We start from the raw sequence: 72,089 nt of genomic DNA, 5'->3' as shown, positions 1-72,089 counted from the left end.
GGTTTAGACAATGGCAGTGTAAAACAATAATATGCTACTCGGTATCCAAATAAAATAATTGTCTGAGAACTAGATTAAAATGTTGGCTATTTTAACCTGAAAGTTGAAGTGCGTATTTAAAAATACATTTGCTGTAAAACAATTCCCTGACAAGAAATTGGTAAATGTTTAAATTACTAAACTCAAGTGTTTATTTCATTATTTAGCATCCCCAAACATCGTATTGTACTTCAAATAAAATTATTCCATGGCAATCTAAAATGGATTTCAAATAAATTTTTCCATGCTAAATTTTTATTTATTTATATGTATTTTTTATTTCAAATAAATTTTAACAACTATTTTTCTTCAAAAAAATTTTTTAAATGTTTTCCACAAGGTATTTTTTCTTGCCTTTAAAAACCTGCCCTGACATATCTAGAATGGCTTCATTATTGACTGATCGCAGAATTTTAGGACAGACTGGAACATTCATGAGTACAGAGCAGTGTTCTTTGTAAGTCACAGAAGAGGCAGTGTCAGGTGTGTGCTGCTTGGGATGAGCAGGAGGACAGACAGTTAAGATATGCAATTGACTCCAGAACCTATCTCCCAATGATTTCCAGTGACCTTAAAAATGATGCTGCATCTGAGATATTCTGTCAGCAGTTGGAAGCACCAGGGTAAGCATCTGGGGCAGCCCAGGCTCTCACTTCTGCTTCCCTGGGAGGTTTTTGTTATGACTGGTGTCACAGGGGTAGGTAAATAATTACCCTGCTGACAGTAGTAAGTGGCAAAATCTTCAGGCTGCAGGTTGCTGATGCTGAGAGTGAACTCTGTGCCAGATCCACTTCCATTGAACCTCCATGGGACCCCAGATTGCCAAGTAGGTGCAAAATAGATCAGGAGCTTTGGAGCTTTCCTTGCTCTCTGCTGGTAAGAATGTAAATAATTGCTAATGACCTGACTGGCTTTGCAAGTGATGGTGCTTCTCTCTCCCAGAGATGTAGACAGGGATAGCGACTGGGTCAACTGGACATCACAATGAGCAGCTGACATTGGAAACATTAAAACAATTAGTCATTTAATTAATGATATTATCCAAGTACTTCCACGAAGCCTCAAGCTGCTCTGTTAATATGAGAAGAGTAATCCCCAGCATTGTTCTTCCTTACCTGGGAGCCAGAGCAGCAGGAGCCCCAGCAGCTGAGCAGGGGCCTTCATGTCCAAGCTGTTTGCTGAATGGAACCTTCTCCTGCATAGGGTGTGAGCAGCCTCTGAAGAAGTTCTCAGGGTAGTGGGCTGTGCTCAGGGCACATGAAAATCAGCAGGGTTGGAAAGATTTAAAAGACATGGCTATATATGTAGCTTGGTGATCTTCATGAATTTCTGAGCTAGCAGGCTCCAAATCTCTCAGGTAACATTCCTGACTCCTATCAATAGCCTCAAAAGACCCCCCTCAAAATAAGATGTTCCGTAAACCAAGAACTCACATCTACTTCAGTCTCTTCTGCTTCATAAACCTTCATGTTCTTATGCTATCGTCTCTTCCAGTTCAGAATAACATTTTTGAGAAACTGGGCTAGAACTTGTAGTGCCAGCAGGTTCAAATTTGATGAAAGGAAACACAGTAAAGGGTGAGCAAGGCAATGAAGCCACAAGGAATGGAGAAGACATCCTTAGCATGGGAAGCAAGGAAAAACTGCCACAGACAGTGAAGGCAGAGCGCAGTGAGGAAGGCTCCCACATCAGGACCAGCATGTGGGGACACTGTCCACCCTAGTGCAGGATTTCACTCTGGGGAGCCACTAGCAGGGCATTGCCATGACAGTGAATCGACTTCTCATCATTGTGAGTCCCAGCTGATGCAGGTACACAAAATAACACTGCTCCTCAAAGTCAGAAGCTCACACACAGGGAAAGTCCCTGCCAAAGTCAAAGTTCTCTTCATCATCCTTCACTAAATGAACTGCATGTGGATCTGGATTTGAGACATTCATGAACTTCGACCCCGGTTATGATGTATCTGAGGCCTGAAATATGATACTTCTGAAGCCAAAGGAAGCTATAATGAAACTGTAAAACTCATGCCTTTCTATTTACCTGCATTTAATGAGAAGAACTTTGAAGGTGGACCTGTCTTTTGATAAACATTCACTCCTGGTACACAACCCCCACACCTGGGTTTGAGACCAAGACATTTTAGGAATGGCTATGTTTCAGGAGGAATGAAGAGTGGATATGAGAGTGGAGATCAACCACTTCACAATTTGTGTAATAAGACTGTTATGCCCTGAGCCTCAGGTAGGAATCATGAACATAAAGATCTCTTGTGTAGACTATACTAAAGCTACCAGCACATGTGTTTAATACAACATTATTTACCATACCTAAGATACATAACCAACCCAGATGTCCCTCAGTAGATGAATGGATCAAGAAAATGTCATATATACAAAATGGAATTCTATGCCTCTATCAGAAAGAATGACATTGCCCCATTTGTTAGGAAATGTTAAGACTTGGAAAAAAATTATATTAAGTGAAGTAAGCCAAGCCCAAAGAAACATAGGTCCCTTGGTTTCCCTTATCTGCAATATCTAGTATATGTATGAGTCAAGCAGATAAGGTCAGATAAGGTGATGTTAGGGAAATGAACCCTAAGATATGTATTCAAATGTTTTTTTTTCTTTCATGCAATTGTTTCTAACGCATTAATAAGATTATTTCTTTGTTGCTTTGTATGTTCCTCCCCCACAGTATAACCACTGCTTTCACTGTATTTGATGTCGGTATAATTTGTGGAGGGGAAGGGGAAAAACAAGTAGTTTAAATAAGGATACAGGTGGACCCAATGCAGCAATGAGAAGTTCAAGTTGTCATGTCGAAAATGAACTATAAACTTTGGGGGGGAGGAATGGGTGGAGGGCAGGGGGAGGCTGGGAAAGCGAAGGGAAGGGTAAACAAAGGAGGAGGTTACAATGCTTGATAAGAAATATACTCATTATCTTGCCTATGTAATTGTAACCCCTCTGTACAGTATGTTCACAATTAAAAAAAAGATTGTGGAATACTAAAAAAAAGAAAAAGAAAAAGGAAATCAGGTCTACCTAGAACCCACCTTGGGTTTTCCTGCTCCTTCAAGTTGTGCTCATTGGATGGCTGGTCTTCAACCATGCATGTCTTGAAGGACAGTGTGATCTGCTCTTTACTTTGGCTTAAGTTCTCTGGCTCTGAATGTTCTCCTTGTCTGTCTTCTAGTTCCTCAATAAAAATTAAACTGTCTTTTTCCATCTGCAACATGTGTTTCAAGCAAGCATTTTCACCTGTGCCACTCTATTCCATGTATGTCTCTGTAGACTCAGGGTAAAATGTACATCCATAGACACAATCCAGCTACTATCCTGTGAGCCTGAGGTCAAACAATGTGCCCTGGTGGCCCCACCCTTCCATGCTTTATGGAGTGTGGCAGCTGTTAAGTTCCTTAATTATCTGCTTCAGCATCCTCATTTGTGTAACTGTTACACTAGTGCTGAACACTTTGCTGTACCTTTCTCTGGGATTTTACCTTCTTCCATCCATGGACCAATTTTTTCCTTGGCTATTTTCACTCATATGATCATATATCTCATAATCCTAAGTATTTCCTTCAATAGCAACAAACCCCTGAAGTACATCTCCAACTCCTCAATACATTTCTTCCTACATCCACTGTTAAAACATTGCCTATAAAAGAGAGATGCCCTACATTTGTCATTTTAACTTGCTCTTAATTCACCTTTTTGTATACCTTTTCCCTAATATTAATTTATGATATTTAGTAGTGGAAACTTCAATACCCAGCATAGAAACTCTTTCCGAGTGAGTTTTTTCCCCAAGTTATTCCTTATGATTAGTTGGATATATTTCCAGGTAAAGTTATAATCAGTAGGACAATATTTTGTAAAATGGAAGAGTTCACCTATATATTGTTTAAAAAATTTGGTAAGTCTTGAGAAGATACATAAATGACATAACATATAATAACAAAACAATGTGACAATAACACTTATTAGACAATATATTGGAAAAGAACGTTACAACTTGGGCTGGGGGAGTAGTTGGCAAGATAGACATTGGAGATAGTGAGGGAGAGGGTGACAGTATTCAAAAAGAAATCTATTCATTACTTTACATTTTTAATTGTAATCCCTCTACATATCAACTTTACAAAAAAATGTGAAAACAATAAAATAGGGAAAATCAGAAAAATCATAGACTAATATCTAATAATACATCATATATACAAAATAACACATAATATATTTTATATAATTTATATTTAATTATTACATACTGTATCTCATAATTAGGTATATATACATAAATATGATACATAAATTGCATGCATATGTTCACTTGTCAATCTGAGATTCAGAGGGCTTCTGACTTAAGGAAGATCTGCTTTATCTTGAGGTTTCTCCATTTTTATTTTTATAAATAAAAGACGTCAATGTTGTTCCTCTGACTGTCAAAGATTCCTTGATTCTTGAGATTAAAACAGAGAAGATTCAGTGAGCTAGGAACACTGCTGTGATTCTTGATAGGAACTAGTCTGGAGTACAGAGGGACTAAGCTCAAGAAACATCTCACCTTCAGTGTACCTTGCAGGGGAGAGCACAGAATGGCTGGATACCCAGTGCCAACAGTGTCATTTGTATTCAGTGTTTCTCTTGATAATTTCAGCTTGATTGATAAGTGGAACTGGGATTTAGAAAATAGAAATAAACTATATTTATCCTCCTTTCACCCCTCCCTTTCTCTCCTTCCATTCATTTCCATCTCCTACTTTGCTTCTCTCTCTCTCTCTCTCTCTCTCTCTCTCTCTCTCTCTCTCTCTCTCTCTCTCTCTCTCTCTCTCTCTCTCTCTCTCTCTCTCTCTCTCTCTGTCATATTCCTTATTTTTCTCAGGCAATGTATGTTGCAAGTCGAATATGTTCCACAAGTAGAAATCTCTTTTAAAATTAGATAACTGATCTCTGCAGTTCATCATTCTGATTGAGTTAAAGAGAAAAACTATAGGCTTCTTCATTTATGTGAAACAATATTTCTAATAGCATCAACAGCTATCCATTACATAGCAGGTCAGGAATAATGGAAAATACATGTTTTAATAAATAGGCAAACTCTGCAACAAACTTTGTACTCATTGATATAGTTATTTAGCATTTTACCACTCAAACTGCATTAAACTATGAAATGTTCACTATCACCTTCTGTACCTAAAATTGTACTGAGGTTCTCCAAATGCAATAAGAAAAGCTAAAACTGATTGAAAAAAGGACAAAAGACCTGAAGCAGAAAAGGGAAGTGGCAAACTGTCTTTACTTGCTAATGAAATTGATGCATGAAGTATTGAAAAATCTCAAAATAAAAGTTTTGAAATAACTTCGAAGTTTTTTTGTGCACATTGTGGATATCTATTCAAGAATAAAATAACCTGGATAAAGTCAGAGTATTTCCATGTTTATAGTCTGGAATGTAATATTAATATTTCAACATTTAGCACAGTGCCAGTATCACACATCTATAATTACACTTACTCCAAAGATTGAGATGTAGAAGCTCGCTGGTCCAGGTTAGCCTGGGCAGGATCCTGTCCTATGATTCTAGGACAACTCTTGCAAGAGGAAGCATGAGGAAAGCAGCTGGGGCAGCCCAGGCTCACACTTCTGCTTCTTGGAGGTTTATGTTATGGCTTGTATCACTGTGGGTGGGTAATTATAATACTGTTGACAGTAATAAGTGGCAATGTCTTCAGGCTGCAGACTACTGATGGTGAGAGTATACTCTGTCCCAGATCCACTGCCACTAAATCTGGAGGGGATCCCAGATTGTAAATACTTTGCACTATAGATCAGGAGCTTTGGAGCTCCCCCTGGTTTCTGCTGGTACCAGTTTAAGGCATTGTTAATGCCCTGACTGGCCCGGCAAGTGATGGAGACTCTGTCTCCAGGAGATGCAGACAAAGTGGATGGAGACTGGATCATCTGGATGTCACATCTGGTACCTGCCATTGGAAAAGTAATAAGTATAAATAGAATCAAGCATGTTATAAGAAAGCTTCATTAACAGCCAAGCATCACTGACTAAAGCAGACTGAGGAGATCCTCAGCGTAGTCTTTCCTTACCTGGAATCCAGAGTAGCAGGAGCCCCAGGAACTGAGCAGGGGCCTTCATGTCCATGCTGTGTGCTGACTAGGACTGACTCCTGCTCAGGGTGTGAGCAGCTTTCAATAACTTCTCAGGGTAGTGGGCTGTGTTCTGGGCACATGCAAATCAGTAGGGGCTTGAAGGGGCCAGCACAGCTGCACCAACATGCCAGATTTCAGTATCTCAGCCCAGACATGATGTCCCAGATACAAAAAACAATACCAGGGTAGCACTGTTGTGTGTGAAGAAAATATGTTTCTCTCTGAGGTTCAGGGGACAGAATGCCTCTCTGGTTAAATACAATGAACTTTAATTTATACATGGGTCATGACATGCTTTTCATGATAGCATTTTATCTAAGTCAATTTTTCAAGCAAATACAATTCCAACATGTAGAATTAATGACTTTGATCAGATTTTCTAAGCTTTTGGTTTCCTTTAACCCATTTGTTAATCATAGACACAATTATTCAATTACTCAACCTACAAGGGTATGTAGGTTGATAGAGAGAATGATAGTTAAATAATTAGATGATAGACAAGTATCAATTAAGAAATAATGAAAGATAATGAAAAGTCTGAAATTAAAGTATGTGCAGTATTGTGCTATGGTGTACAATATATAGGCTAGCCTTTGGGTTTTGCTATCAACTCCAGGTTGCTGTCCTCTGTTTCTGAATATACTTTCCCACCACCATCATCCACTAGACTTTACATCAGACATTGGCTCTCTGTATACTGGAAGGATCTGGCTACAGGCACAACTTTATTATCTTTGTACATTTCTGAGCTGCAAGTCTCCTAAAATCTTGATGACATTCATGCCTTATTGTTCTTAATCCAAATTATTCCTCCTCAGAACCTGAGCTATTCTCTAAACCCATGCTGAACTAAACTTCAATTTACTCTGCCTCTTAAAATTGTAAATTCCCACAGTACCTCTCATTTAATGGAATCTGTAATTAATGAAGTTTTCAGTGATTGAACTTAAAGTTTATGATATAAACAAGCTCTGAAAGGATGACATATAGCATAGTGAAGTGTGAAGTGGGATACCGAAGCTGCAAAGCCCAGAGAAGACAAGGCAAAATGCCACAGGTGATAAATCCAGAGTATGATGCGGAAGGCTCCCACCTGGAGTCCAGCATGTGAGGAAGCTGTTCACCCTAGTGCTGGATGTCACAACTGGAAAGACACGGACAGGACATTGGCTTAACAATGAATCCACCATCTTATTGTGAGTCCAAGCAGTTACTGCAGGTGCACAAAGATAACACTGCTCCCCAAAGGCCAGTAGCTCATCTGTACCAGAGTCCATCTGTACCATGCCCTACACGACAGGTTCCTATAGCAACCCTGCTAACTGAAGTAATTCACACACTATTGGAGCAAAGCAGAGTATAGAAATCAATTCTTGTTTTCCTTTTCCCCCTCCACATAATGAATAGAGCTTTGATGCTGGACCTAGCTTATGGTAAACATGCACTCCTGGTACAGACATGGTGTCCTGATTATCATTCCTCGGACATAGGTTTGAGAGAAGAACAATTAGATGAATAGCTCTCAGTTGCAGGTGAAAGAAGAGTGGATATGAGGATGGAGAAAGAATCACCTGACTAATTGTGAAATAAGACAGTCAGTCCTGGACTGGGAATGTGGCTATGTGGTAGAGTGCTTGCCTAGTATGCATGAAGCCCTCAGTTCAATTCCTCAGTACCACATACACAGAAAAAGCCAGAAATGGTGCTGTGACTCAAGTGGTAGAGCACTAACCTGCAGCACAAAGAGGCTCAGGGATAGCATCCAGGCCCTGAATTCAAGTACAGGACTGGCAAGAAAAGACAGTCAGTCCTAGAGACCTAAGGTGGAGTAAGCCAGACCCAAGGAATTATAGGTCCCATGGTTTCCTTCATTTACAATACTTAGTGTATGTATAGGACAAGTTTATCAGATGAGCAGAAAAAGCTCAAAAACTATGTACATATGACCATATAACATGATGCTAAGTGAATTGAACCCCAAGATATGGACCCAAGAGGTCTTTCTTTATTGTTGTTATTTTTAATGTACTATGTGATTATTTTGTTTCCTTTGTATGTTCTTCCCCCTACGGTATATCCCCTTTTGTTACTGTACTTGATTTTGATACCCTGCATCTTGTATATACATTTGTCTAATTTGGGGAGGGGAAGAGGATTAACAAAATTGTGAAACAAAGACATAGGATGACACATTGCAACATATCCACAAGAGAGTATATTGTAAATGAACTTTATAACTTCAGGGAAGACGGGGGGGGGTGAGGGGGGCGGAAGGGGAGGGAAAAGGGATGAGGGTGGTGGGGGAGGAAAGGGATGGAAAGAGAACAACTAGGGAAAGGGTAACAATGTTCCACAGGAAATGTACTCACTGCCTTCCTCATGTAAATGTAACCCTTCAGTACAGCATTTTTACAATAAAATAGAATTTACAAAAAATAATAGAAATGTTGTTATTGGATCTAATAAACTAATCAGAGTGATCATGGCTGAAAAAAATGGACAAAGGAAAAACCGCATTTCTCACTGTCAGTGAGCTCATAACATTTAAAAAATAAATCAGATAACATCAGAGATGTTTACACCTAAATATGTGAATATAAAACTTCTCGGAATTATTTTAAAATCTAATTAGTAAACCTACATTATTTCTTCATGATAATTGGGCACTTAATCACATATTTCTTTCTATTTCTCTGTGTACAATGGGACAGAATGACTAATTTTCTGATGAACAAAATGTGATCCTGTCAAGGTGTGTAGCTCTTAGTGAGAACCTTACTTCATCTCATTCCAGGCTGTATGTAGAGCACCCACAACAAGGAGTCCATAGTTGAAATGTAGATTTCCCAGATTAAAACACAAGAGTAGATCCACTGTTCATTTGTCTCAATGCAATGGCTGAAATTTCACTGGACCTTCATCAAAATTTGCTGAAGAACAGGATGCTTTGTCAGAGCTGCACAGACACATTATTTCCCCTTCCAGCAATCAAATATATGACAAAACAATTCCTATCTGCTACTCTGAACATTAAAATTGTGAAATTTTGTTATGGTTGTCCCAACAATTAATACTGTAATTATCCAATATGGAAATTTGGATTGAGGCAAAATGAAGAAGCAGTACAAATTATGTCATGAGTTCATAGAATCAAAATATAATCATGAAAACATTTGTCAGATATCAGTATCTCATGAATATATTCCTAACCATACAGGAGTATGGAGATCTCAAGGATCATGATCAAATCCCAACTAACATTCAAGAAGGTGGACTGGAGGTGTGGCTCATGTTATAGAGGACCAGACATGCAAGGAAGATGAATAAGCATGAGGATAAAAAAAATATAAATAATGTAAAAAAAGAAGGGATAGTGGGAGAACAATAAGAGAAAGGGTAACAATGCTCCACAAGAAATGCACTCATTGATTTACTCATGTAACTGTAACCCCTCTGAACAGCATCTTTACAATAAAATTAAATTTAAAAATAAAAAATAGTACCATTTTCACCATGTAGCCTCTGATGTGCTTCAAATTCCTAATCCTGTTGTTTTTGTGGAAGTAGGTGTCCCCAAGTGCCTAGGACCTGGCCACCATTAAGGAAAAGACTGAGGCAGGTACACTGCCTTGTAATGTCCATTGTGTTGCCAAGTGCTATTGTTTGGGGCCATGACACTGTCTGGCTGCTGTGCCTCCTGTGCCTTGGAAAACTACTTGTTGAGGGAACTCTTTGCCATCCCTGAAGACCAATGTTGGCGAGTTGAGGATCATGATTGGACCACAGGTTCTGCACACTGTCCTGTAGACTCTGTCATCACACACAGCCCCATCCCTCACTGTTTGAGGACAGATTAATTCACACAGAAACAGGTTCCCTTCCAAGGCTGAAATGGATGTTCTTTCTGATGAAATGGGGAGTGTTTCCTTAATATAAAAGTGATGTCTAGTCACAAAGCACAAAGCATTACTCCAAACTCAGGGTGGATGGAATAGATCCTTGAATGTCAGGGCATGTAGAATTTAAACTTCCTGTTTTTTTTCTTTTTTTCTTTTTTAAAAGAAGCTTTTATTTTAACTATATACAGTTGTTTCTTATAATAAACACAAATTATGAGAGATTGATACCCTGAGCTTGTATTGCTCTTGAATTTTAGTATTAAACACTTTAGCTATTAAAAGTTAATCAATCAGTTGACCTATTTACGTTTATTTGCATTTTAGATGGTTTGAAACAGGGGAAAATCTAGGAGAAATTGGCTCCTGTTTTCTTTTCTCTCTCTTCTTTTTTTTTTTTTTTGGTGATGAACTTGGCAAGGCTCCTGGTTCTTTCTTTCTTTCTTCTTTTTTTGTCCGTTGTGGGGCCTGAACTGGGCCTGGGCACTGTCCCTCAGCTCTTCAGCTCAAGGTTAGCTTGAGCTTCTGAGTTTGAAGTCTCTTATCCCCTAAGTAGACATTTCTTAACAGTCTTCTCTGCATCTGAATACAGTTTAAAGGTACCATTTTGCTCTGTAGCTCTCTCCTGTGCTGTATGAATAGCCGGCAAGAAGGTCTATGCACCCTATTCAGTGGTTGATGACCTGTCTCTACTTTCAAGGAAAGAAGCAGCTAAACACCACATCTTGGAGTCCCAGTCAGGTGGCAGCAAAAGGTGAATATGAGTTTAAAATAACCCAATTGTCAATGCAATCCTCCAAACCCCATACCCCTTACCTAGATTAGGATAAAACGTACACACCACTGTGTCCAGCTCTATCAGCTTAAAAGGGGTCTTGTGAACTTTTTGGTCCAGGATGGCCTTCAAACCACATATTCTCAACCCTCAGTTAGGTAGAATTAGAAGTGGGAGCCATTGGTGTCTTTTAAAATTTTATTTTATTGTAAAGATGCTGTGTAGATGGGGTTATAGTTACATGAGTAATATAATGAGTACACTTCTTGTCGAACATTATTAGACTCTCCTATCCTTTGAATTGAGTCTGAAAAATTTAGTCCAGAAGTTGTAATGAGAAAAATGTCTGTACATATATGACTTGAATGACCCTTAGTGTTTTGCTGGTGTAAGGACCAGATGATTGTAAATACCACTGAATTCAGGAAGCTCTAGTATCAAATTCCAGTTCTTCTTAATTAGACTTAATAGGAATTGCCATTATCTTGAAATATTTCTCTAAACTAATTTACTCTCTTGACTGAAGTCTTCTTTATCTTACTATGGTGATGGAAGTGTTCTTTCATTTTCATTATACCATGTAAATGTTTGAAATGTCAAGAATTTTTGAGAACTCATCATATAGCACTATTTTAAAAGAAATTAAATGAAAAGCATATATTTGCATTAGCTCCTACCAAATAAACAAGTCATATTTATTTTCAAATTTGGATGGTTATATTATCAGAATAATGTATTGATATATTGTTTGATTACATTTTTATTTTTGTGATGATCATAAAAATACTATTACTTTAAACCCTTATTGAAAGGGATTTTTTTATTTTTTATCATGAAAATACAGTACAGAGGAGTTACAATTACATGGGCAAGAAAGTGAGTACATTTGAAAGGGATTTTTAACCCTGTTGCTGTCGTCATGGAAGTAGCAAATAAGTACTCTGCCTATACAAATTATTTAAAGAATAAAATAAAAGTGTATATTAATGTCATCACAATAAAGCAGAAGAATAAGGACCAGTAAGTATAAGACGTCACAGTAAACATCATTCCTTCTATTTAGAATGATGGTGACTGTTTTTATTTTTACCCATTATTTGATAAATTTACATTTGATACAAGGTTACATTTGGTGTAGAAACTTCTGGGGGGTGAAGTTAAAAGGAATGAGCCACATGGTAATCCAGTACAAGTTCTGATACAGAGTCAGTGTCTGCTGTTGGATATTAGCTAATGACTGAATGTGCAAGAAGGCTGCAGGTGGTTATGGAGAAAGATAGAATCTTGCACAGGCTCATGTGTCTTTGCTTCCTATGGTTACACAGAACATTCCTAATGCAGATCTGACTGATGACCATGGATTCCTACTGCCTCTGTTCCATGTGGGAAAATCCTGATGGATCTTCAGTTATCATGTCACAGCATGCAACATGTTCTTAAACCCAGCTGTGCTAATCTACCCCTTGAAGCAGAAAGCAGTTTGGAAGCTATTTTTACCTGCAATGAGGGGAGTGACAGAGCATCAGTTTTCTTTGCATGGGATCAGCACAGGTCAGTGTTAGCTACAGACAATGCAGCACAGGACATTGTTAGCTACAGACAATGCATTACACCCCTGTGAATCTTACAGATGTTCAGACACTATATGAGAGTCAGGCTACTGCCTCTTCATCATTCATTGCTCACAAGAAACACCCTAGACCTCTTTTTGCACTCATGTCATTGACAGCCATCACATTCCCACCAGAGCCCACTGACTGAAGGCATGAAGTCAATGGTAGTTAACACCTCTCTATATCCTACATGCCAATCTCTGGCATTCTAGGGAAAATGAAAGGGGGACTTTGCAAGACCAGTGCTGTTGGAGACTCTCCCTCTTGATCTATATAATGTGGTGTGGACAGGGGTGGTTGCCTCAGGTTTATCAAGCACCTGGAAGTAATGTCCATCCACACCTGTGCTGGTAAAGATGTTGTTCCACTGCTTCCTCCTCCTCTTCCCTCTGCCTCCAACCCTCACACACAATGCTTCCTAGGACATGAAGTGTTGGTTTCTCAGGCAGCCTGGTTATGAACCCCTTGGCTCCAGTGTGCCTCTCCAGCTACCTCACCAGTTGGAGCCCAGGTTGAGGGACACCACCTGTCTCTCAGATTTTCCATGAATCATCTTTCACCTGGCTATTCTTTTTTTTTTTTTTTGTATAATTATTCTCCCTTTTTTTTTGCCTCCTCCTTTATTTTATTTTATTTTATTTTATTTTATTTTATTTGAGAACATACTGTACAGAGGGGTTACAATTACATGGACAGGATAATGCATACATTTCTTACCAAGCATTGCAGCTTCCTCCTTTGTTTACCCTTCACCTCCCTTCCCAGCCTCCCCCCTCCCCCCCACCCAATCATACCCCCCTCCCCCCCCACACCGACATTGTAAAGCTTGCTTTGACATGACATTTTGTAATTCTCATTGTTGCAACAGGTCCACCTGAATCCTTAAACGACTTGTTTGTCCCCATCTCCTCCACATGTTATACTGACATCAAATAAAGTGAAAGCGGGGGTTACACTGTGGGGGAGGGACATACAAAGCAACAAAGAAATAATCTTATAAATGCGTTAGAAACACATGCATGAAAGAAACGAAAACATTAAAATACATATTTAAGGGTTCGTTTTCCTAACATCACATTATCTGACCTTTTCCGCTTGACTCATACCTATACTAGAAAGAATGACATTTCCCCATTTGTTAGGAAATGGAAAGGCTTGGAAAAAATTATATTAAGTGAAGTAAGCCAGGCCCAAAGAAACATGGTTTCCCTTATTCACCTGGCTATTCTTAAAACCAGTTAAACCCTTTTTAATTTACAAGATTTTTCATAAAATTTTGATTGTCACTATTTATTTGTTTGGCTCTGGTCCTGGGGCTTGAACTCAGGGCCTGGTTGCCCTTGTTGAGGTTTCCTTCCTCAAGAATAGTGTTCTACCACTTGAGCCAAAGCTCCACTTCCAGCAATGATTTTGAGGGTGGGATGCCTTTGGGGAAGAGTAGTTCAGAGGAGATGACAGGCTCCTGTACTTTTCCTATCTGGTCTTTTTGGAATCATGGTTTTCTGATACCAAGCTCCTGAGTACCTAGGATAGAAATCTTGAGTCAGAGGTCCTCCAGCTTTTACTCTCTTTGGAAAACATGTGATTACTTTTCCCTATCCAAAGGCCCACTGAGTAGTCTGTCCTTTATTTGAGCCAGAGACACACAAACACACTGATTGTGTGCGTTGTATACATGTGTGTGTCTATTCTTTGCTATATACAGATGTTCCCTGTGATTTGAAATCCCGCCAGAGTATTGCACTTATTTATTCATATATTGGTATAAAATTATTTCACTGATTTTGACCATGCTTGACTGATTTCCCCTATCCACACATAATCTGCACAATGTGTGCCCTATGTGGGTCTGTGAGTGGGCACATGCTGCATCTTCACACAACTGTTCCGTATGAATGGGAAAAAACACCTCCCTCCTCAAGAGTATTAAGACTTATTAATTTATATATCTTCTAAACCCAATCTATGTGAGAGAAACCTGTTCCTTAGGACATCTTCCTTCAAGTTGTACAAGAGCAAGAGTTAAGGAGGGAGGAGTAGCCATGAGATGTTAGGGTCCTGGGTTAAGGTAAGAGTGGACATATTATGAAACTGTTGCCCTGGCGAGGCATTGGAAAACCAGTGGGCAGTGTCCTTTGGATATCTCCGCATTGTTCCAGGCTTCCTGAGCTCATCACCAGGGGAACTTGCCATTGCCTTGGTTGTCCTCAAGAATGGTCTTGACCACGAGCCGGGGAGGTCTTATATCAGAGGACTTTCTGGTGTTGCTCATAGGCCTGGGGGCAGCCATGGTGGTACTGAAAGGGGCACAGGCTGTTGTCTGAGCTTGGGGATGAAACATCCTGCCTCCGAGACCACTCATTCCTCCACTCCCACCATCAATGGCAACACTACAGCACCCCTTCCTCCTCCTACACCTTCAGCTCCTGGCTGACCAGCACTGCCCACAGGCTTGCTAGGTGGGTGGTGATGTGGAACCTCCCAGTGGGGGCCAGTTTGGGCTAACCTTGCCTCCTCGGGACATGGCTGGCCTTACAGTCTGGCCAAGAAGATTGCACCAGGGCCAGGAGGCTTTTCTGGAGGTGGGTGTAAACACTTCTGGACCCGTTGACCTCTGCTCTTCTTGGCTTGGGGAGGCCAGACCCTGGCACTCACTGCTTGCAGACCCTGTGCACCATGGGCCTGGGGTGAGTGTTCCCTTGATGCTGGTGCAGAGAAGGGGTATATGTCCTGGAAACCAGTGCAAGGAGAATGCAGGGCGGCCTGGGACAGGCTGGAGAGCTGTGTTGTGGGAGGCCCTGGACATCCTGGGTACTCCAGGGAGCAAGAGAGCCGTGCTTTGGTCCAGAGTACAGAGGCATCTTCAGGGACATTCTGACAAAGGCAAGACTTCTTGTGTGGAATTGGTGACACTGGCTGTATAGTTGGCTGGGACTGGGGCCAGTTGTCCTGTGCTCACCCCCGGGACTAAGCTATGCACCAAATATGAGGGTCTACTGGGACCATGAGAGCCATTCCCTTTCAGACCTCCTAGATCTGAGACAGCAGCACGAATCTTGCCCCTGGTCCTCTCTCTCCTTGGCAGCAGCTGGGTTGGTTGAGGGCGTCCTCGAAAGACTGTGGAGGTGCCCGGAATTCATGCTGTTGCTGGGATTCATTCTGGTAATTGCCCCCACACAGCTTCTCTGGGATGCCGGAGGTCTGACCTTAGAGGGCCTAATCCTCCTTTCTCCTCCACAGAGGATCAGTACCCCTCTTTTGGTCTGGCCCTACCCCATCCCTGGCATTCCCAAGGGAGACCCTCTTGTGGGCACCTTGGTGAGTCCCAGACCTATGGTTTGGGAGGGCACCGATGCCAGGCATGCCCCCGGTACCAGTGGGCCTATGGTGCTGAGGGCCTCTGGAGCTGTCCATGGACCAATGATGAGGACTGATGCTGCCCCCAGAGGATGCTGGGGCCACTCGGGGATGCTTCTCCCACCTGCTACTGGGTCAAGGACTGGCAGTCTGCTTGCCAGGTCCCCGGAGCTCACAAAGCTTCCCAGGCCATGGGGTCTCTGGCCCAGAGCTGGGAACTCCCTCCTGGGCACCATGGCTTTTCCCCGGGAGCCCCAAACTACACTTGACTCTTTCAACTTGTCCTCTTGCACCCACCCTGCCTGTGACAGCCCAAGAGCCTCCTTCCTGGGCTATTGACCACCATCCTGTTCAGGGACCTGCTGTAGAATCTCCGAAAGAAGCGCTGGGTTGCAGCCCAGGAGAGCCAAGGTCTCCCAGCGTGTGTCCAGCTCCTTTGCCATACTGCCCACCAACGGCTGCTTCCTAAAACCCTTCATTATGTCTCTGACACCGGTGGCGCCAAGGATTTCTGCCGTGAAGGGCAAGACTGAGAGCAGACTCAAAGATTTGCGGAGCTCCTCCGAATGTGTGCTGGAGGCCAGGTGCTCTTGGAGCAGCCGCACGGCTCCCCACACCCACTCGGCGGTCTGAGTCCCCATGCCACCCCTGGCCACGTCTACAGAGACGCGGGAACCACACACCTGGACTCCTAGATCCAGAGGTTCACTCTCCCTGATCTGAGAGAACAGATCCATTTTCGATGCCTTCACCAGGTCCTCCTGCTCCCTCTCACCATCCTCCACCTCCCTCTGCCCCTCCCCCTGCCCAAGATCATACTTCCTGGGCTCTAGACCTCCATCCTGGTCAGGGACCTGGCTCAGAGCCTCTGATTTGTGGCTCAGCACACCCAAGGTCTTCCAGTGTTTGTCCAGTTCTTTGTCCAAACCGGCCACCTGTGGGTGCTTCCTAAAACTCTTCACTAGCCTTCTGACATCCGTGGTGGCAAGGATTTCTGCCGTGATGGGAATGATTGAGAGCAGACTCAAGGATTTGGGGAGCTCGTCGGCATCTGTGCTGGAGGCCAGGTGCTCCTGAATCTGCCTCACGGCTCCACACACCCACCTGGCCACCTCCATCCTTTTGCCAACCATGTCCATGTTTACATAGGTACCTGGGCCACTCACCCGGGTTCCTGGATGCCATGGTCACTCACTGTGCTCAGAACACTTGTCTCTGGTCAGTCACTGTGAGGCATGTGGCACTGCCTGGCAGCATAGAGTGACTCTGCCTGCCAGCTGCCTGCCTTATATAGTCCTCTGGCTGCCCCACCTCTTCCCACAGTTCCTCCTCTAAGCCCTTCCCTGACTCCTGCCTGTTACACCCTCCCATCCTAGTAGGGGTCTCCCAAGATGCACTTTGCTTGACCTTCCACACATCCCCTCCCCACAACTCCCTAGGACATTGGCCCAAAGCAGTACAGACAAACTGGGGCAAGTCTGGTGAAAAGAACCATTCAAAGACTAAAAAACAGCAGAGGGCGAGTCCTGGTGAGAGCTGTACCTGCGGCTTTGCCAACACCCAGAATGGCGTATGAAAGCCGTGAGTGCCAGGTTCTGGGCTGCCCAAAGCAAGATGAGCTGAGGCCAACAGGCCCAGATGCTCGTACACCAACATCCAGAAAAGCCTCCTGGCTCTTGCACAAGCTTCTGGGCCATGAACACAGGGGCACAGTGTCCCGAGGAGGTCAACTCCAGCACAACCTGGCCTGCACTGGGAGTGGCCACATCTCTGCCCACCTACCAAGTGTCATGGGCAGTGCTGGTCAGTCAGGAGCTGGAGGTATAGGAGGAGGAAGGGGTGCTGATAGTGTTGCTAGTGCTGGCGGTGTGAGGGCAGGGGTGGTCTCAGGGGAAGGAAGTTTTATCCCAAGCCTAGACAACAGCCTGTGCCCTTTCCAGCACCACCATCTGTACACAGGTCCATGGGCAACACCGGAAAGGCTGTTGGTATGAAAACTGCCTGGCTCATGGTCAAGACCATTCGCGATGACAACTAAGGTAACGGCAAGTTCCCCTGGTGATGAGCTAGAGAGGACAGGAACACTAATGGGATGTCCAAAGGACACTGCCCACTGGCTTTCCCATGCCTCTGCCAAGGACACAGTCTCACAATCTCTCTCTCTGTGTGTGTGTGTGTGTGTGTGTGTGTGTGTGTGTGTGTGTGTGTGTGTGTGTGTGTGTGTGTGTGTGTGTGACTCAGATCGAGCACAGACGACTCAGTGGGCCTCTGGATAGGGGAAAGTAATCAGATTTTTTTTCCAAACAGGGGAAAAGCTGGAGGACCTCTGACTCAAGTTTATCATACTAGCTGCTCAGAAGATTGGGATCTGAAGACCATGGTTGCAAAAAGACTGGGCAGAAAAATACAGGAAACTGTCTTCAACAATGAACTACTCTTCCCCCAAAGGCATCCTCCATTCAAAATCATTGCTGGAAGTGTTGGCTCAAGTGATAGAGCACTATCCTTGAGGAAGAAAGCCTCAGCAAGGGCAACCAGGCCTTGAGTACAAGCCCTAGGACCAGAGCCAAACAAATAAATAGTGACAACAATTATGCGGGGTAGTTGTTGAGGTGGGAGGGAAGGGATGGTAGGGGAAAAACAAAGGAGTAGACAATAATGCTCATCAGAAAATGTACTCATTACTTTGCTCATGTAATAGTAAACCCTCTGTACAGTATTTTTACAATAAAAAAGTACTTAAAATAATGTATTGCATGAGTTAACATAGGAACTAATACTTCAGTTATCTTTGTAATTCCCTATTCTGGTATCTCTCAATTCATCTTTCACATTGTGTTTCTATTGAAAGAGTACGGTTGATATTTAAAGTACTTAACTACTGGAAATTCTTGAAAACTGTAAATTTAAATTGTCTTAACCTATAGTAAGCTCACAATGACAATTGCTGCAATGTCTCCATTTTTTAATTCCTTTCAAAAAGATTCCACATTTGCTTTTTTCTTTCACACCATCTGATCACATACATAGTATCCTTGGAACCAAACCTGGCTTCTCAGAGTTCTGCTTACAATTAGCTTCTTCAGGTGCAAGTAGCTCCTGAAGAATAATAGTACATTTGAGTACAGATTAACCAGCTTCTGGAAATATTTTTGCCTATATTACTTTACTTCTGAAACATGCTCAGGACAGCAAACAAATTCTGGAGGAAAGGGATTTATAGATTGTTGCTGGAAGCAAGGATCAAGCTTGTAGCCAAGCTACTTTGGAGGTTGAGATTTGGAGAATCTGGGTTGAAGATCAGTACATGGTTACAAAGGGTCACAAGACCTATCTCCTAAATAGCTACCATCAAAGAATGGTGAAGGAATTTCTCAGGGATAGAGGACTAGCCAAGCTAGTATAAGGCCCAATGTTCAACCCAGCAGTTATAAATAAAAAAATAGTAAGAAAATATAGTTTTATATAATTTAACCCAAAACCAAGTAATAAAATGTAATCTTGGGTAATAAGCCCAAATTAAACCCAGTACTTTATTTATTAAAACATCCATAAAACAAATCCATTTCTAGATTTGGTTCTGTAAGAAAGCTAACTTTGAAATGTCTTCTGGAAAATTTAGCTCTATATGATGCTTTAATGACATTACAAGTGATAAATGAGTAACAATTACATTGGATTTGAATGTTGAATTCAGTGAAATGATCTCTGTAAAGGACAACAAATGATGATGAAGGTGTCAAATTGGAGTAAATATTTTCATAAAGATAATATTCTTTTTTAGTTTAGTTTGTAAGGTTTGTGGCACGTTTTTTCACTTAGGCCAACTAAAAACTGATTATCATTCTCTGAATGAATAAATCTATGCATCAAACTATTGAAAGTGACTTACTTTTTTATAGCAACTGGAAATGGACTGTGTATGTGTGTATATGCACATGCATGTATATATGTGCACATTCATGTGTGTATATGCACATGTGTGTGTATAAGATGTGGATTAACTAGATATGTTCTTAATAGGGGCTAATAGAGAAGTAAAGAGAATCTCTCAAACTTGATAATCATCCTCTAAAACAGTTGGTTTTCTTTTGTTTTTGTTTTTGTCTGCTTGTTTGTTCCAGTCTTCAGGCTTGAACTCAGGGTGTGGGCAATGTCCTTAAACTCGGTTTGCTCAATGCTAGTGCTTTGCCACCTTCAGCCACAGCTATTCTTCCAGGTTCTGGTGATTAAGTGGAGATAAGTGTCTTAATATCTTTCTTACCTTGGCTGGTTTTGAACCACAATCCTCAGGCCTCAGACTCCTGAGAAGCTAAAATGGCAGCTGTGAGCCACCAGCTCCTGGGTTAAACATGGCTTCTTAAACCTAATAAAGATCACCTGCCAACATGCTGAAATGCAGATTCACATTCAGTTGATCTCAAGTGGTTTATAATTTTGTATTTGCAAAATTTTGCATTTATTTTCAGTGTTGTTGATGATATTGTTGAATTCTGGAAAGGTCTGAATAAGAAAGAAAATAATATTATTTCCATATTCAGTTGAATTTTCTTTTTATTTTGTTAAGCAGAATTTAATTTGTAAAGAGCCTCATATATATATATAAAATAAAAAACTTTATTTTCATTGAAGTGTGACTTTATGAAACTTTGTTGCTTTTATTGCAACCTGCTGATAACACTTAGATGCAATATGGAAATGTTCTTGGGCACTGCTCTCCTGATCAAATCCTGAGAGTTGGGCCATAGGACCACACTGTGTAGTCAGCTCTGAACTTCATTACACAGTCTCTGCAGTAAGTGAATTTTCCAGAACTCCTTCCCTCTCTAGATCCCTATCCATATGGTGAATGAGGGCTTTATTTAGGATTCAAAGTTGTAGAATGACTGAGTCCTATTCATCACTGACAGAGCAGAGGATAGAGCTGAGGGCTGCAGGCAACTGAGCTCTTTATACAAGTTTATATGAACAAACAAATAATTTGCTGTTAACGTGTACATTGTTGTAAACTTCTTATCATAAGTACTTTCACAAGTTATATCTAAGTCTTTTTTAATACCTGTAATATTAATTGATGTTGGTGGATCTCTTGCAAATTAACTGTTTCTGATAGAAGGTTCCTTGGAAGATCTTACACTACTTCATTGATTCACATGTTCATATTATCCCTGTATTCTCTTTAAAATTTTTCTAACTAGTTTAGTTATGTAGTCAGTTTTGATAAAATTTCAACTCTCTGTGTGCATATTTGACATGAAATCAGTCAGTGTTTCAACAATGATGGTGGGTAAAAACTTCCAAACCCAGGGGATCCTAACACAGAACATGAATCTTAGAGAAGTTCACCATTGCAATGATTTTCCCAATGCATGCCAGGCTCAACTGGAGAGTTCTGTTGCAGGTCACTGGACTTGTCTCCATTGTGTGAATGTGTTTGATCTGGAACAGAAACCAAAGAAGCATTGAACACACGTAAGATCATAAACACTATCTTGAGGTCAAGATGTAGAAACACATGTATGTCCATGTATCTCCAGAACAGAAATACTAATTTGAAATCATTATTTCTCAATAGTTCATCAAGTTAATAAGAACTAATCATTCCATTAGACTTTCAAGGTATTGCATCTTGCAAATAGTAAATAATTATGAACTAAACTTCAACATCAAAGAAGAAAAATTAGTTATTACTTACACAAAAATGTTGGTGTGTTGCCAACAACTTTTCATAAGAGATATCATTTACCAAGTTAAATTCATCTAAATCATGAATTTCAAATCATTGCAGGACAAGTGTAACTTTGAAAAAAGGCAGAGCATCATTGACCAAGGTGGATCAGCTATTCTGCATTTGTAACAAGTGCTAAAGGATGCTGAGCATATGTCTCATTTCAGGAAAAATTTAGGAAGAAATGTATATTCATATACATTAAGGTAAATGAGTGTTATATAGTTATATTCAGTATGTGTGTTTGCCTGTGTATGTGCTTTTCAAGAGAGGTTTTCCACTACTTGTCAAATGTTGACAATGCTTAATGTAATTTCTTCTTTTTATTTACTAAATTACAATGAAGATTTGTTGCCCTAATCTTAGAACCAATAAAAGTATCTGGAAATACTTCCAAGTAAGCTCCGCCCCTTCAATCAACTGTTTCTGAGCTGGGAGTAGTGATGACAGCTGACTATCAGTCACCCAGCGTCAGCACCACGCTGGAAGCTCAGGGATCATTTACTTTTTCTTTTCTGGTGACCCACAAACTTACACAGTGAGAAGACTCAGTGAGAATTAGAAATCAGAAGGGTGCCTCTCTGTATGTGGGTAAGATGCTTGCCAGGACAGAGGTGAGAACTGAGAATACACTCTGAGGTAGTTCTGACTATCATTCTCAGAATGCTACAAATGAGGATAAACTTTACAATAACTGTTCATAAGTGAATCAAAGGTATCCCTTTTGTTAATATACATTCTAGTCATATATTTTGCCAATGAATGATAAAATCTGGAGCTCAGAGCATCTCAAACTCCACCCGTTAGTTTCCCAGATGGATTTGAGAAAATCATGGTGAAACAGTTTACACCATTTGATGCATATGCAAACTAGATGCTGGCACAAGACAGAATATCACCCAAATCCTAGAGAGTACATTGTCATTGTTTAAAATTTAGGATTATAGAGATGGATGTAAAATAAAATTAAGCTATTAATGATGCCCTCATGTCACGATTTTTCAAATAAATTCACTAAGGCTGGCCAGATAGAGCTATGTGTGCTGTACCTATTGAACAAGGCTTAGTCTTCCACTTTTGGGCCCTATGGACACCATTCCAGGGCTTGATCACACTCAACAGTCTTAAATAGAGCCAGGGCCTGGGGCACAGAAGGTGAGAGACTAGTGTACAGGGTGCAGTACTGTAACTGGGGAAGGTTAATCTAACCAAAGGACAGTGACCAAACTCTGCTAAGGGCTTGAATGTAAAGCAGCGTTTGGGAAACACATAGAGCAGAGGCAAGAAATGCACAACTGTACCTCCAGCTGGTGAACAGAAAGCACAGCATTTACTATAGTTGTGAGCCAGGACCATGTGCTTGTGGAAAGTATTTCAAGTTCATTATAAAGGGAATAAAGTCACAAAAGACATTTCATTCTTATATTACCTGTTAGCTATAATATTACTTAAGACACAAAGAATCTTTTTCAATGAATACATCATGGTTTATTTGAAGTCTCCTGGTCTCTGTGCTACTATGATTGTTCTCCTGTTCCATGATTGTAGATTGAATGAAGTCATATTGTCACTCAAACCTCATCTGCACTCATAGTTACTCATAATTACCTTGATCAACATATCTTCCTCCTAGACAGACTCAGATGATCTGCTCTGCAGTTCCCCAGAGCAGTAGTTCAGGGATGTATCTCTGTGGGAGGCTTAAGTGTATCTTGAAGCAGTGATAAATTCCAACATCCTCAGGCACTACCTTGCTGATGTTAGTGTGAAATCTATGCTTGACCCACCGCCAGTGAATCTGTCTGAAACCACAGAAAGTCAGTTGGAAATTGTATATATCAGGAGTTGTGGAGACCGGCCTGGCTTCTGCAGGTACCAATTTAGATAAGTGTTTCCATTGCTACGCAGGAGGCTCTGACTAGACCTGTCGGAGATGGAGGCCGGATCTGCCAGCGTGACAGGCAGGGAGACTGGAGTCTGGGTCATCACAACATCTCCACTGGATCATGAAATTAGAAGAAGACAGAAGTGCAAGATTATCCAGAAACATAGACATACTGATATTATTTGTATTTTGTTATATATTGCCTGTTTTTGTATTTTATATTGATTTAAAATCTAAAAATATAAAAGATTATAAATAGAGATATTTCTAAAATAAAAAGAGGTATCTAGGAGTCACTGACTGTATTTTCATCTAGCAGTCTCTACCCAAGCACATTTTTAGCTCTTTCCTGACTGTTCCTCACTCTCTCACACCTAACTATCACTTTCCCAACATGGATAACAGGATCTTCACAGACAGGGCACAACTGGACCCTTTAGATCTCACCTTTCCACCCACTCTTGTTCCTCATGTCCCTTTGCCCTTACCGGGGATCCAGAGCATTAACAGCCCCAGGAGCCGAGAGAAAGACTTCATTTTTAAGAGTTAAGTGAGCAGTGTTGACAGGTCAAGGCAAGTTCAGATCTTAGGAAGGAAGGTCCTCCTTAGGGAGTAATATGCAAATATCCAGGTGGGTGCAACATTGCGGGAAGAGCCAAGGGGAAGGTAAGGCCTGCTCTTATGAGAAAAGTGATACCAAATATGCTCTGTGTTTGGTGACAACCAATAAAATCCTAGATTCCTTCAGCACTGGGAAGAAAGACCCCACTGAGAAGGAAGATAGGGTGCACATGGCTCTGACACCCTAAAACATCATCAGAGACCAAAGGTATGCAGGTTCATGTAAAGGACAGTCTATAGGAAAGGAATGAGCACATTTCCCAGCTTGCCTTAAACTCGTGCAGAAGGTCTAGAGACAGACAATGTACCCTCCAGCAGCAGCAAGGATACTCAAGGGAGTTGAACAGTTTAGCTAGATGAAGTGGCATCTTATGCCCATAGTTACTAAGTTATGTGTTCAGGAATCTCAGCTACAAGTGTTAGAAGTTCTGTTTCCAAAGGAAATTTAGCATAAAGAATTGACAGGAAAAAGAAAATTTTCTGATACTAGTAGTAATCTAAATGCATTTATTTATAAGTTTAAAGGACAATGCCCTTCTTTCTGACAGAAGCATAGAATTCCAGTGTAGATAGATAGATGATAGATAGATAGATAGATAGATAGATAGATAGATAGATAGATAGATAGATAGATATAGATGTATACAGACGTGGATAGATAGATAGATAGATAGATAGATAGATAGATAGATAGATAGATAGATAGATAGATATCACATTTTCTTGATCCATTCATCTATTGAGGGGCATCAGTGTTGGTTCCATATCTTAGCTATGGTGAATAGTGCTGCAAGGAATACAGTTGTGCTGGTAACATTAATGTGGCCTTGTTTGTGGTCACTTGAGTAAATTCCCAGAAATGGGATTGCTGGATTGTAGGGAGTTCTATGTTTAATCTTTGAGAAACCTCCAATACTGCTTTCCAGAGTGGTTGAATCACGTTAGGTTCCCACCATCAGAGTAGTATCTGGCCTCATCCCTGCCAACCTCTATTATTATTTGTTTTCTTAATAATGGCCATTGTAACTGGAGTGAGGTGGAAGCTCAATGTGGTTGTGAATTGCATCTCTCTTATGATCAGAGATGTTGAACATTTCTTCAGGTGTCTATTGGTCATTCATATTTGCTCTCCAGAATAGACTCTTAATTCTTTAGCCTAATGGTTAATGGGCTGGTTATTTCTTTGAGGATTTTTGAGGGGTGTTTACTGAACTTTAGGTATATTTTTGATATGAGGCCTTGTCTGTTGTATAGTTAGTGAATATCTTCTCCCAGTCTGTGAGCTTTCTATTTATCTTGCTGGCTTCTGCATTTGCTATGCAGAAGCTCTGCAGCTTAATATGATACTAGGTATCCATGAATTCTTTGATTTGTTGTGTTTCTCGATCTTCATTTAGAAAGTTTTCACTTGGAGCCCTACAAATCCCTTTGCATGAAAATGGAAAGACTTAGAATAAACCATATTAAGTAAAGTAAGCAGATCTAAAGAAACATAGGCTCATAGTTTCCTTCATTTGTAATAATTAGTATATGTCTAGTATAGTCCTGCAGCTGATCACAATAGATCAATAGCTATGTAAATATCACCATATAAAATGATGCTAATCCAAATGAACTCCAAGATATAGAAACAAGAGGTCTTTTTGTTGACTTTGTTGTGGTCTCTATACTGTATCAAGTTCCTTCTTTTTATTATATATTTTTTAATTTTCCCTTTGGCTTATCCCCTGTAGTCACTGTTTATATTCTGGAACCATGCATCTTTTATACACGTTTATATGACTTGAGAAGAGAAGGAGAATAACAAAATGGTGAAAAAAGGATAAAGGGTGACCAATGCAACAGTGATACTCACAGGACACTATGTTGGAAATGAACTTTATAACTTCGGGGTGGGTGGGGGTGGAGGGATAGTAGGAGATGAAGGAATATTTGACAAGAAATGTTCTCATTACCCTGCTTACGTAACTGTTACCCTTCTGTACAGTACCTTTACAACAAAATTAAATTAAATTAAAAGGGATAAAATAAAAATGTTATAAAGTTTTACTTCAAAGTGTCACTATATATTCAATGTAATGAGTTTTAAAATCCATTATCTGTCCTGTTAATCTTTCACACTGTATTTACACAACAAATAACTCACAGAATTTCTTAAATCTTCCCTCTAGAGAGTAAAGGGAGAAAGTGATCAAGATGTATTCCACTCCTATACCATTATGTTTTTAACCCCCCTTTTTAAAATTATGTAAAGACAAATATAGGTATATAATCATGATTATCTTAAATTAACATAAAATATTTTAATGTCTCCATTCCCAATCTAAATTAACCAGTCTCTGCTTATTTGTCACAGAGAGTTCAGTTCTTACTTCTTGTCTCCAAGGATTCTGCTCTGTCATGGGGGAGAACATCACATGGTAAGAAGTAACACATGGAGAAGGAAGTTGTGCTGATTCTCCAGAAGACCCCACATGGTCATCTGAATAGCCTCCTCTGGGAAGTGATTAATTGGAGGTCCTGTTCTCAGAAGGGCTATATCTCATCTCATGGAGTGAGTCAGTTCTCACAGTAGTTGCTTGTTATAAACCATATGCTTAAATTCTTTTAATTGCAGCTTGTTTTTATTTTTTTTTTTTTGTTTTTCTGTTTATTTGGAGATAGGGCTTGAACTCTATGCCTGGGCACTGTTCCTCAGCTCTTCAGCTCAAGGAGAATGCTCTACCACTTCAGCTACAGTGCCACTTCCAGTTTTCTGGTGGTTTATTGGAGATAAGACTCTTATGTTCTTCCTTCCCAGGCTGGCTTTGAACCTCGAACCTCAGATCTCAGTTTCCTGAGTAGCTAGGATTACAGGCGTGAGCCACCAGAGCCCAGCTACTACTTGTTCTCTTTACATTAATATACCATATTGTTCGACAGACAGGACAGGCCTCACATGTGAGTAGAGGCAGATGAGACTACTACATCTAGAATTTTCTATATCTAAAACTGAGTTAAACATTATACAGAGGTTAGGTCAGTTGACTGATAAAGGCTTCCTTCTCATTCCTTTCCTATTTCTGTCATCTTTTCTTTTCACTGTCTCCAAACAACTTTTTTTTTTTAAATAAGTTTTTTATTGTGAAAATACCGTACAGAGGGGTTACAATCACATAAACAAGGTAATGAGTGCATTTCTTATCAAGCATTGTTACCTCCTCCTGTTTTTTCCCTACTATCCCTTCCCTCCCATCTCCACAACTGTACTCCCCCATCTCCTACCACAACCCCACCCCACACCCACCTAAATTGTAAAGTTTATTTTTCCACAAAGCATCTTGTACATTGTTGCAATGGATCAACCTGTATCCCTATTTAAACAAAATGTTTTTTTTCCCTTCCACTCCACAAAATATACCATCATCAAATACAGTGAAAACTTCTTAGCCGGGCGCCAGTGACTCAAGCCTAAAATCCTAGCTACTCAGGAGGCGAGATCTGAGAATCACAGACCAAAGCCAGCCTGGGAAGGAAAGTCTGGGAGATTCTAATCTCCTATAAAAACCACTAGAAAACTGGAAGTGGCATGGTAGCTCAAGTGGGAGAGCGCTCGCCTTGAGCTGAAGAGCTGAGGGTCAGAGTTCAGGCCCAGAGTACAAGCCCCACGATCCACCAACACAGGCCTGCAAGGGGAGAGCTTTGTGGGCTGTAGGCTCAGCTGAGTGGGGTCTCAGAAGATATGCTCTGCTCGGTATCCTCAGAGCCCTTTGCAGCTGAATGAAATATGTTACAAATCAGACCATGGCTGTGACAGGGATTGGGTAAATTTGCTATTTATGTTTTGCTACTGGATATTATATAAAAATTCATATATATATGAATATATGTATTTACATACATATCTGTGTATATATGCATATATATGGTAACTCATGGATGTATCTCTCAATGAACTGGAAATTTTCCATTTTAATCAAGAAATCTGCTTTATGGTTCAAGACTTGATGATGAATTTTTTATAATCTAAAAACAAAATCTTTTCTAAAGCTCTCTTGACTTGCTTTTAAAAACTTGGCTTGGTATACTTAAAATGGCTCTTTCTTTTTGGTGGCTGCAGCACAATGTAAGTGAAATATGAGTATAGATCACTGATTTTTAAAATCAGAAGAGGCATTCTTAGGTGTGTGCTGCTTAGGATGAGCAGGAGGACAGAGAGTTAGGGTGTGCAACTGCCTCCATGACCTCTCTCTCTCCAGTGACCTTAAAGTTTGGCTGCATCTGAGAAGTTGTGTAGAGTAGAGGCAGTTGTGCAGGTAGAGGCCCCAGGAGGAGCAGCTGGGGCAGCCCAGCCTCTCACTTCTGCCTTGCTGGGAGTTATTTGTTATGACTTGTATCACTGTGGGAGGATACCTATTACTCTGTTGACAGAAATAAGTTGCCGCATCTTCAGGCTGCAGGCTGCTGATGGCGAGAGTGAACTCTGTCCCAGATCTACTGCCACTGAACCTTGGTGGGAACCCAGATTGCAAAGTAGTTGCATAACTGATCAGAAGCTTTGGAGCTTTCCCTGCTCTCTGCTGGTACCAATGTAAACTATTGCCAATGCCCTGACTGGCTTTGCAAGTGATGGTGACTCTGTCTACCTGAGATGATGACAGGGATGGTGGCTGGGTCAACTGGATGTCACATCTGGCACCTGACATTGGGAACATAAAAGCCATTAGCAGTTTAATTAATTCTGCTGTCCAAGTAATTCCATGAACAGCCAGGTAGCTCAGCTGAACACTGGATGAATAATCCCCAGTACCATCTTTCCTTACCTGCAATCCAGAGCAGCAGGAGCCCCAGGAGCTGAGCAGGGGCCCTCATGTCCATGCTGTGTGCTGACTGGAACTTCTCCTGCACAGAGTGTGAGCAGCCTATGAAGAAGTTCCCAGTGTAGTGGGCTGTGCTCTGGGCACATGCAAATCAACATGGTTTGGGCAGTGCGAGTCAGAGCTTCAGCTGGCAGATCTCAGTGACAAAGCACAGACCTGAAGAACCCAGATGTCCAATGTGCTTGTAGATAATGTGTTTCTAGAGACAAGAAAACATTATGATTCTGTTGGCCTGTGATAAGCACAGATTTTTTTCCCAGAGCTGAGGACTGAACCGAGGGCCTTGCACTTTCCAGGTAAGCACTCTTCCACTGAGCTCGATTCCCAACCCCAAATAGAATTTTTAACATTTTCAACTTATCCACGAATTGGTTTGTAAAATCAGTCACTCAAAGACAAACATTTTCAAGGGAAATTAATTTTAGAATGCCCCTAACACTGGTATCAGTGGAGTTTGTGACACAGAATTCTTAAGAGTATTCAGGTTATTTGCCTGAGCCTTGTTATATGGTTTAATAATGATCATTATTACCCAGACATGGGTGTTATAAAAGTGATAATACATGTGTAGGTAGAAAGACAGATAGATGCATTGATAGAAAGAGAGAAGTGGACAGTGTTTAAAGTTTTTAATGGAAGGTAGCACTGAAATATATATGTGCAACATAAAGTGTCATGATCAGAGGTATATGGACAATCCGTTGGTGCATTCATTGGTGTCCTGTGAACTCATATAAATGACTGGATTGCTTCCCTTCTGAATGTTCTTCCCTATCACCACCCTCTAGAACAGTTCACCTCAGGTATTTCATTTTATTTTTAGGAAAATACCTGGAATCATATCTAGCTTTGTGGGTATTATGCATGTATGTGCCAGATATTTCTTTTTTTTTCTTGGGTCCGGTCGTGGGACCTGAACTCTGGGCCTGAGCACTGTCCCTCAGCTCTTCAGCTCAAGGCTAGCACTCTACCACTTGAGCCACAGCGCCATTTCCAGCTTTTTTTCTTTATGCTTATGTGGTGTTGAGGAATCGAACCCAGGGCCTTGAGCATGCAAGGCAAGCGCTCTACCACTGAGCCACCTTCCCAGCCCAGTGCCAGATATTTCTGAGCTTTTAGAGGACATTTGTTTCATCTATTAATGGAAACTCTTCTTTCTCAGAAGCTGATTTATTCTCTAGACCGAGGACTCAACTCTACTTAAACTTCATTATGCTTCTTAACTTGCATAATCCTTCAAGTTACGTGTCTTTTAGGTCCTAAGTCAAGCAGTTTTTTGTGTGCTAGGCTTGAGGCTTGACTTAGTCCCTGAGCTTTTGTGCTCAAGTGTAGTAATGAGCCAAATGAGTCACAGCTTCACTTCTAACCTTTTGGTGTTTAACTGATAACAGAGACGCGTAGACTTTTATGTCCAAGGTGACTTCCAACCCTAATTGTCAGATCTCAGCCTCCTGTGTAGCTAATATTATATGCATGATCACCAATAAAGCAGTTTTCACAAGTTGTATTTAGGAGATGTGATTCATATAGGTACAGAAATGATAAATTGCAATGTGGTCAAGGGTGAGGTTGAGAAACTAGAGCCACCCAGTTTAAAAAGAATATCTTCAACCTGGAGAATCCCAGACAGTAAAGTCAAAGTGAAGTGAAGAAGGTCCCCACATAGTGATTAGCATGTGGACATACTTCATCCCATTGTGTAGATTGTCATACCAGAGTTAGATGAACAGGGTGATCACATGGAATTTACCACTGGAAGTCCAAGCAGATGGTGTGAAAAGTTAACACTGCTCTTTAAAAGCCGATAGACCATGAGTAACTCATTATCCAATCAGTGTTTTCTTCAGTACCATTTACTACCAGAACTCCATCTGAGTCTTGATTTGATAAACTCCATCTATTAAAAAAATTAATGTTCTCTGCATCACATGCTCACATAATTCTTCTACAATGCTCCTTTTCCCAATTTTGATGATGATTTAGAAGCTTCCCTAAAAGTTATGCCCACCTCCTTCACTGTTCTGAAAGATCACTTCTAATCTTATCACATGTTCCCATGAAGAGCTCCGACTGCCCTTACTGGGAGGGATCTGTTGTCCATGCACTGCAGGACAAAGCTGATACTAAAGAAAACCAGGAGAAGGCAGCTGGCTGCTATAGTTGTCAAGGCCATATGGTAAATTCAAGGGACCATAATAACAGGATGAGGAAGAGAGAACCCAAGAGTATCTATTTGAGTGTGGTTAAAATCAGCCAGGCTCTGGGAATTACACATTACATTCTCCAGATCCACACTCCAGGGCTGCCTTCAGCATGTGTGGACATGTAGCATGGGACTTGTGAATTTGAAATGTGCAAAGACTTCAGGTCCTGAAATACATGGAAGACGTGGGATACTAGCGTCATACCCAAGCTGCAGGTAGGCTTACACTGCCCTGAGGGGTAAGGAATGTAGCCACCAGGCTGAGAGATGAGGCTGAAAATTAAGGAAAGATATGATGACCAAGGAAAACATAAGAAAACATTTCTGAGGATCTTCCTGGAAGAAGAAAGAGCATACAGGAAAGAAAGGTGTTAATGTCTGGGCCATGAACCTGAGTGAGGACTGGGTCCAAGGAAAAAGTCTATTCCTCTCAGAACAGAGAGGAGCACTTCACAAATGAATGTAGAATTTATAAATCTATTGTTTACATATAGCAAATTACCTATTAAACTAAAACAATAATTAATATAATTCTAATTATATATGTCAGCATTTTAAAATTCTGACACTGGAAAATCATGTTAGGAACAATGAGCAGTTATATTTCTAGCCTGACATCATGAAGCTCAGGACACCATCTGTGCCTTTAAGGACAATCAGTGGCCTGATCACTGCAGAGGACTCTTGGGAACTGCTGGGGAAGCACTGACACTGCAGCCCCCTCTCACCTCCCACAGCTGGACAGGGTGTGTGCACATGTTCCCTTCAGGGCTGCATATCTGCAGGGTCCACCCTCCTTCCCTCACCTTTCTGACCTGCCCTTAATGACTTCACTACAAGAAACTTTGTGTGTCATCCTTGTCAGGTTGATTACAGTTTACAAGGTGGATATGGGGAGACACAATCCCCTCTGTAAACATGGTCCCACATGCCATGTGTGCCATGAAAGCCTTAGATGGAACTCCCTGGCTTCAAGCTCCTATGGACAAGGTTAGGTTTCAGGTTTTTCTTTGTGAGATTTGTTTGCCATCTTGTGGACTTTTTATGACATAGCAGCTGACAAGATTTTCATTTGGAGTTTTACCATTCTTTGTTAATTGTTGTGCAGATTCACAGAAGTTTTATATGCATAATCATGGCATTTTACTTATTTTATTGTTGGATAAATTATAATGGTCATATATTAACAACACGATGTTAATTTGTGATGAGAATCCCTACCTGAATGCAGCTTATTTTGAAAAAATCACCACCTCCTTTCTATTGCTATATTCTTCCTCTCCCACTCCCACCATTTTTCATACTGTGTAAAGGAACTTCATAACTCAAATGCACATGTGGGTATACATGTATATCTATTTATTTATATACCAATTCATCTTCTAACCTTAGTGTGCTTTTTCCCCTTCCTTTCACCGTTACCTGTCTCCCTTCAGATATTTTCCATTTTAGCATTCATATTATATTATTATTATTATTATCATCAATGCCATCATCATCATCACCACCATCATCACTACCATCATTTAAGTCTGGGTTCCACAAGTAAGTAGTACCAAACACTAATTTGCTTTTGCATCCTGACCCAAGTCATTCAATATGAGGATCTAGTTCCTTCATTTCCTTGCAATTTACATGATTTCATTGTTCATCTCCCTCTGTCCTTACCAGTGAGCCAGAGCATTAGCAGCCCAGGAGCTTACTAAAAGAATTCTCTTTTAAGAGTCCTGATAGGACAAGACAAGGGCAAGCTGAACCTTCATCTCAGACTCAAAAGGGAAAGTCCTCCTTAGGGAGCACTATGCAAATTAGCAGGTGGGTGCAGCAGTGTAAAGGGAGCACAAGGTGGGCAAAGACCTCTTGTGTGACAAACTGCAAAATATATCCACCTGGATACCATATTTCAGAGGCTCAGAAGTAAAGATCTGTGTTTTTTATAAGACACCAGAAGCATTATCTGGTTGTTTCTCCTGAGGCTGATGGAAGATAGACAAGATTGAGAAGGTTGTCAATGAGCCCCTCTACCAAATCCCCCAGTGACCTTCAGATCCTGGCTGTGGCTGAGATGCACTGTCAGCAGGCAGAGGCACCAGAAGGAGTAGCTGGGTCAGTCCAGACTCTCAAATTTTCTCCCTCCACCCACAGGGAAGTTTATATTTGGTCTTACATCACCGTGGGTGTTGAACTGTTTACAATATCTTCAGAATGCAGGCTGCTGATAGTGAAAGTAGACTCTCTTCCCCATCCATTGCCACTGGATGTCACCGCAGAGTGTAAATTGGATGACTAATAAATCAAGAGTTTAGGAGCATCGCCTTGTTTCTGGTGATGCCACTGTGAATCATCACTAATCACTGATTGGATCTGCAATTGATGGAGACTGTCTCCTACAGATGCACACAGAGAGGATGGGCACTGGGAAATTGGGATTTCACATCTGGCCCCTAATATTGAAAACAGACACCAAATATCCACAGAATCAATTATGTTCTGGGAGTTTCCATGAGGAGTGAGGCATCTCTATTAACCCTGGGCTCAATAAATTCTTAGTCTTGGCCTTCTTTATCTTTGGGTCAAAGCAGCAGGATCCCCTGAGCTGAACAGGGGCCCTTACTAATCCTGTGTGCTGACTGGGATTGATTGATGCACAGGGTGTGAGCAGACCATGAAGAAGGGTTCAGGCAGTTGGTTGTGTGGGAGCATATGCAAATCTTCAGGAGCTGGGCACAGCTGCAGGACCTGGGCACGATCCTTGAGCTTTCTTGCTTGAGGCCCATGATCTAGGCATTCTAATACTCGGTTCAAGAGGATGGGAGAGAGTGTACATCCTTGTCTCTTTCATGAATTTAGAGAAAATGGACTTGGTATGACCTAAATGGCCATTTAGTATAATGCTGGCTGTTGTTTGCCATATACAGCCTTTATTGTATTTAGGGATGTTCCTTAGATTCCTAGTTTTTCCAGAGCTTTCATCATAAAAGAGTATTGGATCTTGTCAAATTCTTTCTCTGCATCTATTGAGATAATTGTGTGATTCTTATCCTTGCTCTTGTTTAATTTTATTAATTAATTTGCATATTTTGAACCAGCATTGCATCCCTAAAAGGAATCCTGTTTGATCAAGGTATATGATTTTTTATGAGTTGTTGAAGTCAACTGGCCAAGATTTTGTTGAGAAGTTTTGCGACCATATTCAGCAAAGCAATGGGTCTATTGTTCTGTCTTTGATGAGTCACAGCCTGGTTTTGGATGAGGGTTATATTGGCTTCATAAAAAGAGTGTGATAGTGAATTTTTGCTTTCAATTTCATTGAAGAGAATGTTTAGATTCCACATCACCCCAGTTAGAATAGCTATAATCAAGAAATCTAGTAACAACAAATGCTGGAGGGGATGTGGACAGAAGGGAACCCTACTGCATTGTTGTGGGAATGTAACCTTGTTCAACCACTTTGGAAAGCAGTATGTAGGTTCCTCAAAAGACTCCACATAGAGTTCCCCTATGACCCAGCAATCCCACTTTTGAGCATTTACCCAAACAATCACAAACAAGGTCATACCAAAGCTACCAGAACAACATGTTTATCACAGCATTATTTACCATAGTTAGGATATGGAACCAATCCTGATGCCCCTTAATAGATGAATGGATCAAGAAAATGTGGTACATGTATACAATAAAATTCTATGCCTCCATCAGAAAGAATGACATTGCCCCATTTGTGAGGAAATTGAAAAGCTTGAAAAAATTATATTAAATTAAGTAATCCAGGCACAAAGAAACATAGATCTCATGGCATGTGGAGGGCTTAGGCTGTAAAGAAAAATCTATCACTATTCATTCATGACATGGTGCAGTGGGGAGAACCAGTGGTTCCCCCTGCGGTAGTTGTTTCTTTTTTTTTTAATTGTGAAAATACCATACAGAGGAGTTACAATTACATGGTCAATGTAATGAGTACATTTCTTATCAAGCATTGTTACCTCCTGCTTTGTTTCCCTTAACTTCTCTTCCCATCTCCACCACACCCATTGCCACCCCTCACCCCACCCTGCGCCAAAGTTGTAAAGTTTGTTTTTCGACATAATATCTTATATATTTCATTTTTGCAGTGGGTTCACCCTTATCACTACTTAAACAATTTGTTTTTTCCCTTCCCCTCCACAAAATATACCAACATCAAATACAGTGAACACAAGGTTAATACCATGGAAGAGGGACCTTACAAAGCAACGAAGAAATTTCTCATACCTATGTTAGAAACAACAGCAAGAAAGAAAAATTATTTGAGTCCTTATCTTGAGCTTCATTTTGCCTAACATCAACTTATCTGACCGTTTCTGCTTGTTTCAGACATATACTAGGTATTGCAAATAAAGGAAACCATGGGACCTATGTTTTGGGGCCTGGCTTACTTCACTTACTATATTTTATAATATATATTAATATATTTTTCCTAGTCTTTCCATTTCCTAAAAAATAGGCAATGTCATTCTTTCTGATGGAGGCATAGAATTCCATTGTGTAAATATACCACATTTTCTTAATCCATTCATCTACTGAGAGGCATCTGGGTTGGTTCCATATTTTAGCTATGGTAAATAGTGCTGCAATAAACATAGTTGTGCTGGTAGTTTTAGTTTGGTCTGGTTTGTGCTCATTTGGGTAAATGCCCAAAAGTGGGACTTCTGGGTCATAGGATAGCTCTATGTGGAGTCTTTTGAGGAACCTCCATACTACTTTCCAAAGTGGTTGAACAAGTTTACACTCCCACCAACAGTGCTGTAGGGTTCCATTCTGTCCACATCCCCTCAAGCATCTACTTTTATTAGAGTTTTTGGTGATAGCCATTCTAACTGGGGTGAGGGGAATCTCAATGTTGCTTTGATTTGCATTTCTTTTTGTCTATTGGCCATTTAGTCCCAATGATTTACAAGGTTACTAGTATTGACTTCCTGAAGCCAGTGTGCTGGGAAAGTATTATAATTAGAAGAAAAGGAGCCTGTTACTCTCTGTGTGAATTCATCACTGTTCTTTGTTACAGATGTTAAGTTCACTCAGTGCCAATGGACTTATCATGGGATGTGGATTTGTTCACAAACTATTGACACGTTTAAGGCAAAGGGTCTAGAAACTCAGTTTTAAGGGTGCAGTTGTTCATGGAGCCTGTAGGGGGAAACCTTGCTCTATACTCACTTGCCTCCTGCAGAGAAGAGCTGCCACTCTCTTCCTATCCCCAAGAATATGGCACCCAGATACCAGTGTTCTGAACCCACCTCCTGGCCTGCAGCTCTCCTGCCTTATTCACACCACATTTCATCCTCCTGAGGCTAAATAGATGGGTATGTTATTCTACACCCTCTGCTTACAAACTTATTTTCCCACACTTATACACCCTCTTTAAAAAAAAAAAAATCTACCTCACCATATTGTTATCTAACAAATTGCCAAAGTTTCCACTACAAATAATAGCCATCCCTCTCAACCCAGAGATGGTGATGCCAAATGATCTCAGTACAGCATCCATCTTATATCATTGGTCAAAGTTAGTTAGAACATTTTTGGGGGGGGGGTCCAGTTGTGGGGCCTGAACTCTGGGCCTGGGCACTGTCCCTCAGCTCTTCAGCTCAAGGCTAGCACTCTACCACTTGAGCCACAGCGCCACTTCTGGCTTTTTCCTTTTTGCTTATATGGTGCTGAGGAATCGAACCCAAGGCCTCAGTCATGCAAGGCAAGCGCTCTACTACTGAGCCACCTTCCCAGCCCCAGTTAGAACATTTTATAAAGATGTGTACTTAGCTTTTAATGGCTGTGACAAGACCTTAATAAAAGCAACTTGAAGGGAAGAATTCTTTATTTCAATCTTAGATTAGTAATTTTACTCTGCTATGTGGGCAGAGTACAGTAGAGCTCATATCATGTCACCCAAGAAGCAGAGTGAATGTACTACTTTCTCCTCCTCGCTCTTTTATTGCACAAGGGACTGCATCCTATTGAAAGGAGCTGTGGACTATGAGGTGGATCCTCCTCTCTCAGTCAATTCTCTTTAGAGAGTTTCTCACAGACAGGTTCAGAAATACACATTCTTAATCTGCAACCTATCCTACCCATTTGTCAATGCAGACGAACTACTACAAAAGGTGTTCCAATGTTTTCGTGAACTTTTCATAAAAATGGGAAGTGTAGAAATAACATTGTTTAGCAATATATAGGTTAGTAATATATAGGTTTCCTCAAAAGTCTCCATCCTCTGCATTCTTACATTTCTGTCTTTAGGACAGGCTCTGCACAAACTAAGCTACGTTTCATCAGATGCCTCATAATTTGTGTTTGTGTATGTGTGTTTGTGTGTGTATATCTGCACATGATGCATCTTTTTCTTCATATTTATAAATATACACATATATAAATAAACAAACAAATAAATAAACAATAAACCATAAACAATAAATAAATCTATATGCATATTTTAAAACATATTATCCATAGGGACATATGCCACTCATTTTTTAACTGTGAACTTAATGATATTTGATAAGTCTTCATTGTACATATAAAGTCACATTTTATTGCTCCATTTATATATTACCATACATTACTATTACATTATATATTTCTGTAATATGGGTAATAGTACTTACTATTCCTTGCATGTTTCCATAAATGAACTAAAATGTAATCTATTTATTCATATATTTTGTAGATTTTTGTTTATTTCCCCTGTTCCCTATTGTGATTAGTATATTGAAGCAATTGGTTTTTAACAAAAATAGTGTGCAATGAACTACTTGAAATTTTTTTTAGCATACAACCCAAGTACTTATATTCATTAGCAATTCATACTGTTTTGGTCACTCATGGAGGTTGAACTCAGGGCTAGCACTCTCCACTTTGAGCCACATTTCCACTTATGGTTTTCCAGTGATAATTGGAGATAAGAGTCTCATGGACTTTCCAGCTGACATCTTCAGATGTCAGCCTTCTGAGTAGTTAGAATTTACAGGCATGAGTCACCGGCTCATGACTACTCAAACTTTTAATGACTGTTGATCTGACAGGAGCTCTTGTGTTGCAGGTCGCTCAGTTTTCCTCTGACATATTTTGTTAGATCTTCCTCAGTGGCCAAAAAGTCACTTCTAGCATTCATAAGCAACATCTACAGAATGAAATGTACACTATTACCTTTTTTGTTGTTGTTGTTGGCCGTAGGGCTTGAACTCTGGGCCTGGGCGCTGTCCCTCAGCTCTTCAGCTCAAGGCAAGTGCTCTACCACTAGAGTACAGCGCTACTTCCTGTTTTCTGGTTGTTTATTGGAGATAGGAGTCTCAGGGTCTCTCCTGCCCTGGCTGGCTTTGAACCATGATCCTCAGATCTCAGCCTCCTGAGTAGCTAGGATTACAGGCGTGAGACACCAGTGCCCAGCTCTCTATTACCTTTTGTACCTCAAATTGTACTGAGGTTCTCCAAATGCAAGAAGAAAAGCTAAAAGTAACTGGAAAAAAGCATAAAAGATATGAAGCAGAAAAATGAGTTGACAAGCTGTCTTTACTTGCTGATGAAATTTTTGCATAAAGTATTTAAAAATCTCAAAATAAAAGTTTTGAAATAACTTCGAAGTGTCCCAGTGCACATTGTGAATATCTATGCAAGATGAAAAGAACCTTGAATAAAGGCAGAGTATTTCCATGTTTATATTCTGGAATGTCATTTTAATATTTCAACATTCAGCCCAGTGCCAGTATTGCACATCTATAATTACACTTACTCCAAAGATTGAGACACAGAAGTTCACTGTCCAGGTTAGCCTGGGCAGCATCCCTGTCCTATGATTCTAGGACAACTCTTGCAAGAGGAAGCATGAGGAAAGCAGCTGGGACCGCCCAGGCTCTCACTTCTGCTTCTTGGAGGTTTATGTTATGGCTTGTATCACTGTGGGTGGGTTAATATAATACTCTTTACAGTAATAAGTGACAATGTCTTCAGGCTGCAGGCTACTGATGGTGAGAGTGAACTCTGTCCCATATCCACTGCCACTAAATCTGGAGGGGATCCCAGATTGTAAATCATTTGCACCATAGATCAGGAGATTTGGTGCTTCCCTTGGTTTCTGCTGGTACCAGCTTAATGCATAGTTAATGCCCTGACTGGCCCAGCAAGTGATGGTGACTTTGTCTCCAGGAGGTGCAGACAAAGTGGATGGAGACTGGGTCATCTGGATGTCACATCTGGTACCTGCCATGGGAAAAGTAATTACACAAAGAATCAAGCATGTTATAAGAAAGCTTCATAAACAGCCAAGCATCACTGACTATAGCTGACTGAGGAGATTCTCAGCATAATCTTTCCTTACCTGTAATCCAGATCAGCAGGAGCCCCAGGAATTGAACAGGGACCTTCATGTCCATGCTGTGTGCTGACAAGGACTGACTCCTGTCCAGGATGTGAGCAGCTTTCAAGAACTGCTCAGGGCAGTGGGCTGTGCTCTGGGCACATGCAAATCAGTAGGGGTTGGAAGGGGCCAGCACAGCTGTACCAGCATGGCAGATTTCAGTATCTCAGCCCAGACATGATATCCCAGACACAAAAAACCATACCAGTGTAGCACTGTTGTGCCTGAAGAGAATGTGTTTCTCTCTGGGGCTCAGCGGACAGCATGTCTCTCTGTTTAACTACAATGAACTTTAATTTATGCATGGGTCATGACAGGCTTTTCATGATAGCATTTTATCTAAGTCAATTTTTCAAGCAAAACCGGTTCCAAAATGTAGAATTAATCATTTAGATTAGATTTTCTAAGTCTGTGGATTCCTTGAACCCCTTTGTTAACCATGGACACAATTATTCAATTACTCTAACTACTTGGGTATGTAGGTTGATAGAGAGAGTAATAGTTAAATAAATAGATGATAGACAAGTATCAATTAAGACTTAATTAAAGACAATGAAAAGTCTGAAATTAAAGTATTTGCAGTATTGTGCTATCATGTACAATGTACAGGCTAGTCATTGGGTTTTTCTATCAACTCCAGATTGCTATCCTCTGTGTCTGAATGCACTTTCTCACCACCATCATCCAGTAGACTTAACATCAGACATTGGCTTTCTGTATACTGAAAGAACCTGGCTACAGGCATAGCCTTATTATCATTGTACATTTCTGAGATGCAAGTCTCCTAAAGTCTTGATGACATGCATGCCTTATTGTACTTAATCCAAGTTATTCCTCCTCAGAACCTGAGCTATTCTCTAAACCAAGACTGAACTAAACTTCAATTTACTCTGCCTCTTAAAACTGTAAATTCTTACAGCACCTCCCATTTAATGGAATTTGTAATTAAAGAAGTTTTCAGTGATTGAACATAGAGTTTATGACATAAGCAAGCTCTGAAAGGATGACATGTAGCATAGTGAAGTGTGAAGTGGGACACCGGAGCTGCAAAGCCCAGAGAAGACAAGGGAAAATGCCACAGGTGATTAATCCAGAGTACAATTAGGAATGCTCCCACCTGGAGTCCAGCATGTGAGGAAGCTGTTCACCCTAGTGCTGGATGTCACAACTGGGAAGACACGGACAAGATATTTGCTTGACAATGAATCCACCATCTTATTGTGAGTCCAAGAAGTTGCTGCAGGTGGACAAAGATAGCACTGCTCCCCAAAGGCCAGTAGCTCACAGACCAGGCATTGACAAAGTCAGAGTCCATCTGTACCAGGCCCTACATGACAGGTTCCTATAGCAACCCTGCTCACTGAACTATTTCACACACTATTGGAGCAAAGCTGAGTATAGAAATAAATTCATGTTTTCTTCTCCCCCACCACATAATGAGTAGAGCTTTGATATTGGACCTGGCTTATGGTAAACATGCACTCCTGGTGCAGACAAGTTCTCTAGATTATCATTCTCTGACATGGGTTTGAGAGAAGAACAATTAGAGGAATAACTCTCAGTTGAATTTGGAAGAAGATGGATATGAGGATAGAGAGAGACTCACTGACTAATTGTGAAATAAGACAGTCAGTCCTGGGCTGGGAATGTGGCTTAGTGGTAGAGTGCATGCCTAGTATGCATGAAGTCCTCGGTTCAATTCCTCAGTACCACATACACAGAAAAAGCCAGAAGTAGTGCTGTGACTCAAGTGGTAGAACACTAAGCTTGAGCACAAAGAGGCTCAGGGATAGCATCCAGGCCCTGAGTTCAAGTACAGGACTGGCAAAACAAGACAGTCAGTCCCAGAGACCTAAGGTGGAGTAAGCCAGACCAAAGGAAATATAGGTCCCACAGTTTCCCTCATTTACAATAATGAGTGTATTTATAGAACAATTTTATCAGATGAGCAGAAAAAGCTCAAAAGCTATGTACATATGACCATATAACATGTTGCTAAGTGAAATGAACCCCAAGATATGAACACAAGAGGTCTTTCTTTATTGTTGTTATTTTTAATGTACTATGTGATCATTTTGTTTCCTTTGTATGTTCTTCCTCCTATGGTATATCCCCTGTTGTTACTGTACCTGATTTTGACACTTGCATCTATCTAATTTGGGGAGGGGAAGAGGAATCACAAAATTGTGAAACAAAGACATAGGATGACACATTGCAACATATCCACAAGAGAGTATATTGTAAATGAACTTTACAATTTCGGGGAAGGCGGTGGGAAGGGGAGGGTGAAGGGGTGAGGGTGGTTTGGGAGGAAAGGGATAGAGGGAGAACAACTAGGGAAAGGGTAACAATGCTCGAACAGGCAATGTACTCACTGCCTTTGTCATCGTCATGTAAATGTAATCCCTCTGTGCAGCATTTTTACAATAAAATAAAATTTACCAAAAATAATAGAAATGTTGTTATTGGATCTAATAAGCTAATCAGAGTGATCATGGCTGAAAAAATAGACACAGAGGAAAAAGCCCATTTCCTACAGTTAGTGAGCTCATAACATTAAAAAAAATAGATTGGATAACAGCAGAGATGTTTATACCTAACAATGTAAATATAAAACTCCATGGAATTATTTTTACAATTTAAGTAGTAAACCTAAATTATTTCTTCATGATAATTGGGCACTTAATCACATATTTCTTTCTATTTCTCTGTGTACAATGGAACAGAATGACTAATTTTCTGAGAGCAAAATGTGATCCTGTCAAGGTGTACAGTTCTTAGTGAGAACCTTACTTCATCTCATCCCAGGCTGTATGTAGAGCACCCACAACAAGGAGTCCATAGTTGAAATGTAGATTTCCCAGATTGAAACACAAGAGTAGATCCACTGTTCATTTGTCTCAATGCAATGGCTGAAATTTCACTGGACTTTAATCAAAACCATCTGAAGAACAGGCTACTTTGTCAGAGCTTCACAGCTACATTATTTCCCCTTCCAGCAATCAAATATATGCCAAAACAATTCCTATCCGCTACTCTGAACACTAAAATTGTGAAATGTTCTTATGGTTGCTGCAACTATTAATACTGTAATTATCCAATATGGAAACTTGGACTAAGGCAAAATAAAGAAGCTGTACAAATTCTGTGATGAGCTCATAGAATGAAAATATAATCATGAAAACACTTGTTAGATATCAGTTTCTCATGACAATATGCCTAACCACACAGGAGTCTGGATATCTCAAGGATCATGATCAAATCCCAACTAACATTCAAGAAGGTGGACTGGAGGTGTGGCTCATGTTATAGAGGACCAGACAAGCGAGGAAGCTTAACAAGCATGAGGATAAAAAATATAAATGATATAAAATAGGAAGGGACAGTGGGAGAACAATAAGAGAAAGGTTACCATCGCTCCACAAGAAATGTACTCCTTGATTTACTCATGTAACTGTAACCCTGCTGTACAGCATCTTTATAATAAACTAAAATTAAAAAATAAAAATAGAAAGTACCATTTTCACAATGTAGCCTCTGACATGCTTCAAATTCATAATCCTGTTTTTTTATTTCCAAAAGCATGTGTCCCCAAGAACGTAGGATCTGGCCATCATTAAGGAAAAGACTGAGGCAGGGGCTGGAAAGGTGGCTCAGTGTTATAGCACTTGCCTTGCATGCACGAGGTCCTGGGTTCGATTCCTCAGCACCACATAAGCAAAAAGAACAAAGCCTGAAGCGGTGCTATGGCTCAAGTGGTAGAGCACTAGCCTTGAGGTGAACAGCTGAGGGACAGCGCCCAGGCCCAGAGTTCAGGCCCCACGACTACCCCCCAAAAAAAACTGTCTGAGGCAGGTGCACTGCCTTGTAATATATATTGTGTTGCCAAGTGCTATTGTTTAGGGCCACGACACTGGCTGCTGTGCCTCCTGTGCCTTGGAAAACTACTTGCTGAGGGAATTCTTTGCCATCCCCTGTTGGCAGATGTGGGTGAGTTGAGGATCATGATTGGACCACAGGTTCTGCACACTGTCCTGTAGACTCTGTCATCACACCCAGCCCCATCCTTCACTGTTTGAGGACAAATTAATTCACACAGAAACAGGTTCCCTTTCAAGGCTGAAATGGATGTTCTTTCTGATCAGATGGGGTGTGTTTGCATAATATAAAAGTGATGTCTAGTCACAAAGCACAAAGCATTACTCCAAACTGTGGGTGGATGGAGTAGATCCTTGAATCTCAGGGCACACAGAATTGAACCTGCCTGTTTTTTCTAAATAGCTTCTGAGTTTGAAGTCTCTTATCCTCTAAGTAGACATTTCTTAACAGTCTTCTCTGCATCTGAGAGGTAGCATCTGAGGTAGCATTTTGCTTTGTAGCTCTCTTCTGTACTCCATGAATAGCAGGCAAGAAGGTCTATGCATCCTATTCAGTGGTTGTAGACCTGTCTCTACTTTCAAGGAAAGAAGCAGCTAAAGACCACATCTTGGAGTAACAGTTAGGTGGCTTCAAAAGGTGAATATGAATTTAAAACAACACAATTGGAAATGAAATCCTCAAAATCTCACCCCCTTCCATAGCTTAGGATAAAAGCTACACAGCATTGTGTCCAGCACTATCAGCTTAGAAGGGATCTTGTGAACTTTTTGTCCAGGATGGCCTTCAAATCACATATTCTCAACCCTCAATTAGGTAGACTTAGAAGTCATAGCCATTGGTGCCTTATTTCTTTGTTGCTTTGTATGTCCCTCCCCCACAGTATAACCCCTGCTTTCACTATATTTGATGTCAGTATAACTTGTGTAGGAGATGGGGAAAAACAAGTCGTTTAAGGATTCAGGTGGACCTGTTGCAACAATGAGAAGTACAAGTTGTCATGTCAAAAACGAGCTTTACAACTTAGGTGCGGGGGGAGGGGAGGAGCGGAGGAAGGATTGGGTGGGGGGGAGGAGGAAGGCTGGGAAGGGAAGTTAAGGATAAACAAAGGAAGAGGCTGCAATGCTTGGTAAGAAATGTATGCATTATCCTGCCCATGTAATTGTAACCCCTCTGTACAGTATGTTCACAAATAAAATAAAATAAATTTTTATTTTATTGGAATGATACTGTGTAGATGGAGTTATAGTTATATGAGTAATGTAATGAGTACATTTCTTGTCTAGCATTATTAGTCTCTCCTTTGTTTTTCTCCTCCTATCCTTTGAATGGTCTGAAAAAATTAGTCCAGAAGTTGTAATGAGAAAAATGTCTGTACATATATGATTTGAGTGATGTCTAGTGTTTTGCTGGTGTAAGGACTAGATGATAGTAAATACCATTAAAATCCAGAAGCTCTAATGTCAAATTCCAGTTCTTCTCAATTAGAATTAATAGGAAATTCCATTATCTTGAGATATTTCTCTAAACTAATTTACTCTCTTTTATTTTCATTATGCCCTGTAAATGTTTAAAACTGACATAACAAACATTATTGAGAACTAGTCATATAGCACTGTTTTAAAAGAAACCAATGGAAAGCATGTATTTGCATAAGTTACTACGAAATAAACAAGTCATATTTATTGTCAAATTAGCATGGATATATTGTCAAAATAATGTATTGATATATTTTTGATTACATTTTTATTTTTATGAAGATCCTAAAAAATGCTATCACTTTAAACCATTATTGAAAGGGATTTTTAACCCCATTACAATGCTTTTGTAATGGAAGTAGCAAATAAGTACTCTTCCTATACAAACTATTTAAAGAATAAAATAAAGGTGTATATTACTGTCATCACAAGAAAGCACAAGAATAAGGATCAGTGAGTATAAGATGTCACAGTAAACATCATTCTTCTATTTAGACTCATTGTCAATAACTTTTTATTTTCACCCATTATTTGACAAATTTATATTCGACACAAGGTTACATGCTCTGTTACAGAGTCAGTATCTGCTTTTGGATATTAGCTAATGACTGGGTGTGCAAGAAGGCTGCTGGTGATTATGGAGAAAGATAGAATCTTGCACAGGCTCAGGTGTCTTTCTTTCCTATGGTTACACAGAACATTCCTAATGCAGATCTGACTGATGAACATGGATTTCTATTGCCTCTGCTCCATGTTGGGAAAACCCTGATGGATCTTTGGTTATCATATCACAGCATGCAACATGTTCCTAAACCCAGCTGTGCTAGTCTACCCCTTGTAGCAGAAAGCAGTTTGGAAGCTCTTTTTACCTGCAATGAGGGGAGTGACAGAGCATCAGGTTTCTTTGCATGGGATCAGCACAGGACATTGTTAGCTACAGACAATGCAGCACAGGACATTGTTAGCTACAGACAATGCATTACACTCCTGTGTATCTTGCAGATGTTCAGACTCTATATGAGAGCCAGGCCACTGCTTCTTCATCATTCATTGCTCACAAGAAATACCCTAGACCTCGTTTTGCACTCATGTCATTGACAACCATCACATTCCCACCAGAGCCCACTGAATGAAGGCATGAAATCAATGGTAGCTAACACCTCTCTATATCCTACATGCCAATAACGGGCATTCTAGGGAAAATGAAAGGGGGGACTTTGCAAGACTAGTGCTGTTAGAGCCTCTCCCTCTTGATGTATATAATGTGGTGTGGACAGGGGTGGTTGCCTCAGGTTTATCAAGCACCTGGAAGTAATGTCCATCCACACCTGTGCTGGTAAAGGTGGTGTTCAACTGCTTCCTCCTCCTCTTCCCTCTGCCTCCAACCCTCACACACAATGCTTCCTAGGACATGAAGTGTTGGTTTCTCAGGCAGCCTGTCTATGAAGCCCTTGGCTCCAGTGTGCTTCTCTAGCTGCCTCACCAGTTGGAACCCAGGTTGATGGACACCACCTGTGTCTCTCAGCTTTTCCATGAATCATCTTTAACCTGGCTATTCTTAAAAACATTTAAACCCTTTTTAATTTACAAGATTTTTCATAAATTTTTAATTGTCACTATTTATTTGTTTGGCTCTGGTTCTGGGGCTTGAACTCAGGCCCTGGTTGCCCTTGTTGAGGTTTCCTTCCTCAAGCATAGTGCTCTACTTCTTAAGCCAAAGCTCCACATCCAGCAATGATTTTGAGGGTGGGATGCCTTTGGGGAAGAGTAGTTCAGTGGAGATGACAGGCTCCTGTACTTTCCTATCTGGTTTTTTTGGAATCATGGTATTCTGATCCCAAGCTCCTGTGTACCTAGAATTGAAGTGTTGAGTCAGAGATCCTCCAGCTTTTCCTCCCTTTGGAAAACATGTGATTACTTTTCCCTATCCAGAGGCCCACTGAGTAGTCTGTGCTTTATTTGAGCCTGAGACACACAAACACACTGATTGTGTGTGTTTGTTGTATACATGTGTGTGTCTATTTTTGTTCTATACAGATGTTCCCTGTGATTTGAAATCCCGCTACAGTATTGCAATTATTTATTCATATATTGGTATAAAATTATTTCACTGATTTTGACCTTGCTTGACTGATTTCCCCTATCCACAAATAATCTGCACAATGTGTGCATTATGTGAATGGGCACATAGTGCATCTTCACACAGATGCTCTACGAATGGGAAAAAAAACCTCCCTCCTCGACAGTATTTTTTTTGGGGGGTCCAGTCGTGGGGCCTGAACTCTGGGCCTGGGCGCTGTCCCTCAGCTCTTCAGCTCAAGGCTAGTGCTCACTTGAGCCACAGTGCCACTTCCGGTTTTTTTCTTTTTTTGCTTATGTGGTGCTGAGGAATCGAACACAGGGCCTCAGGCATGCAAGGCAAGCGCTCTACCACTGAGCCACCTTCCAGCCCCTCCTTGAGAGTATTAAGACTTATTAATTTGTATATCTTCTAACGCAATCCATGTGAGAGATACCTATTCCTTAGTGCATCTTCCTTCAAGTTGTTCAAGGGCAAGAGTTAAGGATGGAGGAGGAGCCATGAGGTGCTAGGGTCTGGGGTAAGGTAAGAGTGGACATATTGTGAAACTGTTGCCCTGGCAGAGGCATTGGAAAACCAGTGGACAGTGTCCTTTGGATATCTCCATGTAATTCCAGGCTTCTCGATCTCATCACCAGGGGAACTTGCCATTGCCTTGGTTTTCCTCACAAATGGTCTTGACCATAGCCCGGCAATTCTTATATCAGCAGCTTTTCTGGTATTGCCCATGGGCCTGGGGGCAGCCATGGTGATACCAGAAGGGGCACAGGCTGTTGTCTGAGCTTGTGGATGAAACATCCTACCTTCCAGACCACTCGCTCCTGCACCTCCACCAGCAATGGCAACACGACCAGCACCATTTCCTCCTCCTACAACTCCAGCTCCTGGCTGACCAGCACTGCCCACAGGCTTGCTAGGTGGGTGGTGATGTGGAACCTCCCAGCAGGGGCCAGTTTGGACTAACCTTGCCTCTTCAGGACATGGCTGGCCTTAGAGTCTGGCCAAGAAGCTTGCACCAGGGCCAGGAGGCTTTTCTGGAGGTGGGTGTAGACGCTTCTAGACCTGTTGACTTCTGTTGTTCTTGGATTGGGCAGGCTAGACCCTGGCACTCACTGCTTGCAAACCCTGTGCGCCACGGGCCTGGGGTGAGTTTTCCCTTGATGCTGGTGTGGAGAAGGGAATATGTCCTGGAAACCAGAATGAGCAGAATGCAGGGCGGCCTGGGACAGGCTGGAGAGCTGTGTTGTGGGAGGCCCTGGAATTCCTGGCTGCTCCAGGGAGTGAGGGAGCCCTGATTTGGTCTGTAGTACAGAGGCATCTTCAGGGACATTCTGACAAAGGCAAGGGTGCCCCTTCCCCTCCCTCTTTCCTTCTCCTTCTCCCACTTCCTAGGCACAGAGGCTCCGACCCCAGAAGAAGGGAATGGGGGCATCCATTGCAGGTCGGGCAGCCCACCCGAGTTGGCCTGTGACCCAGGAAAATGAAGGGTTTCAGTGTTGAGCAGCACCATTGGCACCCTGGCTTCTTGTGTGGAATCGGTGACACTGGCTCTATAATTGGCTGGGACTGGGGCCAGTTGTCCCATGCTCACCCTCAAGACTGAGCTATGCACCGAATCTGAGGGTCTACTGGGGCCATGGGAGCCATTCCCTGTCAGACCTCCTAGAGATGAGACAGTGGCACAAATTCTGCCCCTGGTCCTCTCTCTCCTCTGCACCAGCTGGATCTGGTTGAGGGCATCATCAAAAGACTGTGGAGGTGCGTAGAATTCATGCTGGGATTCGCTCTGGTGATTGCCCCCACACAGCTTCTGTGGGTTGCAGGAGGTCTGACCTTAGAGGGTCTAATCCTCCTTTCTCCTCCACAGAGGATCAGCACCCCACTTTCGGTCTGGCCCTGCCCTGTCTCTGGGGTTCCTAAGGGAGACCCTCTTGTGGGTACCTTGGTGAGTCCCGGACCTACAGTTTGGGAGGGCGCCAGATGCCAGGTATACCCCTAGTACCATTGGGCCCAGGGTCCTGAGGGCCTCTGGAGCTGTCCATGGACCAATGATGAGGACTGATGATGCCTCCAGAGGATGCTGGGGCCACTTGGGGATGCTTCTCCCATCTGCTACTGGGTCAAGGGCTGGCAGTCGGCTTGGCAGGTCCCTGGAGCTCACACAGCTTCCCAGGCCATGGGGTCTCTGGCCCAAAGCAGGGGCCTCCCTTTCTGGGCACCATGGCTTTTCTCCCGGAGCCCCAAACTACACTTGACTCTTTCAACTTGTACTCTTGCACCCACCCGGACATTGACAGCACAAGAAACTCCTTCCTGGGTTCTTGAGCGCCATCCTGTTCAGAGACCTGCTGTAGAAGCACCGAAAGAAGCACTGGGTTGCAGCCCAGGAGAGCCAAGGTCTCCCAGCGTGTGTCCAGCTCCTTTGCCATACTGCCCACCAGCGGGTGCTTCCTAAAACCCTTCACCATCTCTCTGACACGCGTGGTGCCAAGGATTTCTGCCGTGATGGGCAAGACGGAGAGCAGACTCAAGGATTTGCAGAGCTCCTCCCAATGTGTGCTAGAGGCCAGATGCTCTTGGAGCAGCATCACGGCTCCCCACACCCACTCAGAGGTCTGCATCCCCATGCCAACCCTGGCCACGTCTACAGAGACACGGGAACCACACACCTGGACTCCTCCATCCAGGGGTTCACTCTCCCTGCTCTGAGAGGACAGATCCACATCTGACGCCTTCAACAGGTCCTCCTGCTCCCTCTCACCATCCTCCACCTCCCTTTGCCCCTCCCCCTGCCCAAGATCATACTTCCTGGGCTCTAGACCTCCATCCTGGTCAGGGACCTGGCTCAAAGCCTCTGATTTGTGGCTCAGAACAGCCAAGGTCTTCCAATGTTTGTCCAATTCCTTGGCCAAACCAGCCACCTGTGGGTGCTTCCTAAAATGCTTCACTACCCTTCTGACACCCGTGGTGGCAAGGATTTCTGCCGTGATGGGTGTGACTGAGAGCAGCCTCAGGGAATTAAGAAGCTCGTCCGTGTCTGTATTGGAGGCTAGGCGCTCCTGGAGCTGCCGCACAACTCTGCACACAGACTCGGCATTCTGCATCCCGATGCCACCCCCGACTATGTCTACAGAGATGCTGGACCCACTCACCTGTGTTCCTGGATCCTGCGGATCACTCGCCCTTCTCTGAGAGAACGCATCTACATTTGAGGACTTCAACATGTCCTCCGGCTCCTGCTCCCTCATCCCCCTCCACTCCCTTTCTGGCACATCATCCTTCCTGGGCTCTTGACCGCCATCCTGCTCAGGAACCTGGCTCCTGGTGGTAAGGATTTCTGCCATGATGGGAATGATTGAGAGCAGACTCAAGGATTTCTGGAGCTCTTTGGCATCTGTGCTGGAGCCAGGTGCTCCTGTATCTGTCTCAGGGCTCCACACACCCACCTGGCCAATCCAACATTTGCCAACCATGTCCACATTTACATAGGTGCCTGGGCCACTCACCTGGGTTCCTGGATGCCATGGTCACTCACCGTGCTCAGAGCACTTGTCTCTGGTCGGTCCCTGTGAGGCACGTGGCCCTGCCCAGCACTGTCCAGAGTGACTCTGATTGAAAGCTGCTTGCCTTATATAGTCCTCTGTCTGCCCCACCTCTTCCCACAGTTCCTCCTCTAAGCCCTTCCCTGACTCATTCTTGTTAAACCCTCACATCCTAGTAGGGGTCTCCCAAGATGCACTTTCCCAGACCTTCCATAAGTCCCCTCCCTACAACTCCCTAGGATATTGGCCCAAAGCAGTACAGACAAATTTTGGCAAGTCTGGTGTAGAAAAGTATTCAAAGACTAAAAACCAGCAGAGGGTGAGTCCTGGCGAGAGCTGTACCGGCAGCTTTGCCAACACCAAGAATGGCATCTGAAAGCCATGAGTGCCAGGTTCTAGGCTGCCCAAAGCAAGATGAGCCGAGGCCGACAGGCCCAGATGCTCCTACACCAACATCCAGAAAAGCCTCCTGGATCTTGCACAAGCTTCTGGGCCATGACAAAAGGGGCACAGTGTCCTGAGGAGGTCAACTCCAGCCTGACCTGGCCTGCACTGAGAGTGGCCACAACTCTGCCCACCTATTAATGGAAATTCTTCTTTCTCAGAAGCTGAGTTGTTCTCTAGACCGAGGACTCAACTCTAACTTCATTATGCTCCTTAAGCTCCATAGTCCTTCAAGTTACATGTCCTTTAGGTCCTAAGTCAAGCAGTTTTTTGTGTACTAGGCCTGAGGCTTGACTTAGTTCCTGAGCTTTTGTGCTCAAGGGTGATAGTGTGCCAAATGAGTCACAGCTTCACTTCCAACCTTTTGGTGTTTAGCTGGTGACAGAGACTCATTGTCTTTAGGTCCAAGGTGACTTCCAACCCTAATAATCAGATCTCAGCCTCCTGTGTTGCTAGTATTATATGCATTACCCCAATAAAGCAGTTTTCAAAAGTTGTATTAGGAGATGTGATTCATATAGGTACAGAAATGATAAATTACCATGTGGTCCAGGGTGGGGTTGAGAAACTGGAGCCACCCAGTTTGCAAAGAACATCTTCAACCTGGGGAATCACAAAGAGTGAAGCCAAAGTGAAGCGAAGAAGGTCCCCACATAGAGATTAGCATGTAGACATACTTCATTCCATTGTGTAGATTGTCATACCAGAGTTAGATGAACAGGGTAATCCAATGGAACTTACCACTGGAAGTCCAAGAAGATGATGTGCAAAGATAACACATAACACTGTTCTTTCAAAGCCAATAGACAATGAGTAACTCATTACCCAATCAGTGATTTCTTTAGTACCATTTTCTACCAGAACTCCATCTGAGTCTTGATTTGATGACCTCCATCTTTTGAAAAATTAATGTTCTCTGCACCACATGCTTACATAATTCTTCTCCAATGCTCTTTTTTCCTATTTTGATGATGATTTATAAGCTTTTCTAAAAGATATGCCCACCCCCTTCACTGATCTGAAATTTCACTTCTAATCTTATCGCATGGTCCCAGGAATAGCTCCTACTGCCCTTGCTGGGAGGATCTGTTGTCTCTTACATGCACTGCAGGACAAAGCTGGTAGTAAAGAAAACCAGGAGAAGGTAGCTGGCTGCTATAGTTGTGAAGGACATCTGGTAAATTCAAGGGACAATAATAATAGGATGAGAAAGAGAGACCCCAAGAGTATCTATTTGAGTGTGGTTAAAATCAGCCAGGCTCTGGGAATAACACATTACATTTTCCAGATCCACAATACAGGGCTGCCTTCAGCATGTGTGGACATATGGCATGTGACTTGTGAATTTAAAATCTGTACAGACTTCAGGTACTGAAATATACGGAAGAGTTGGAATACTAACCTTATATCAAAGCTGCAGGTAGGCTTACACTTCCCTGGAGTGTGAGGAATGTTGCCACCTGGCTGAGAGATGAGGCTGAAAACTAAGGAAAGAGAAGAAGACCAAGGAGGACATAGAAAACATTTCTGAGGATCTTCCTGGAAGAAGAAAGAGCATACATGTCTGGGCCATGAACCTGAGTGAGGACTGGGTCCAAGGAAAATGTCTATTCCTCTCAGAACAGAGAGGAGCACTTCACAAATGAATGTAGAATTTATATATCTATTGTTTATATGTAGTAAATTACTTATTAAACAAAAACAATAATTAATATAATTCTAATTGTGTAACTCAGCATTTTAAAATTCTGACACTGAAAAATCATGTTAGGAACAATGAGCAGTTATATTTCTAGCCTGACATCATGAAGCTCAGGACACCATCTGTGCCTTTAAGGACAATCAGTGGCCTGATCACTGCAGAGGACTCTTGGGAACTGCTGGGGACAGCACTGACACTGCAGCCCCCTCTCACCTCCCACAGCTGGACAGGGTGTGTGCACATGTTCCCTTCAGGGCTGCATATCTGCAGGGCCCACCCTCCTTCCCTCACCTTTCTGACCTGCCCTTAATGACTTCACTACAAGAAACTTGTGTGTCATTCTTTTCAGGTTTGATTACAGTTTACAAAGTGGACGTGGGGAGACACAATCCCCTCTGTAAACATGGTCCCACATGCCATGTGTGCCATGAAAGCCTGAGATGAACTCCCTGGCTTCAAGCTCCTATGGACAAGGTTAGGTTTCAGGTTTTTCTTTGTGAGATTTATTTGCCATCTAGTGGCCTTTTTATGACATAGCAGCTGACAAGTTTTCATTTGGAGTTTTACTCTTCTTTGTTAATAGTTGTGCAGATTCCCAGGAGTTTGATATGCATAATCATGGCATTTTACTTATTTTATTGTTGGATAAATTATAATGGTCATATATTAACAACATGAGGTTACTTTGTGATGAGAATCCCTACCTGTATGCAGCTTATTTTGAAAAAATCACCACCTCCTTTCTATTGCTATACTCTTCCTCTCCCACTCCCACCATTTTTCATATTGTGTAAAGGAACTTCATAACTCAAATGCACATGTGATTATATATATGTATATATTTATTTATATACCAATGCATCTTCTACACTTAGTGTGCTTTTGTCCCTTTCTTTCACCCTTACCTGTCTCCCTTCAGATATTTTCCATTTTGGCATTCATGTTTTATTATTATTATTATAATTATTATAATTATTATTATTATCATTGCCATCATCACCATCACCACCATCATCGCTACCATCATTTAAGTCTGGGTTCCACAAGTAAGTAGGACCGAACACTATTTTGCTTTTGCATCCTGACCTATGTCACTCAATATGATCATCTAGTTCTTTTCATTTCTTTGCAATGTACATGATTTCATTGTTCATCTCCCTCTGTCCTTACCAGTGAGCCAGAGCATTAGCAGCACAGAAGCTTACTAAAAGAATTCTAAGTGGCGCTGTAGCTCAAGTGGTAGAGCACTCGCCTTGAGCTGAAGAACTGAGGGACAGTGCCCAGGCCCAGAGTTCAAGCCCCACGGCTGACCAAAAAAAAAAAAAAAAAGAATTCTATTTTAAGAGTCCTGATAGGACAAGACAAGGGCAAGTTGAGCCTTCATCTCAGACTCAAAAGGGAAAGTCCTCCTTAGGGAGCACTATGCAAATTAGCAGGTGGGTGCAGCAGTGTAAAGGGAGCACAAGGTGGGCAAAGGCCTCTTGTGTGACAAACTGCAAATTATATCCACCTGGATACTATGTTTCAGAGGCTCAGAACTACAGATCTGTGTTTTTAAAGACACCAGAAGCATTATCCGGTTGGTGTTCCTGAGGCTGATGGAAGACAGATAGACAAGATTGAGAGGGTTGTCAATGACTTCCTCTACCAAATCCCCCAGTGACCTTCAGAGCCTGGCTGTGGCTGAGATGCACTGTCAGCAGGCAGAGGCACCAGAAGGAGTAGCTGGGTCAGTCCAGACTCTCACATTTTCTCCCTCCTCCCCATGCCCCGCCCCCCAACGCCCCAGGAGGTTTATATTTGGTGTTGCATGACTGTGGGAGTTGAACTATTAATTATTCAGTTGACAGTAGTAAGTTGCAATATCTTCAGACTGCAGGTTGCTGGTAATGAAAGTAGACTCTCTTCCCCATCCATTGCCACTGGATCTGGATGTCACCCCAGAGTGTAAATTGGATGACCAATAAATCAAGAGTTTAGGAGCATCGCCTTGTTTCTGGTGATTACACTGTGAATCATCACTAATCCTTGATTGGATCTGCAAGTGATGGAGACTGTCTCTTACAGATGCACACAGAGAGGATGGACACTGGGAAATGGGGATGTCACATCTGGCACCTGATATTGAATACAGACACCAAATATCCACAGAATTAATTTTGTTCTGGGAGTTTCCACGAAGAGTGAGGCATCACTGTTAACCCTGGGCTCTATAAATTCCTAGTATTGCCATTCTTTATCTTTGGGTCAGAGCAGCAGGATCCCCTGAGCTGAACAGGGGCTCTCACTAGTACTGTGTGCAGACTGGGACTGACTGATGCACAGGGTGTGAGCAGACCATGGAGAAGGGTCCAGGAAGTTGGCTGTGGGGGAGCAAATGCAAATCCTCGGGAGCTGGGCACAGCTGCAGTACCTGGGCACAATCCCTGAGCTTTCTTGCTTGAGGCCCATGACCTAGGCAGTCTAATACTAGGTTCAAGAGGAGTAGAGAGAGTGGACATCCTTGTCTCATTCCCTAATTTAAAGGAAATGGCTTTAACTTTTCGCCATTTAGTATAATGCTGGCTGTATGTTTGTCATATACAGCCTTTATTGTATTGAGGAATGTTCCATAGATTCCTAATTTTTCCAGAGCTTTCATCATAAAGGGGTGTTGGATCTTGTCAAATACTTTCTCTGCATCTATTGAGATAATTGTGTGGTACTTATTCTTGCTCCTGTTGAATTTTATTAATTGATTTGCATATATTGAACCAGCTTTCCATCCCTGAAATGAATTCTGTTGATCATAGTGTAAGATTTTTTGATAAGTTGTTGAAGTCAATTGACCAATGTTTTGTTGAGAAGATTTGTGACCATATTCATCAAAGAAATGGGTCTATAGTTCTCTTTATTTGATGAGTCCTTATCTGGTTTTGGATGAGGGTTATGCTGACTTCATAAAAAGAGTGTGATAGTGAATTTTTGCTTTCAATATCATTGAAGAGAATATTGAGATTCCACCTCACCCCAGTTAGAATAGCTATAATCAAGAAATCTAGTAACAACAATGCTGGAGGGGATGTGGACAGAAGGGAAGCCCATTGTTGGTAGGAGTGTAAACTTGTTCAACCACTTTGGAAAGTAGTATGGAGGTTCCTCAAAAGACTCCACATAGAGCTCCCATGTGACCCAGCAATCCCACTTTTGAGAATTTACCCAAACAATCACAAACAAGGCCATACCAAAGCTATTAGAACAACCATGTTTATTACAGCATTATTTACCATAGTTAAGATATGGAACCAATCCTAATGCCCTGAATAGATGAATGAAACAAGAAAATGTGGTACATGGGGGCTGGGAAAGTGGCTCAGTGGTAGAGTGCTTGCCTTGCATGCATGAGGCCCTGGGTTTGATTCCTCACCACCACATAAGCAAAAAGAAAATAGCTGGAAGTGGTGCTGTGGCTCAAGTGGTAGAGCGCTAGCCTTGAGCTGAAGAGCTGAGGGACAATGCCCAGGCCCAGAGTTCAGGCCCCATGACCAGATTTCCCCCCCCCCCCAAAAAAAAAGAAAGAAAATGTGGTATGTATATACAATGAAATTCTATGCCTCCATCAGAAAGAATGTCATTGCCCCACTTGTTAGGAAATAGAAAGGCTTGGAAAAAAATTATAATAAGTGAAGTTATCCAGGCCCAAAGAAACATAGGTGCCAGGGCATGTGGAGGGCTTACGTGGTAAAGGAAAATCTATCACTATTCATGCATGACATAGAACAAATGGGGAGAACCAGTGGTTCATGCTGAGCTAGTTGTTTTTTTTAATTGTAAAAAACCAAACAGGGTGGTTACAATTACATGGACAAGATAATGAGTACATTTCTTATCAAGCATTGTTACCTCCTGCTTTGTTAACCTACCATCCCTTCCCATCTCCCCTATCATCCAAATCCTCCCCCCTCCTCTCCCTGTGCCAAAGTTGTGAAGTTCATTTTCCAACATAATGTCTTGTACATCTCATTGTTGCAATGTGTCCACCTGTTTCCTTATTTAAGTAATTTGGTTTTTTTCCCTTTCCCTCCACAAATTATATCAAAATCAAATAGAGTGAAAACAGAGGTTATACCATGGGGGAGGGATATACAAAGGAACAAAGAAATATCTTATAAATATGTTAGAAACAATAACAAGAAAGAAAAAAGAAACATTTGAGTCCTTATTTTGGAGTTCATTTTGCCTAACATCAACTTACCTGACCATTTCTGCTTGTCTCAGACATATACTAGTTAATTCAAATAAGATAACCTATGGGACCTATGTTTCTTTGGGCCTGGCTTACTTCACTTAATATATTTTTTCCAAGACTGTCCATATCCTAACAAATGTGGCAATGTCATTCTTTCTGATGGAGGCATAGAATTCCATTGTGTATATAGACCACATTTTCTTGATCCATTCATCTACTGAGGGGCATCTGCATTGGTTCCATATCTTAGCTGTGGTAAATAGTGCTGCAAAAAACATAGTTGTGCTGGTAGCTTTAGTATGGTCTTGTTTGTGATCATTTGGGGAAATTCCCAAAAGTGGGATTGCTGGGTCATAAGGTAGCTCTATGTGGAGTCTTTTGAGGACCCTCCATAATACTTTCCAAAGTGGTTGAACAAGTTTACATTCCCACCAACAATGCAGTAGTGTTCCATTCTGTCCACATCCCCTCAGGCATCTGTTTTTATTAGAGTTTTGGGTGAGTGCCCTTCTAACTGGGGTGAGGGGAATCTCAATGTTGTTTTGATTTGCATTTCTTTTATGTCTATTGGTTATTGAGTCCCGATGACTTATAAGGTTACTAGTGTTGACTTTCTGAAGCCAGTATGCTGAGAAAGTATTATAATTAGAAGAAAAGGAGCCTGTTACTCTCTGTGTGAATTCATCAGTGTTCTTCGTTACAGATGTCAAGTGCACTCAAAGCCAATGGACTTATCATAGGATGTGGATTTGTTCACAACCTTTGAGAAGTTTAAGGCAAAGGGTCTAGAAACTCAGTTTGTTTCCTAACAAATGGGGCAATGTCATTCTTTCTGATGGAGGCATAGAATTCCATTGTATATATATACCATATTTTCTTAATCCATTCATCTTCTGAGGGGCATCTGGGTTGGTTCCATATCTTAGCTCCAGTAAATAGTGCTTCAATAAACATAGTCCTGCTGGTAGCTTTAGTGTGGTCTTGTTTGTAAACATTTGGGAAAATGCCCAAAAGTGGGATTGCTGGGTCATAAGGGAGCTCTATGTGGAGTCTTTGGAGGAACCTCCATACTACTTTCCAAAGTGGTTGAACAAGTTTAGACTCCCACTAACAATGCAGTAAGGTTCCCTTCTGTCCACATCCTCTCCAGCATCTGTTGTTTTTAAAATTCTTGATTTTAGCCATTGTAACTGGAGTGAGGTGGTATCTCAATGTCCTTTTGATTTGTGTTTATTTTATGGCTAAGGAGTTTGAGAATTTCTTCATTTGTCCATTGGCCATCCTTCTTTCCTCTTAAAGAGAAGTTTCTCTTTAAGTCTTTAGCCCACTTATTTATTGGGCAGTTGTTTCTTTGAAGATTTGTTGTTGGGGGACTTAATTTTTTGAGTTCCAAGTATATTTTAGATATGAGACCCTTGTCCATTGTATGGCTAGTGAAGATCTTCTCCCATTCTGTGGACTTATATTAAATGAAGTAAGCCAGGCCCAAAGAAACATAGGTCCCATGGTTTCCCTTATTTGCAATATCTAGTATATGTCTGAGTCAAGCAGAAAAGGTCAGATAAGGTGATGTTAGGGAAATGAACCCTAAGATATGTATTCAAATGTATTTTTTCTTTCATGTGATTGTTTCTAACACATTTATAAGGTTATTTCTTTGTTGCTTTGTATGTCCCTCACCCATAGTATAACCCCTGCTTTCACTGTATTTGATGTCGGTATAATTTGTGGAGGGGAGGGGGGAAAAGCAAATCGTTTAAATGGGGATACAGGTGGAACCATTGCAACAATGAGATGTGCAAGTCGTTATGTCGAAGAATGAACTTTACAACTTTGGTGCAGCTGGGGCGGGGGGGGGGCGGTTAGCGAGGAGGATTGGGTAGGGGGGTGGGGGAGAGAATGGGAAGGGATGGGAAGGGATGGGAAGGGGAAACAAAGGAGGAGGCTACAATGCTTGATAAGAGATGTACTCATTATCTTGCCCATGTAATTGTAACCCCTCTGTACAGTATTTTCACAATAAAAAAATAAAAAAAAAACTTATTAGAAATAAAATATAACACTTAATTTGAAACATGAAAAAAGAGTGGAGTTGTAAATGGAGCCTGTAGGGGGAAACCTTGCTGTATACACACTTGCCTCCTACAGAGAAGAGCTGCCACTCTCTTCCTGCTCCAAGAATATGGCAACTAGATACCAGGTTCTGAACCCATTTCCTGGCCTGCAGCTCTCCTGTCTTATTCATACCCACATTTCATCCTCCTGAGGCTAAATCGATGAGTTCAGTATGTTATTCTACACCCTCTGCTTAGAAACATATTTTCCCACACTTATACACCCTCTTAAAAAATCCACCTCACCATATTGTTATCTAACAAATTGCCAAAGTTTCCACTACAATAATAGCCATCCCTCTCAACCCAGAGATGGTGATGCCAATTGCTCTCAGTTCAGCATCCATCTTATATCATTGGTCAAAGTAAGTTAAAACATGTTATAAAGATGTGTACTTAGCTTTTAATTGCTGTGACAAGACCTTAATAAAAGCAACTTGAAGGGAAAAATTCTTTACTTCAATCTTAGATTAGAAATTTTACTCTGCCACATGGGCAGAGTCCAGTGGAGCTCACATCATGTCACCCAAGAAGCAGAGTGAATGTTCTCCTTCCTCCTCCTTGCTCTTTTATTGCACAAGAGACTGCATCCTATTGAGAGGTGCTGTGGACTATGATGTGGATCTTCCTCTCTCAGTCAATTCTCTCTAGAGACTTTCTCACAGACAGGTTCAGAAATACGCTTTCTTAATCTGTAAGCTATCCTACCCATTTGACAATGCAGAAGAACTACCATAAAAGGTTATTCAAAGTACTTCTGTTTTCTTGAACTTTTCATGACAATGGTAAGTATAGAAATAAGATTATTTAGCAATCTTTAGGTTAGCAATATACAGGTTTCCTAAAAAGTCTCCATGCTCTGCATTCTGACATTTCTGTCTTTAGGACAGGCTCTGGACAAGCTAAGCTACTTTCATCAAATGCCTCATAATTTGTGTTTGTGTATGTGTGTTTGTGTGTGTGTATCTGCACATGATGCATCTTTCTCTTGATATTTATAGATATACATACACATATATATATGCAGCAATAAATAAATCTATATGCATATTTAAAATTATCTGGCCCATAAGGACATATGCTGATTATTTTTTAACTGTGAACTTAATGATATTTGATGTCTTTATTGCACATATAAAGTCACATTTGATTGCTCCATTTATGTATTACCATACATTTCTATTACATTATATAATTCTGTAATATTGGTAATAGTACTAAGTATTCCTTAGATGTTTCCATAAATGAACTAAAATGTATTCTATTTATTCATATATTTTGTAGATTTTTTTATTTCTCCTGTTTCCGAATGTTTTATAAATATCCATGGTGAAGCAATTCGTTTTTAACGAAAATAGTGTGCATTGACACACTTGAAAACTTTTTGGCATACAACCCAAGTACTTATATTCATTAGCAATTCATACTTTTTTTGGCCACTCATGGAGCTTAAACTCAGGGCTAGCACTCTCCACTTTGAGCCACATGTTCACTTCTGGTTTTCCAGTGATAATTGGAGATAAGGGTCTCATGGACTTTTCTGCTGACATCCTAGATGTCTGAGTAGTTAGGCATGAGCCACCTGCTCTTGAGCAAGTCACTCAGCTTGCCTCTGACATGGATTTTGTTTGATCTTCCTCAGTGGCCAAAGAGTCACTTCTAGAGTTCATAAGCAACATCTGGAGATCAAGGTACATAGAGTAATTCAGGCCACAAAATGCCCAACACAGAAATACATTTGTAAAGGTCTTGTAGTCCAAAGCCTTGAGCTTGCTAAGCAATTCTTTTCTATTTTATTTTTATTTCATTTTATTTTAAAGATACTGTACAGAGGGGTTACAGTTATATGAGTAAGGCGATGAGTACATTACTTGTCGATCATTGTTACCTATTGCCTTGTTGTTGTCCCACCATCCCTTCGCTCCCCAACCTCCCACACTCCATGAGCCATGCACCTAGCCTTTTCTGTTTTAGTTTTGTCTATCAGATAGAGGTAAGGCCATCTATCTGTACCTCCCTTGTAGCCGTAAGTATAAGATGGTAGAACAATGCCTAGATTTCATTCAGATAGATTTGTGATAATAATTTGCCAATATAGCCTCAACTTCAATCCACTTTTTTCCTTCTGTAACCTTTGGGGATTATAGGCAAAATGTTTAGTAATTGTTTAGTCTTGGTATATCTTCAGGTTTCTAAAACCACTATTATTTGGAGGCCTGAGATAATGATATTGATAAGTAGTTGTATATCTAAATAAATTTTTTCCAAGTTAAGATCTTCTTAGCCAAAATAGGCAAGTGCTAAAGCCTAGTTTCTGAAAATTTGTATGGATCCTTGTTACCTGATTAAAGTACAGATTACTAATCAGTATATATAGATGAGTTCCTAATATTTGCGTGTCTGAACCCAAGTACCTGACAGGAACAACCTAAGGAAAGAAAGACAGTATTTATTTGGGCTCATTATGTCAGAGATCTCAGTTCTCAATCCTTAGTTTGTTTCCTTGGCGTATGGAGAGGCAGAATATCATGATGTGGGATCATCTAGTAGAGGCTACTCAAGTCATGGCAAACATGAATCCAAAGTTACATACAAAGAGGTGAGGGCAAGATTTAGGCCTAAAGACAGTCCCACAAATCTATTTCATCCAACTAGGTGTTGTTACCACCTCCCAGTAACACAGTAAACACAGAATCCAGGAGTGTGAAGTAAGCAGAAAGGACAGAGCTAACTGAGAGAGTCCAGTTCTTTTCTACTTTTCCACAGAATGCTGATCAATGTGAATGAGAGAAAGCATGAGTTTGGCTGAAGAAAGAAAAGCTGATTGGCTGAGGGAAAATTCCCTGTTTGCTCCTTTGTACCATCTGACTGTACAGGTGGAATCATTACTATCCCTGGGTTCTTGTTTGACTTCAGATTTGAAGACCTGGAAAATTGTTCTTATTTGCCTCCAATGATAAGATACATTGGATAAACATAATTAGCAACAATAACCTTGGAAAAAGCTGTAATAATTAAGGCACACCTGACACCTAGGAACATAGGTTGTGCTTATAAACCTACAAGGAAACACAATGGATAGTAAAAGACAAATAATTACATCTGGACATAATATAACAATAGTCCAAAGACTCACACAGTGAAAAACAAAAGAGTATGTTCTCAGGAGAAGAACACAAGCATTCAATAACTATGTCCATATGACCATATAAAATAATGCTTATCAAAGTGAGCTTCAAGACCTATGCTGTTTCTAGTTCTCTCTCTTTTTTCTTCTCTTTTTTCCTTTTTTTTTTATTGTGAAAATACCATACAGAATGGTTACAATTAATTACATGAGCACGGTAATGAATACATTTCTTATCGCCTCCTCTTTTATTTCCCCTTACCATCCCTGTCCTTGTATCTCCCCCACCCCCGCCAAAGTTGTAAAGGTCATTTTTCGACATAATATTTTGTGCATATCATTGTTGCAATGGGTTCACCCGTATCCCTATTTAAACAATTTGTTTTTTCCTTCCCCTCCACAAATTATACCAACAACAAATACAGTGAAAACAGGGGTTATACCGTAGGGGAGGGACATACAAAGCAGCCCAGACAATCTTCTCTAGTGCCCCCAAGTCCAGCAATGTATAAGGGCAGCTCATTTGGCCAAAAGGGAGTTTTTAGTTCAGGGCTGTATCACAATGATAGGACATTTGTATGTTGAAAGCAGCAATAAACTCCAACATCTTCTGCCTCCACCCTGTTTTCACGTGAAATCTTTGCCTTGACCAACCCCCCCCCCTCCCCCCCCCCCCCCCCCCCCCGCCAAATCTATCCAGAACCTCAGAAATTTGGTTGAAGACCTGATAGATCAGGAGTTGTAGAGACTGGCCTGGTTTCTGCAGGAACAGATCCAAGTAGGTGTTTCCATTGTTATGCAAGAGGCTCTGACTAGACCTGCAGGAGATGGAGGCTGGCTCTCCCAGCGTGACAGGCAGGGAAAGTGGAGTCTGGGTCAGCACAATATCTCCACTGGATCCTGAAATTAGAATAAGACAGAAGTGCAAGGTTATATACAAACATAGAAAAGCATGCCTTTTATTTGTATTTTGATATATTACCTATTGTTCATATTTAATAGTTTGGCTTACAATATAAAATATTTCATATTAGAAATAAAGGTATTTTTAAATATAAATGAGTATTCAGGAGTCAAGGAGAATCTTCACCAAGGCATAAGTTTTAGATCCTTCTGAAATATTTCTCTATTTCCAGACTTAAATCTCACTTGCCCCATCATAGATAACAAGAACTGAACATCTAACACTTGCATAGGTCAACACTGTCCCCTGAGAGCATACCTTCCACCCACTCTTGCTCCTCATCTCCCTTTGCTCTTACCAGGGATCCAGAGCATTTATAGCCACAGGAGCTGAGAGAAGGACTTCATTTTTAGGAGTGAAATGAGGAGTCTTGACAGGTGAAGGCAAGTTAGCTCTGAACTTTATTTCAGACTTAGAATGGGAGGCTCTCATTAGGGAGCAATATGCAAATATCCAGGCGGAGCAACAGTGTGAGAAGAACCTAGGGGAGGGTAAGGCCTGACTTCCCTTGGTAATAACCAATAAAAATCCATGATGTTTGCAACCCCGGAAAGACAGTCCCTGCTGTGAAAGTATGGTTTTGAAGAGACATATACACCTACCACCCTAATTCAGCATCAAAGACCCAGTGATAGGTAAGTTTATGTCCAACACAGTCTCTAGGAAAGGAATAGATTTGGGGCTGATCTCCCCTGAACCTAATTCAGCTAGTCCAGAAAAAGACAGTGTCCACCATCAGCAGCACTGATCCTCAAGGGAGTTGACCAATCAGTGCACAGAGTTGAGCTACTGAAGATGCATCTAATAGCATAGTTCACATCTGTTCAGGGATGTTTGCTATAAGTGTTAGAAACTCTGATTCCTAGGAACTTCCTATTAAGACTTAGGATAAAGAATTGACAGGGAGAACAAAATTTTCTCTTACAGCTAGTGTCTTAAAGGCCTTTATAATGGAAAAGGAAAATGATAGAAATGTTTATACATGAAAGTGTGTAATAATTTTTGTATCACTAATATCTTGTTATTCTTCCACACCATATTTCTATAGCAAATTAATCTAATATTTCTTTAAAATTCTCTTTGAAGTAATGGAAATCTGAAATTGATGAAGATGTACTGCACTCATATACTGACATGTAGACTTGAAATGCCCTAGTGTAAATACTTGTACATAATTATATACATATACACATGATAAGTGTGTGTATGTGTATATATATATATATACATATATATATATATAATTGATTATTTTAAACTAACATACAGTCTTTAAAGGTCTTCAGTCCCAATCCAAAACAACCTGTTTCTGCTTATTTGTCTCAGAGATTTCAGTCTCTAGTTCTTGTCTCCAAAGATTCTGGACTTTTAGGCAGAACATCACCTGGAAATTATGAGCAAATAGAGAAGAAGGCTTGTGCTGATGCCACAATGTACCCAATTTAGCCCTGCAAAGAGGTGCCTTGTGGGAAATTATTAGACCATTGGCTGTCCATTCCTTAAGAGTATTAAAACTGCTCTCATGAAATGAGTCACATAATATTCACTTGTTTTAACATGAAGACAGCCGTATGCTTGTCCATCTCAACTTGCAGCTGTTTTTCTATTTATAAATATTATTATGACACAGACAGAACTGACCTTGCCTGAGTACAGGAAGATGAGGGTTACTGCATCTAGGAAATTTTGCACCTAAAATTGTGAGTTAAAAAAAACTCTTCTTCATTCAGAGCTTAGGTCAATTCCTCTTTTATAATAAAGGACTGGCACAGGGCTGTGTGTGTGTGTGTGTGTGTGTGTGTGTGTGTGTGTGTGTGTGTGTGTGTGTGTGTGTGTATGTGTGTGTGTGTGTGTGTGTTCATTTATCTGTATGTGTAAGAGAGATACAGAGAGACAGAGACAGAGAAAGAGATAGAGAAACAAATAAATTCTGAGAAATATGACTTAAATTAAAATGCTTTTAAATGTGTTGAAGAATAAAATCATATCTGAGTATCTGTTATACCCATCTCCCGAGCACAAATTCCTAAACCTAACAGGGATCACTTATTTACTCACTAGATCTGAGGTGATTTTGTAATTTTGAATTTGTAGCACACTCTCGGGGATGCTCCTGCTGATTCTGATTTCTGGACAAATTCTGAGTAGAAAAGAAAATAATATTGCATCTGTGTTTAGTTGTGTTACTTCCTATGTGTCAAGAAGGAGTTTTGTTGGAGAAGTGTTCCTTATATATGACTACAAATACTTCATTTTACATTGACTGAATTTGACTGAATCTCTTGTTGTGGGCAATGCCTTCCTGTATATATTCTGTGAGTTGGACCACGACTGCACTGGGTCATCTGCTGTGAACTCCTGTCATCACTGTCTCTTCTGGAAGTACCTTTCCCAACACTGAGAAATCACTTCTAATCTCATCGGAGATTAGAAGCCATAAAAGATTCAATCCTATTCAAACATAACCTTCAAAGAAACAGAAAAGCAGAGAGGAGAGTGAAGAAATTTAGAACTTCAGGTCTGAGCGAGCAGGGCAGGCTGGGCGGTGTGTAACTATGAAACCTGATGGTACTACGAGCCAGGCTTTGTAGGTATTCGCTTCATCCAGGAATGTAACAACATGATGTATCCCAAGGAAGACAAGGAGAACCGCATCCTGCTGTGTGCGTGCCTGAACTGTGACTACCAGCAGGAATCAGACAGCAGCTACATCTAAAGTCAACTAAATCAAGCACGAAGTGGACGAGTTGACCCAGATCATCGCTGACTTGTCCCAGGACCCCACTTTGCCATGGACCGAAGACCACCCATGTCAGAAGTGTGGCCACAAGGAGGCAGTGTTCTTCCAGTCACACAGTGCCCGGGCTGAGGATGCCATGCGCCTGTACTACCTGTGCACTGAGGCCAGCGCTGGACCGAATGAGCATCCCTAACTCCCCCTGTAATAAGTGCCAGGTTCTGTGCCCATGAAAAGAAGAAATTTAGAACTCCATACACATTTCTTGTTCTTAGTTCTACTTTTATTACCTCTCTGTAGTTGTGCAAAAAGAGTGTTACCATTAAACATGTCAGTTTATAAATACAATGCATCTTGAATAATGTCACTCTATATTTTTGTACTCTGTCCTTTCCTATCCAACTCCTTTCCTTCCAGAAACTTTTCCATGTATAAAAATACATATTAAATTATTAAATATCAATTTATGATTCTATATATGTATGGTATACGGAAGACCCTTTTCAGTCTACTCTTGGAAATTCTGAAGTAATATGGGTCACTATTTTATCTGTACCTGTTACACAGTCCCATAAGTGTCCTAAATATATTTTATTTATTCACATTTTTCATAGTTTTTTCTATGTGTGTATTTATTTAACTGGGCCACAAGCCAAGGGCGCTTTGACCATCTCAACTCTGAATAAACAACAGAAAATAAAATAAAATAAAATAATAAAAAAGAAACTTCATAGGTTTTACTCACAGCCCTTCCATCACTTCAAAGAGCTTTTTTTTGGAACTTAATAAATGTGCAAAAAGTATTATTAAAAAATGATGTCCAATCATTCTAAAACAAGGTACAAATTTATATTATTTCTCCTTTGTATTTCCTCAAATTACTATAAAATCATTATTTCATTCTACTTTCAAGAGATGAACAATGGTATTGAAAAATAATATTTTGACATTCAGCATCAAAGAGTAATTATTTTTCTGATAATTAGATTAAAATATTTCATATGTGGTTAACATGTCAGTTGAAATAATTTTTTTCAAAGATCTCATAGCTAAAGAACAAAAAAATCCTTTAGTAGAAGAAACCCTTAACTGTTTAAGGTGCTGGACCTTCTTGTTAATTACATTTTTTACATCATTGCAAAATGTGTGCATGTAACAAAACATTTTAATGTATTTCAAGTACAATAACAAGGTGGCAATAAAAATTGTTTTCAAAACATTTTAGTGACTATATTTCTATACAAATTATTTTTTGAAAATCTTTTTCACAACTATACTACCTTGCTGTTTAAAGCCCTACTTTGCGTGTTTGCTTTGGCAACACATGTACTAAAATTGGAATGATACAGAGAAGATTAGCATGACCCCTGCACAAGGATGACACACAAATTTGTGAAGCATCCCATATTAAAAAAAAAACCCACTATGACATAGCTAAAAAGGTTTGGAAAAAATTATATTAAGTGAAGTAAGCCAGGCCCAAAGAAACATAGGTCCCATGGTTTCCCTTATTTGCAATTACTAGTATATGTCTGAGACAAGCAGAAAAGGTCAGATAAGTTGATGTTAGCTGAAATGAACCCCAAGATAAGGATTCAAATGGTTTTTCTTTCTTGTTATTGTTTCTAACATATTTATAAGATGATTTTTGTTGCTTTGTATGTCCCTTCCCCACGGAATAACCCCTGCTTTCACTGTATTTGATGTTGGTCTAATTTGTGGAGGGGAAGGGAAAAACAAATTGTTTAAATAGGGATACAGGTGAACCCATTGCAACAATGAGTTGTACAAGTCATTTTGTTGAAAAAGGAACTTTACAACTTTGGCTGGGGGGGTGGACAGAGTTGAGAAGGGATGGGAAGTAGAAACAAAGCAGGAGGTAACAATGTTTGATAAGAAATGTACTCAATACTTTGCCCATGTAATTGTAACCCCTCTGGTATTTTCAGAATAAAAAAATGCAAAAAAAAAGTTTTTTCTCTTTACTGAGTGAATGTGAATTTATAGCACAACCTGGACTTTACGTGAGTACAGATATGTAATTTTTGTAAGTCAGAAGAGTCATTGTCAGGTGTGAGCTGCTTGGGATGAGCAGGAGGATTGAGAGTCATAGTGTGGAGATGCCTCCATGTCCTTCCTCTTAATACTTTTCAGGGCCCATTAAGTCTGGATGCATCTGAGAAACTTTGGCAGCAAGTGAAGGCACCAGGAGGAGCAGCTGGGACTGCCCAGCCTCTCACTTCTGCTTCCCTGAGAGTTTTGTGTAATGACTTGTATAACTGTTGGAGGTTAACTGTTAGTGTGCTGACAGTAACAAGTGGCAACATCTTCAGGCAGCAGGCTGCTGATGGTAAGAGTGAACTCTGTCCCAGATTGACTCCCACAGAATCTTGATGGGACCCCAGAATCCTACCTAGTTGTATTATGGATCAGGAACTTTGGAGCATTCCCTGTTCTCTGCTGGTACCAATGGAAATCATTGCTAATGCCCTGACTGGCCCTGCAATTGATGGCAACTCTGACTCCAACAGATGCAGACATGGATGGTGACTGGGTCAATTTGATGTCACATCTGTCACCTGACAATGGAAACATAAAAACGTTACACATTTAATTAATTATGCCATACAAGTACTTCCATGAAGAGCCAAGTAATCCCCAGCATTGTCCATCCTTACCTTGGAGCCAGAGCAGCAGAAGCCCCAGAAGCTGAGCAGGGACCTTCAGGAACATACTTCAGCATAGGGTGTGAGCAGCCTATGAACTCCTCTGGCTGTGCTCTGGGTAGATGTAGATCATCAGGGGCTGGGTCATACTGTAGGCTGACAGCTCTCAATGACCTAACAGAGACCTAGAGACCCCATGTGTCAAATTTGCCTCTATTGTTTATTTCAACATATCCATGACTTCTTATTTTTTTTCTTTTTTCTGAACTCGGTTATTCAGAGGCAAACATTTCTTTCTTTCTTTCTTTCTTTCTTTCTTTCTTTCTTTCTTTCTTTCTTTTTCTCTTTCTTTCTGTCTTTGTCTCTCTCGGTCTCTCTCTGTCTCTCTGTCTCTCAGTCTCTCTCTGTCTCTCTGTCTCTGTCTCTCTCTCTGTCTCTCTCTCTCTCTGTGTCTCTCTCTCTCTGTGTCTCTCTCTCTCTCTATCTCTTCTTGCTTTTTTTTTTGTCATTGGTCCTGGAGCTTGAACTCTGGGGTTGGGAACTGTCCCTCAGCTCTTCAGCTCAAGTTGAGCGCTCTACCACTTGAACTACAGTACCACTTCTGGTTTTCTGGTGGTTTATTTGGGCTAAGAGACTCACGGACTTTCCTGTCTGGGGTGGCTTTGAACCATAATCCTCAGATCTCAGCCTCCTGAGTAGCTAGGATTACAGGCATAAACCACCAGCTCCCAGCGAGGCAAACATTTCAAGAAAGTTAATTATAGAATTGTCCCTCATTTGCTATCTGTGGATTTTGTGAAACAAGATGCCTAGAGCATTCGGGTTATTTCCCTGAACCACTATATATGTCTAATAATAATCTTTATTATCCAGACACAAATGTTATTAAACTTGATAATAGATGTGTAGGTAAAAAGACAGTGATATATATGTATGTATATATATATGAATATTTTACTGAATAATAACATTCTTGAAAAATATAATATGTACAATTAAATTCATGATCTGAGATGTATGCACTGTCTTCTAGTCTTTGCATTGGTGCCCTGTGCTTTCTTACAAATGGCTTGTCTTTCTCTTCTTAATACTTTTAACTATCACCTCACTCTAAGGCAGCTCAGATCAGGCAATTTTCTTTTATTTTGGGGGAAAGGTATAGCATCATATCTAGATTTGTGTGTATTATGCATTTATGTGCCAGATAGTTACTAAGCTTTGGCAGGACATTTGTCTTCTATCTTAATGGAACTTGTTCCCTTTCGGAAGCTGAGATGTTCTGTAAAGCATGATATCAACTCAATTTAAACTTCACTGTGCTGCTTAAGCCTGCATAGTCCCTCATCATCCATATTTTTAAGTTATTAAGTAAAGCCATATTTTGTGTGCTTAGCCTGAGGCTTGATCTTAGGGCCTCGACACTTTTCTGAAATTTTGTGCTTTGAGATTGGTGCTTTCTGTAACTATTGGCCATTTATTTACTCTTAGGGAAGTTTGTCTTCAAGTGTTTAGCCCACTTATTAATTGGGTAGTTCTTTCTTTGAGGATTTGTTTTCAGGGTATTTAATTTTTGAGTCCTACGTATATTTTAGATATGAGGCACTTGTTCATTTTATGGCTACTGGAGAAACTCTCCCAATCTGTGGTCTTGAATTTCTAGATAGCCTTTGGCAGTATTGCCATTTTCACAATGTAAAACCTCCGAATACAGGAACATGGAAGGTTTTTCTACTTCCTTAGTTCTGCTTTAATTTCCTTTTTCAGCATTTTAAAGTTTTCATTGTAAAGGTCCTTCACTTGAGCCACAGCTTCACTTCCAGCTTTTTTGTGGTTCATTGGAGATAAGAGTCTCATGGGCTTTTGTACCAATGCTGGCATTCAACCATGATCCTCCAATCTCAACATCCTGTGTAGCTAGAAGTACAGCTATAAGCCACTGGTTCCAGCAGTAGAGAAGCTTTTAGTGACTGTGTTTAGGCCCATATGATTAAAAAAGATACAGAAGGGAGAAAATGCAACATGGTCAAGTGTGAGGGAAATGAACTGTAGTCACACAGCATGGAAAAGACATCCTCACTATGGGGAATGGAGGACAATCTAATGGAAAACTGATGAACTCCCTCAGCATGGAGATCAGCATGCAGGACACAAACCTTCCATGGTGCAGACGTCATATCCTGGGACAAATAAGCACATAACACAAAAAAATTAACATTATAATTCCAAATAGCTGCTGCAAGTACATGAGGATAAACCTGCTCCTCAAAGACCAGTAAACCACAGGTAATTCACTGCCTAACTAGAGTCCTCTTCCCTACAATTCACTATGTGAACTGCATCTGAGTCTTCGTGACAACATCTTTAACTTCTACATTAATGCTAATGCTAATATAACTGCTCCAAGAAGATTTCTGTTTTTTTTTAATTACAATTCTCTTCTGGCCTCTTTTTATGACTATTTATAATCCTACCTAAAAATTTACCTGTCTCCTCCCCTCCTCTGAAATTTCACTTCTAATCTACTCATACAGTTCCCTTCAATCTCTGCTATTGTCTTTTGCAGTAAGTTATTTGTTCCCTTTATCATGTGAACTGTTGGACAGACAAAGCCGGTACTAAAGGCAAGCGCTCTACCACCACTGAGCCACCTTCCCAGCATGTCCCTCCCCCATGGTATAACCCCTGCTTTCACTGTATTTGATGTTGGAATAATTTGTGGAGGGGAAGGGAAAAAACAAATTGCTTAAATAGGGATACAGATGGACCCATTGAAAAACAGATGTACAAGACGTTATGTCGAAAAACAAACTTTGCAACTTTGGCGCTGGCAAGGTGTGGTGGGGGGGGGTGAGGGGTAATGGGAAGTAATGGTTAGGGGAGACAAAGGAGAAGGCAAAAATGCTTGATAAGAAATGTACTCATTATCTTGCACATGTAATTGTAACCCCTCTGTACGGTATTTTCACAATAAAAAATGAGTTTTTCCATTTGAAAAAAAAAAAAAAGCTGGTACTAAATAAAACAAGGCAAAGGAAGCTGGATGCTGTGTGGGTGTGAAAGCCACCTGGTAAAATATAGGGGACACATTAATAGATTGACAAAGAGAGGCTGCAAAAGCATTGACACAAGTAGGGTTGAAAGAAGCCAGATTCTAAGGATAACCCCTGAAATTTTCATGATGTATGCTCCAGGGCTGGCTTCAGCAAATGTGGCCATGTGGCTTGTGGATTTTCAGTCCACACAGCCTCAGGCACCAGAATTCAGGGAAGAATTTGGAATAATGATCTCCGACCAGAGCTGTGGGTAGGCATAGGCTTCATGGGTTGTGAGTTTCTGCCTGACAGATGAAGCTGCTGATCAGTGGGAAGGAGGATACTAGAAGACTTTCCTGTGGATCTTCATGGGAGAAGGAAGTACAGTTCAGAAGGAAAGTGTTTATGGTCTGGGCCATGAACCTGAATGAGTTCTGGCACAAGGTTCTATATCATCAGAAGAAAAGCTACATAAACTTTCAAGCGGAAATAAAATGAAAAAATGATAATGATAACAGGAACTATGCTAAACATGGTGGGGAGATAAATACTCATCCATTG

The 72,089-nt window shown here is 41.0% G+C and overlaps 1 long non-coding RNA gene, 1 other non-coding gene, 1 pseudogene and 1 gene segment (V, D, J or C); 2 read left to right on the top strand and 2 right to left on the bottom strand.

The window, feature by feature from the left end:
- Window positions 1-5,705: 5,705 nt before the first annotated feature.
- On the bottom strand, window positions 5,706-6,204 carry LOC138804266 (immunoglobulin kappa variable 1-6-like). The segment is given in 2 exon segments: window positions 5,706-6,028; window positions 6,150-6,204. Coding segments are annotated over 2 exon segments (378 nt in total).
- Window positions 6,205-19,384: 13,180 nt separating this feature from the next.
- Window positions 19,385-23,557, bottom strand: LOC138804204 (uncharacterized). Its single transcript, XR_011365202.1, has 3 exons — window positions 23,190-23,557; window positions 21,200-21,292; window positions 19,385-20,356 (listed from the first exon to the last, which is right to left on the bottom strand). It is a non-coding gene; the product is annotated as an uncharacterized lncRNA (long non-coding RNA).
- A 28,446-nt stretch (window positions 23,558-52,003) lies between these two features.
- Window positions 52,004-66,016, top strand: LOC138804265 (DNA-directed RNA polymerase II subunit RPB9 pseudogene; annotated as a pseudogene).
- A 1,119-nt stretch (window positions 66,017-67,135) lies between these two features.
- Window positions 67,136-67,242, top strand: LOC138804400 (U6 spliceosomal RNA). Its single transcript, XR_011365234.1, has one exon. It is a non-coding gene; the product is annotated as a U6 spliceosomal RNA (small nuclear RNA).
- The last annotated feature ends 4,847 nt before the right edge of the window (window positions 67,243-72,089 follow it).

Source organism: Dipodomys merriami, unplaced genomic scaffold, assembly GCF_024711535.1.
Source record: "Dipodomys merriami isolate MVZ:Mamm:240054 unplaced genomic scaffold, mDipMer1.0.p SCAF_36, whole genome shotgun sequence".
Lineage (NCBI taxonomy): Eukaryota > Metazoa > Chordata > Mammalia > Rodentia > Heteromyidae > Dipodomys > Dipodomys merriami.
The sequence above is the reverse complement of the archived record's forward strand: the minus strand, read 5'-3'. Positions and strand labels throughout refer to the sequence as shown.